Source organism: Spermophilus citellus, assembly GCF_964194105.1.
Source record: "Spermophilus citellus genome assembly, chromosome: 8".
In the NCBI taxonomy this organism is placed as follows: domain Eukaryota; kingdom Metazoa; phylum Chordata; class Mammalia; order Rodentia; family Sciuridae; genus Spermophilus; species Spermophilus citellus.
Window position 1 is genome coordinate 2,630,888 of NC_138189.1, and position 67,994 is coordinate 2,698,881.

General features: G+C 60.2%; 2 protein-coding genes across 7 annotated transcripts; one reads left to right on the forward strand and one right to left on the reverse strand.

Annotated features, from left to right (window-relative positions):
- The first annotated feature begins 1,447 nt into the window (after positions 1-1,447).
- Positions 1,448-39,619, forward strand: DOK7 (docking protein 7). Of its 6 annotated transcripts, none has more exons than XR_014023171.1 (11): positions 1,531-1,690; positions 11,815-12,045; positions 13,782-13,982; positions 21,380-21,499; positions 23,594-23,722; positions 24,874-25,601; positions 28,867-28,909; positions 31,545-31,697; positions 32,021-32,195; positions 37,483-37,797; positions 38,288-39,619. XR_014023171.1 is itself a non-coding variant. In XM_081303026.1 (10 exons), the coding sequence occupies exons 1-10, from the start codon at positions 1,520-1,522 to the stop codon at positions 32,155-32,157; spliced, it is 1,842 nt and encodes a 613-aa protein (XP_081159152.1). In that variant the 5' UTR covers positions 1,448-1,519; the 3' UTR covers positions 32,158-32,681. The 6 variants fall into 6 exon arrangements, 4 of the variants coding, with proteins under 4 accessions (XP_081159152.1, XP_081159150.1, XP_081159153.1 ...); XR_014023172.1 differs by having other exon boundaries at positions 38,318-39,619; XM_081303026.1 differs by lacking the exons at positions 37,483-37,797; positions 38,288-39,619 and having other exon boundaries at positions 1,448-1,573; positions 1,645-1,690; positions 32,021-32,681.
- Positions 39,620-39,769: 150 nt separating this feature from the next.
- Positions 39,770-56,222, reverse strand: LRPAP1 (LDL receptor related protein associated protein 1). The gene is made up of 8 exons (XM_081303028.1): positions 55,965-56,222; positions 49,977-50,121; positions 46,867-46,991; positions 45,444-45,564; positions 44,623-44,781; positions 42,784-42,866; positions 41,406-41,582; positions 39,770-40,157 (listed from the first exon to the last, which is right to left on the reverse strand). Exons 1-8 carry the CDS (start codon positions 56,178-56,180, stop codon positions 40,095-40,097), a joined length of 1,089 nt encoding a protein of 362 aa, XP_081159154.1. The 5' UTR covers positions 56,181-56,222; the 3' UTR covers positions 39,770-40,094.
- Positions 56,223-67,994: the final 11,772 nt, after the last annotated feature.

The following is a 67,994-nucleotide window of genomic DNA, read 5'->3' on the forward strand; positions in this document are numbered from 1 at the left end:
TAGGGCTGTCCTGGGCTAGCCCCTGGGCCTGCTGTGCAGAGAGCATGAATGGAACTCTGTGGTCAGCAACCGCTCCCTGGGGTGCTGGTGACCGGGGTGCACAGGTGATGGGGGTGCAGGGCGCTTCCTGGGTCTGAGACCCCCTCCCTGCATTAGGCCCCAGCAAGACCCCTGGGTGGCATCAGAACCAGCCCTATGCTCACCTGAGACCTGCTCTCTCGGATCCCCAGGGGTGACAAGGAGGGTCACCCGGGGCTGAGCCCAGCTCTGGGGGGGCAGAAGTGGGTCAGTCCTGGCCGTGAGCCCGTTTCCCAGCCTGCGGGGTCTGGACGGGCAACACCAAGACTCACATGCCCTTGGTAGGCCACTGTTACCCTCACCTCCTTCCTACCAGGACCACTGCCTCTCGAGGACAGGCCTCGGCCTGCATATGGACCCGGCCTCTCTGCTTCTCTAGGAGCCCCCCCCCGGGGCTGTTCCCTGACACCTGGTGTCCTGGAGTCCTTGGCCTTGGGGCTGGCTCACAGATGCGGAGTCCCCTGGCACTGACCCTCCAGGTCCCCAAAGCACATGGGCTCTAGCAGAACCTGGCCAGCCCTCTAGAGCTGCTGGCCTGGGGGACAGGAAACCCGGGAACAGAGAGGCCAGGTGGCCAGCCGGGGGGGGGGGGGGGAGTTGCAGGAAGGGTCTTTACGGAGCAGTGTGCTTCTCTATGTCTTTCTGTGCTGGGGGGTGGGTGAGGGGCAGCCTTTGGTGGGTCCAGTTCTTGGACAGGGACTAGGGGAGACCAGACACAGAGGCTGGGGGCAGTGAAGTGGCAGGGTGGGTCCTGGTCCCGCCCACCACCTGGCAGTCACCTGCACCAGGTACACACTGCCTGAAGCTTGAGTCACGTGGAACTAGAGTGGATGGAGGGACAGATAACCAGAGAGCCCCTGCACCCCCAACCACCACGCACCTAGCCCCTGGGCTTGCTGTGCAGAGAGCATGAATGGAACAGGGTTCTGTCTGGGCAGGGTTCTCTGGGCGCCGGGGAGGCCCAGGGGTGGGGGAGTGTCCTGGGCCGCAGGGCCAGTGGTTATTCTGTCCTCAGGAGTGTCTGGTGATGCCCTGGGCTGGGGAGGGGAGGCACAGTGGTGGCACCAGAGTGGCTGTAGACAGACTTGGGAGCCTGCTTCCCGAGTGCGATGCCCGCTCTGTGTTTGGAAGGGAAGTCCCACACACTGTCTTGCCTGGGGCTGCCTTAAGTGACTGCAGGTGGCCACACTGCCGGTGGGCAGGAACCCTGGGCAGAGGCCAGCGGGGAAGCCGCCCAGGCCACGCGCCACAGGCTCCTTCCACCTGGCAGCAGGAGCCAGCGACTCCGCCGCCCCAGGTCCCTGGCTGCCCCGCCCGCAGCGCCGAGGCCCGCCCTCCTGGCCCAGCCCAGGCCCTCCCGAGCTATTTTGAAAGTGACCCTGGGCTCCAGCGCCCAAGGCGCGGGGAGAGGGCGCGGCGGGCGGCGGAACCATGACAGAAGATGACCGAGGCGGCGCTGGTGGAGGGCCAGGTCAAGCTGCGGGACGGCAAGAAGGTCGGGGCGCTGCGGGGGGCGCGGGGCGGGGCGCGCATGGGCGGCCGCTCACGCTGTCCTTGTCCCCGCAGTGGAAGAGTAGGTGGCTCGTACTGCGCAAGCCGTCGCCGGTGGCAGGTGAGCGGGCGGCAGGCGGCGGGCGGCGGGCCCTGCGGCCTCATCCCCGCCGGCGCCGATGGCCAGACCGAAATAGCCGAGTCGCGGTCCCTGAAACCCAGCCTGGTGGTAACCAGAGAGTGGTGTGCGACGCTGGGCGACCGGGACCTGCAGCCTGGGCTCCCCGGGTGGCCCGGAAGGCCGCGTCCCCAGCCCCAGAGCAGCCAGGGGAAAAAAACCTGTAGCCTCCCTCAGCGGCAAGGACGCCCCGCAGGGCACCGTCCCTGCACCCGGAACTGCGCGGGACTGCACGGGTGGGAGCGCTCAGAGCAGAGCCCGGCTCATGTCCCCTTCCTTCCCAGGGGCCAGGCCAGGTGGGAAGAGCCCTGCTGTGTCCCAGGAAAGTGGCTTGACTGTGTTTGGGGGGCACGGACCGCTGGGGAGAGGGGATGGTCCTGCCCGCAGCCCGCACCCCTAGTGGGGGGAGCAGGCGGAGCCCCCGTGGCCGGCCACTCTGCACCCGCTCACACTCGAGGGCGCGGCTGCAGCTGTCCCCGGAGACAGGTGCCCTGGAGCCGCCCAGGCTGCGGGTCTGTGGGGGGCTGGCGGGGGCATGTGTCCGCCACACGTGTGGCCAGAGGGTCTTCCAGGACACCGCGGCATCTCTCCTCCCTGGAAGGGGATGCTTGCGGAGGGGGGTGGCTGGTTTTGTGGACGGTCACTTCCTGCCTGGGCCTCAGCCCCCTTTCCAAGGGGCTCCAGCTCCACGGCCTTCTTGTTTCTCCAGTCTTTCAAGCCCTGACCCTGCCCTGTCCTGACCCTGCCCTGTCCTGACCCTGCCCTGCCCTGACCCTGCCCTGCCCTGACCCTTCCCTGCCCTGACCCTGCTCTGTCCTGACCCTGCCCTGCCCTGACCCTGCCCTGCCCTGACCCTTCCCTGCCCTGACCCTGCCCTGTCCTGACCCTGCCCTGTCCTGACCCTGCTCTGTCCTGACCCTGAGCTGTCCTGACCCTGCCCTGTCCTGACCCTGCTCTGTCCTGACCCTGCTCTGTCCTGACCCTGCTCTGTCCTGACCCTGCTCTGTCCTGACCCTGCCCTGTCCTGACCCTGAGCTGTCCTGACCCTGCTCTGTCCTGACCCTGCTCTATCCTGACCCTGCTCTGTCCTGACCCTGCTCTATCCTGACCCTGCTCTGTCCTGACCCTGCTCTGTCCTGACCCTGCTCTGTCCTGACCCTGCTCTGTCCTGACCCTGCTCTGTCCTGACCCTGCTCTATCCTGACCCTGCTCTGTCCTGACCCTGCCCTGTCCTGACCCTGAGCTGTCCTGACCCTGCTCTGTCCTGACCCTGCTCTGTCCTGACCCTGCCCTGTCCTGACCCTGAGCTGTCCTGACCCTGCTCTGTCCTGACCCTGCTCTATCCTGACCCTGCTCTGTCCTGACCCTGCTCTGTCCTGACCCTGCTCTGTCCTGACCCTGCTCTGTCCTGACCCTGCTCTGTCCTGACCCTGCTCTGTCCTGACCCTGCTCTATCCTGACCCTGCTCTGTCCTGACCCTGCTCTGTCCTGACCCTGCTCTGTCCTGACCCTGCTCTGTCCTGACCCTGCCCTGTCCTGACCCTGAGCTGTCCTGACCCTGCTCTGTCCTGACCCTGCTCTGTCCTGACCCTGCCCTGTCCTGACCCTGAGCTGTCCTGACCCTGCTCTGTCCTGACCCTGCTCTATCCTGACCCTGCTCTGTCCTGACCCTGCTCTATCCTGACCCTGCTCTGTCCTGACCCTGCTCTGTCCTGACCCTGCTCTATCCTGACCCTGCTCTGTCCTGACCCTGCTCTGTCCTGACCCTGAGCTGTCCTGACCCTGCTCTGTCCTGACCCTGCTCTGTCCTGACCCTGCTCTGTCCTGACCCTGCTCTATCCTGACCCTGCTCTGTCCTGACCCTGCCCTGTCCTGACCCTGAGCTGTCCTGACCCTGCTCTGTCCTGACCCTGCTCTATCCTGACCCTGCTCTGTCCTGACCCTGCTGTGTCCTGACCCTGAGCTGTCCTGACCCTGAGCTGTCCTGACCCTGCTCTGTCCTGACCCTGCCCTGCCCTGACCCTGCTCTATCCTGACCCTGCTCTGTCCTGACCCTGCTGTGTCCTGACCCTGAGCTGTCCTGACCCTGCCCTGTCCTGACCCTGCTCTGTCCTGACCCTGCCCTGTCCTGACCCTGCTCTGTCCTGACCCTGCTCTGTCCTGACCCTGCCCTGTCCTGACCCTGAGCTGTCCTGACCCTGCCCTGTCCTGACCCTGCTCTGTCCTGACCCTGCCCTGTCCTGACCCTGAGCTGTCCTGACCCTGAGCTGTCCTGACCCTGCTCTGTCCTGACCCTGCCCTGCCTTGACCCTGCCCTGTCCTGACCCTGCTCTATCCTGACCCTGCCCTGTCCTGACCCTGCTCTGTCCTGACCCTGCCCTGTCCTGACCCTGCTCTGTCCTGACCCTGCCCTGTCCTGACCCTGCTCTGTCCTGACCCTGCTCTGTCCTGACCCTGCCCTGTCCTGACCCTGCTCTGTCCTGACCCTGCTCTGTCCTGACCCTGCCCTGTCCTGACCCTGCTCTGTCCTGACCCTGCTCTGTCCTGACCCTGAGCTGTCCTGACCCTGCTCTGTCCTGACCCTGCCCTGCCTTGACCCTGCCCTGTCCTGACCCTGCTCTATCCTGACCCTGCTCTGTCCTGACCCTGCTCTGTCCTGACCCTGCTCTATCCTGACCCTGAGCTGTCTGACCCTGCCCTGTCCTGACCCTGCTCTATCCTGACCCTGCTCTGTCCTGACCCTGCTCTATCCTGACCCTGCTCTGTCCTGACCCTGCTCTATCCTGACCCTGCTCTGTCCTGACCCTGCTCTATCCTGACCCTGCTCTGTCCTGACCCTGCTGTGTCCTGACCCTGAGCTGTCCTGACCCTGAGCTGTCCTGACCCTGCTCTGTCCTGACCCTGCCCTGCCTTGACCCTGCCCTGTCCTGACCCTGCTCTATCCTGACCCTGCTCTGTCCTGACCCTGCTCTATCCTGACCCTGCTCTGTCCTGACCCTGCTCTGTCCTGACCCTGCTCTATCCTGACCCTGAGCTGTCTGACCCTGCCCTGTCCTGACCCTGCTCTATCCTGACCCTGCTCTGTCCTGACCCTGCTCTATCCTGACCCTGCTCTGTCCTGACCCTGCTCTATCCTGACCCTGCTCTGTCCTGACCCTGCTCTGTCCTGACCCTGCTCTGTCCTGACCCTGCCCTGTCCTGACCCTGCTCTATCCTGACCCTGCTCTGTCCTGACCCTGCTCTGTCCTGACCCTGCTCTGTCCTGACCCTGCTCTGTCCTGACCCTGCTCTGTCCTGACCCTGCCCTGTCCTGACCCTGCTCTATCCTGACCCTGCTCTGTCCTGACCCTGCTCTGTCCTGACCCTGCTCTGTCCTGACCCTGCCCTGTCCTGACCCTGCTCTATCCTGACCCTGCTCTGTCCTGACCCTGCTCTGTCCTGACCCTGCTCTGTCCTGACCCTGCTCTATCCTGACCCTGCTCTGTCCTGACCCTGCTCTATCCTGACCCTGCTCTGTCCTGACCCTGCTCTGTCCTGACCCTGCTCTGTCCTGACCCTGCCCTGTCCTGACCCTGCTCTATCCTGACCCTGCTCTGTCCTGACCCTGCTCTGTCCTGACCCTGCTCTATCCTGACCCTGAGCTGTCTGACCCTGCCCTGTCCTGACCCTGCTCTATCCTGACCCTGCTCTGTCCTGACCCTGCTCTATCCTGACCCTGCTCTGTCCTGACCTTGCTCTATCCTGACCCTGCTCTGTCCTGACCCTGCTCTATCCTGACCCTGCTCTGTCCTGACCCTGCTCTATCCTGACCCTGCTCTGTCCTGACCCTGCTGTGTCCTGACCCTGAGCTGTCCTGACCCTGAGCTGTCCTGACCCTGCTCTGTCCTGACCCTGCCCTGCCTTGACCCTGCCCTGTCCTGACCCTGCTCTATCCTGACCCTGCTCTGTCCTGACCCTGCTGTGTCCTGACCCTGAGCTGTCCTGACCCTGCTCTGTCCTGACCCTGCCCTGCCCTGCCCTGACCCTGCTGTGTCCTGACCCTGAGCTGTCCTGACCCTGTGCTGCTCTGACCTTAACCCTGCCCTGACCCTGTGCTGTCCTGCTTTTGCCCTGCCCTGCCCTGACCCTGGTACAGGAGAGTGGGGATCTGGGGAGTAAAGGCCCCAGCCTGCAGACCGGGTATGGAGGGCTGTGGGGGCAAAGGCCACAGTGGGCAGGCATGAAGGCCTTGGCCAGCTGTGGCCAGAAGCTGGGGCCTGCTGTGGGACAGTGCTTCTCTGGACGGGGTGGGCCAGAGCCTGCGCTGGGTACCCCTAGAGGCCAGAAAGCCCTGTCCCAGGTGCCCACTGGGAGAGCACCCTGGGTTGCAGCGGTGCCTCTTCAGAGCACAGGAGCTTCCCAGGGGGCAGGGCCGGCTGGCCTGAAGGGCACCGGGGGTGGAGGTGCCTGGGTCAGGTCTCCCAGTGGGGACAGTGCGTCGGCACCTCTGGGTTCTCCATGTGCCCAGCAGTCAGGAGGCAGAATGCCCGAGGCAGGAAGGACAGGAAAAGGAACCAGGGCCGGATCAGTTGTCCCCAGGGGACTGTGCAGCCAGGCTGGGGACAGGGTGGGCAGTGGTGGTGCCTCTCTGGGTGGACGTCTGCCCTGCCACTGTCCTGTCGTCCTGGACCCTGGCTCTGGTTTCTACGGCTGCCCCTCCCCCAACCCCCCCAACTGGTGGCCTGCGGCTCCTCCATCTTGTCCAGTCCACAGTCCTCACTGGAGAAGGGCTCTCCCCACCCCACCCAGCCCCTCCCCAGGTTCCAGACCCCTGATCTGGGTGCTGGGGAGAGGACGGCCAGCATCCTCTGTCATAGGCGTCCAGGTCCTTGGGTTTAAAATGCTGACCTCCCATCTGAGGGCCACGAGCCGCGTCAGGCAGGAGGTGGGTGGTGGGCACAGGCCTCTCCACTGCAGCTTGGTGGGGGCCTCTCCTAATGAGGCCTAGTGGGCGGGTCTGAAAGAGCCAGGCCCCATGGCCGCCCAGGCTAGCAGGTGGGCAGTGCAGGACCCTTGCCTCAGCACCCTAGGGAGTCTTCGTGGGACTGTGCTCCTCAAGGCTGGGGTTGCCTCCTGGCGCAGGGCCGTCCACTCCCCTCTCTGGGCCTCTAGGAGAGGGCATCGGGGTCCAGTCCTGGCTGGGCCTCACTGAGACTGGGACCCGGAGGGGCACCACTCTAAGGCTGCCCGTGAGCTGCTCCTGGTACTCCCTCTTGCTTGGGAAGCCCCCACGAGGGACCTGAGTCCCGGAGCTGGCGCTGCCTTTGGGGGCATTATAGACCGGGAGGCTTGGGATGAGAAACCTGGAGGATCTGGCCCAGGACATGGGCCTGTGGGAGTGGCTGGGCAGCCAGGGAGTGGGCAGCAGGGAGTGGGTCGCCCCTGGTTGTTGGTTGCCTGTGATCTCTGCTCTCTGCTCCTGGAGGGCTGGGTCCCCGGCTTGGCCTCACTCACCAGCAGTCTGCAGGGGTTGGGGCTTGGGCAGAGAGGTTGGGGACCCCTGCTTACAGGAGGACCCCAGTTTACATGGTCTCGGTGATACAGGTCCTTGAACCCAGGTACAGGCATGGGTAGCTTCGGGATGTGTGCCCGGAGCCCTGGTGCCACCTGTGCTGCCTGATCCCTGCCTGGGACTGCTGGCCTGTGCAGCTGGCTACTCTGCTGACCAGTTCCTCCAGGTGTCAGGCCCTGTGGGCCCTGGGTCCCTTCGGAAGTTGGTGACTCTTGCTTTGGGTCATTTGTACTCCGCCCCCTTCCCTGTGGGGATGAGGTGACATCTCAGCCCCTGGCTAAGGAGGGGTGGGGTGGTGGCCAGTCTTCCTTTCCCATGGTACCATCACAAAACAGGGCCACACCCAGGGCCCAGCTTCCCGCAAGCCCCATCCCAGGAACAGGATCTCCTGGGCCCAGAATCTGGCGCAGCCCCCGTGGACCTGCCCAGGAGAGCCGCGCCCCTGGCCAGCATCTTTCTGAATCTGGCGCAGCCCCCGTGGACCTGCCCAGGAGAGCCGCGCCCCTGGCCAGCATCTTTCTGAATCTGGCGCAGCCCCCGTGGACCTGCCCAGGAGAGCTGCGCCCCTGGCCAGCATCTTTCTTGAGCAGCTCAGAGCAGCGCTCGGCCAGCCTACGCCCAGGGTCTGGGGAGGGTGGACGGAGAGTGGGGAGCCGGGGCTGTGGGCCTGCGTGCTGAGCCCCAGCCACTCCTAGTGACCTCCATGCTCTCTTGTGGTGCCAGCTGTGGTGTCGGGGTGACCACTGTGAACACAGGTGGGGTGCTGCTTTCCTGAGTGCTCTTGGCCTGCCCTGTGTGTCCTGGGAGGCCCCAGCAAGCCAACCAGGTCAGCGCCCCTCGGCCCCTGCCCGGCTTCTTGGGCGGCCCCAGGCTGCCGTGTGCTCAGCAGGGTCCCTCAGTCTCCTCCAGGGACACTGCCTCAAGGTCACTCTGACCTCCAGGGTGCGGGTCCAGCAGCCGCTGCTCTCTGCCTTCCTGTGGCCTCCTTGCTGGCCACTGGACCCTGCAGTTCCTCTCCATGGGGAGGCCACTGCCCTGCCTCTCCCTTCCTTCCTGGGCTCCCAGCCCTGGCTGCAAGGCTCTGTGAGCTCATGACTCCCGGTTATTTTTACATCTCCAGACGCCTGTCCAGCTGCTGCCCCATGTCCAGTGGGTTTCTCAGCCTCTCTCATCCAGGAGAGACCCCCATCCTGGCCCTCAGCAGCCTCCCAGGCATCCCTCCCCCCAGATCCACAGAGGCCCCTTAATCCTTCACCCTCATCTCCTCTCATCCTAGAGAGCCTGTGGTCTCCTGTCCAGAGGGCTGGGAGAGCCACGTGCCAGCGCCATGGTGTGTGCAGGCCTCTCGCCTGGGGGCAGGAGCTCTGGGGCGGCAGTCACGCCAGGCCACACAGAGGCTCAAAGACCAGCCAGCCCAGCCTCTGGGCCCAGAGCCTTGGAGCTCTTAAGAGCCAGGACCCTGACCAGCTGCCTGCACTGCAGACCACTCTGCCTCCCTGTTTCCAGTGCTGCCCGGCCCTTGGGCCCTGAATAGGCCATGCTGCCTGCCTCTGGGATGCACTGGCCATTCCCTCTAAGACAACGCTGTTTCCTGTGGAGCTGCTGGGCCGGGCCTTCAGCCACCAGCCCACACACAGGTGGTCCCTGTCCCTCCTTGTACAGCACTTTGCTGATGATTGTCCTGGGTGCTGGCTTGTCTGTGTCGCTCCTGGGACAGCTCTGTGGGAGCTGGGCTTCGCGGCTCAGGGCTGCAGGAAGGCCCAGGCCAGGACAAGGCAGGGCACAAGGGGGCTATGAACCGCGGGTGGGCCCTGGGGCCCGGGTGGGGGAATGACCCAGCCAAGCCCACTCAGTGTTCCTGTCTTTCTTCACTCCCAGCCCAGCTGGGTGTCCACCTTGCCCACCTGCCCAGGGCAGAAGTTGTGGGTGGAGGGCCCGGGGTCAGTCACTTGCCTTTCAACCCCAAGTCCTTTAGGCTTCTGTGCTGAGGGCCTGGCGGTGAGGCTGATGCTGGCCGCCCGGTGTGGAGACTCCCAGAGGCCTCAGTAGCCAGGCCCAGCTCCCAGCTAGTGCCTGGACCCTGTAGCTGGGCTTTCTCCAACTTTCAGGGGAAAAACAGAGGCTCAGAGGCTGAGGACGGGGTAGGCAGGTGGGGGCTGAAACCTGGTCACCTGCACCCGGGGGATTGAACTCAGAGGCACTCGACACAGAGCCATAGCCCAGCCCTATTTGATATTTTTTAAATTTAGAGACAGGGTCTCACTGAGTTGCTTAGTGCCTCCCTATTGCTGAGGCTGGCTTTGAACTCGGGATCCTTCTGCCTTAGCCTCCCTAGCCACTGGGATTACAGACACGTGCCATCCTGCTTCGTGAGTGAGCATTTTTGTGAGTGTGTAAGAGTGTGCAATTGTGTGTACGCCCAGGTGTGCATGGGAGTGTGTATACTCGAAGGCATGAGAGTGAGCACACGTGTGTGTGCGCCTTTGTCTGCCGATACTGTGACAGCCGCCCAGCCCCGGTGGCCAGTGAATGACAAGATCCCTCCTTACCACGGGCTCTTGCCCAGCAGGGGCTGCTCTGGTTCCCAGCTGGCACCTCCTTGCTGCCCCTCCCTCACCCGGGAAAGGGGTCCTCAGGTCCTCCCTCACAAGCCCCCCACTGAGGCTCTGCCCAAAGTCCCGCCTCCAGATACATCAGTGCCTGAGCGGGCACAGACATTCAGCCCACTGTGGATGTGCCCCTGTGGGCGTGGGTGGCCAGGGCTGGGCCCTGGGCCTCATCCTTGGGCTCTGCCCTCCAGGGTGACCCCAGCACCCTGCACCCAGCCTCAGCTGAAGTGCGTTGAGGGGCAGACTCAAATTGGCCCGCTAGACAGAGCCCAACCAGGACAGGCCGAGATCTGCAGGGGGCTCCGCGAGGGTGGGGTCCTGCGTAGGCTTAACGTCGGGGGCGGGGGTGGGGCAGACCTGCTCCGCAGCCTGGGCACAGGCAGGGTTCCCTGGGGGTGGGCAGGTGCCCTCTCAAGCCCAGCACCGCCTGTTTGTAAATAAAGCTTTATTGGAAGCAGCACAGGGGACGTAGCCTGGCTGCCTGTGGGTGGTGGTGAGGGGCTGCCGGGCTGCCTGTGCCTTTCTTGGTGCTCTGGTGATGGGACGGGGACATTCCCATGAGAACTCACTATTGCGTTGCCCGGGCATTGTGGTCTTGCCTGGGATCTGGCCTGCAGGTGTCCTGCTGGTCCTGCACGGGGACAGGTGGCCTCTGTGTGTTCTGATTCTCTTCACCTGGGGGCCTTCCTTCTCCATGTTGTCAACACTGAGGTGCCAGCGAAGGATTCTCCAGTAGGCGGCGGAAGCCCCGCTGCCCACAGGCCTGTGTGTGAAAGTGACCCTCCAGGTGGGCACAGGGGCCACTGGCCTGCACTCTTCTGTCACCAGGAGGACAGCTTTGAGTAGTTGACACAGAGACCATGTGGCTGCAAAGCACAGACTGTCACCCTCTGGCCCTCACAGAGAGAGCTTGCTGACCGTAGGCCTCTGGTGGTGTCCCTCGCTCCAGGCTGGGACTCTGGTCTTGGTCCGAGAAGCTGGGCCGGGAGGGAGGCAGGTGGAGCTCAGGGCTGTGTGGGGGATTCTGCCGCAGCGGTGTGTGCGTCCCCGTCATCTGGGGCCTGGGGTCTCAGGTGGGTTTGCTGGGCCGGTTAAAGAGGAGTGTCTGCTTCCAGGGTCTGAGCCGGCACTGCCCTGTCCTGGCTGGGCACGTCCGTCCCCCTCTCCTGCAGGTGGGCCAGGGGCTTGACTCCTTGAGTTTCATGTGGGATTTGGGGTCGTGTCAGTGCGTATGTGTTTGGTGTTTGCATTAGGTCCCTAGCCCGACACCCTCCTCCAAGACTGGGCACCCTGGGGTCCTGGAGCTGTGGGGGACCTGGGTGGGCAGGGGCCACACTGAGCAGTGGCAGTGTTGGCAATGACATGTCGATGGAGACCCGAGTGTCTTGGAGGGGCCAGGAGGTGAGACTCAGGCCTGTCCCTGCAGCCAGTGGACAGGTGGAGGCCTGCCGCGCTGCTCGGGTGGGACCCATGGTCCAGTGACACTCCTCTTCCTCCCCAGGGCTGGGCTCAGGCCACAGCCTGGGAGCCAAGAGAATGGGGGGGAAGCAGGCGTCGGTGCGTCAGGCCAGAGGGTGCCGCCCAGGCCTCAGAGCAGGGAGGAGGCCCACGCAGCTGGGCAGGCACTGTTCCTGCTTCCTGAGTCAGGGACCACAGCTCCTGCCACCCAAGGCCAGGGTGGGCTCACAGGCCTGGGCAGAGTGGTCATCCGGGTGGAGTCGAGGCCCAGCCACAGTGATAAGGGGGCTTGCTGGTCATTCAGGAGGGGCAGGGTGGATGAATGGCTTTCTTGGTCACATCTTAAGCCCCAATCTCTTTCCAGCTGTGCCATGTCCTCCCAGGGGGTGCTGAGGATGGGGGCAGTGGCATCTTGGTGGACGCTCCATGGCCTCTTGCCTCCTCTGCAGATTGCCTGCTCATGCTGGCCTACAAGGACAAGTCCGACCGTGCCAAGGGCCTCCGGGAGCGCAGCAGCCTGACCCTGGAGGACATCTGTGGCCTGGAGCCTGGCCTGCCCTATGAGGGTCTAGTCCACACGCTGGCCATCGTCTGCCTGTCCCAGGCTGTCATGCTGGGCTTTGACAGCCGCCAGGCCATGTGCGCCTGGGATGCCCGCATCCGCTATGCGCTTGGTGAGGGTGAGTGCCCAGATGGAGGCCCCGGGGAGGGCTTCCCACACAGTACTGGGGCCCTCTCCCACTTGGACTGCAGGGGCAGACAAGACCCGGAAATGCACACAAAAGAAGGGAAGCTAGTGGACACCTCAAACGTTGTCCTGCTGGGCCTTGAGCTCTGTGCTCTGGATGAGGGGTCCCGGAGAGCCAGACCCTGCCTGGGGGTGATCAGACCAAGGATTGGGGTGGGATTCTCTGGGGGCTGCAGGGTTTGTAAGCTCCCTGGCTCAGCTCCATTGGTCCAAGCTGCCACCCATCATCTCCCAAAGTCCGGCCCTCGCTTCCTCCTGGGCCATGTGAGCCTGGGCTGTGCAGAGCAGAGCCACCAGCCCCCCGGGAGCCAGTGTCAGGGTGGGAACAGTCTGGGCAGGGAGGAGGGCGGTGGCTGAGTGGCCAGTGGACAGGCAGTGAGCTCATGTGCCTGAGGCACAGCTGCCCACAGAGGTGGTTCACGGAGCTGGGCCACCCTGGGAAAGGGCACCTGGAGCTGGGGCCCTGGGGCTCTGCAGTGTGGAGGGGAGGCCTGAGCCAGGCCCCTTGCGAGGCGGGGGATGGCAGAGCCAGGACTCGGCCCAGCGAGGCACAGGCCTTGGGCACTGAAGGCCCGAGTGACAAGCACTACAGCCTCTCAGGCCTTGTTCTCTGAAACACCAAGATGGGGCCACCCGTCCAGGTGAGCCCCTCCAGGGTGAGCCAACTCCAGGCTGTCGGCCACGGCAGGTTCTGCCTGTCCGTCTGCACACCTGGTGTCCTTCCTGGGCTCTCTGCAGGACTTCAGTTCTCACATACCACAGTCACACTTCAAGGCCCACCGTGAGCTGCCCACCCTGCCCGACCTAAGGCCAGACCTGGGGCATGGCTAGAGGACCCTGCCTTCCCAGGAAGCTCACAGTGGGGTTCTGGTGTGGCTCTGCCATGACCCATTATCTGGGTGGGGCAGTGCCCACCCCACTGGGGAGGGGGGCTGCCCAGGCACCTGTGGAGACACCCTGAGAGGAATCCTGAAGAGGGTGGGGGGTGGGCTCCGGGGGATGGTCAAGGCCACAGCCTGGAGGAGCTGGGGACCCTGTGGCTGTGGGGAAGGAGATGGGGTGGGCTGGGGCCAGGGGTGGGCACCCGCAGGCAGGGGGCCGTCACTCAGGGTGCGGTCTACTTTCTGAGGTGGGGAGAGGGAGGCGGGAAGAGCTCACGGCTGTCCTCATCTCAGGAGCTTCCAGGGGAGGGGCCCAGCTGGGGTGGCGGGAGGCCAGGGGAGGAGAGGGGACCACCATCCAGAGAGCACCCACGGCCAGGCTGGCCTCCAGCGCAGGCTACAGTAGATGGTCCCCACCTTCCACACGCTGAGCCTCAGTCTCCCAGTCCATGGCTGCCAGGGCGGGGCGGTTCCAGGGAGGTGCGCTGCGCACAGGTCCTGACCCCCTGCTGATGGGCCCTGTCCTCCCCAGAGCCCCCTGAGGCCGTGACTGTGTGGCTGGGACGGGAGGGGGTGCCAGAGGCCAGGCCCCTCCCAGAGCTCACCCTAGGCAGCCCCTGAAAGATGGGAGGGAGGTCAGTGGGCCATGGCAGGCAGCCCACTGCCTCCTGCTGCCCAGCTGGGTGGTCCCCTGGCCAGGAGAGCATCTGCGGGGCCTCCCCTGCCCAGGCCTGGGTGCCACATGCCCACCCTCCCTGGGTGATGCGCTTCGCCCCTGCCGCCCCAGTGCACAGGTTCCATGTGACAGTGGCTCCCGGCACCAAGCTGGAGAGCGGTCCGGCCACCCTCCACCTCTGCAATGACGTCCTGGTCCTGGCCAGGGACATCCCTCCGGCCGTTGTGGGGCAGTGGAAGCTGCCTGACCTCCGGCGCTACGGGGCTGTGCCGAGTGGATTCATCTTCGAAGGCGGGACCAGGTGTGGCTACTGTAAGTACGGGGTTACGTGGGGCGCAGCACGGGGGTCCGCCTCGGGCCCCACTCAGGAGGCCTGGCCCTGGGGCTGCTCTCCTTCCTGTGGTGCCTGGGGGAGGGAGCAGAGGGCTTCTGGGTCTCAGAGCCAGGCCCAGGGTCTCAGCCATTCCTGGCCTGTGTGTGAGGTCACCGAGCGGCAGAGCCTCCTGTTCAGACTGAATGGGAAAAAAAGTTAATGGAAGCATTTTGCGAGGGCCAGTGAGCCACCCGTGGGTGCCACATGCAGAAAACACATCGAGGACCAAGGTTTCTCCTGGACCCATCAGCCACTGGCCCCCTGGGCCACCTGGAGCTGTCCTCTGTGCAGTGGGATGGCCAGGCCATGGGAAGGGGTGGGCCTGGGCCCCAGGTTTGTGACAGCTGGACACCCGGGCCCTGATCCATGCTGAGTGACCGGCCAGGAGGGAAGCAGGGCCAGCGTCTGGCCACCAGGTCTAGGGGCTGAGTGGGTGGTGGGTACTGAGGGGGGGTGCTTCACTCAGAGCCTGAGGTGCCCCCTGTGGCACGGTGGGGACAGACCTGCAGGCACCGCAGGAGGGAAGAGAACCCTAGTCCCCTCTCCAGAGAGGCTGCTGTCCGTGCTGGCTGTCATGCGGTGTGGCCTCCTGGGGCCTGGGTGACCACAGTCAGCGTGCTCTGTGGGAGGAGTGGGGCCTGGTGAGTGTGGGCCTGGCGCCAGCTGGGCTCCCGGGCCCTGATGGGCACCCTCTGGGTGGAGGAGCGTGGGAGTGCACAGCCACCCTGCTCCTGCTCTCGTAGCTTCTTGGCAAAGGGAGTCGATCCCGGCCGCGTCAGGAGTGCGGTTGGCATGGAGGTGGGTGGGAAGGGCGTGGCCCTCACCTGGTACTCGTAAGGCACCACACACCTGGCTCGGTGCGGCTGGGTCCCTGAGGGTTCACTGGCCACCGGCTGTAGCAACACCTCCATCTCTGGGCAAAGCGAATGCAGATGTGGACGCAGGTGGTGCTGGGTGCTGCCCACTTGGCCCCAAATGGCTCAGACTTGGGGCAGCCTCTTCTTCCTTGGGAGCCCCTTGACGGCGGGGGGGCGGGTGGTTCTAGGAGCTGCTCCAAGCATCTGAGCAGGGAGACCGTGTCCTTGTTTCTCCGTGGAGTTCCCAGGTATCGGCTGCCACAGTCAGTGGTGGTGCTGGTGAGGCGCCTCCCATGGGGCAGTGCGAGGCTGTTTCCTTGGAGACCTGCTGGTTGGTCCTGGACAGGACGGAGTAGGGCCCCCTGGGTGTTTTTCCTCTAGACCTCAGAATTTGGAATCCTCTCTCTTGGTGTGGGTAGGCCCCTTTCCCCCATAACCCACCCAGCATGGACCAGTGGCTCCCGGGGCAGAGGTCCGGCCTGTGGGCTTCCAGAAAACCAGGTGAACTCAGGGGAATGTCTGTGCTGCACACAGCCCTGGGTCAGCTCCTCGCTGCAAGAATCTGCCTGCAACTGCACGGCTGGGTGCCGGGCGGCCTGGCCCCGGCTCCGACACTCTTGGGATTCTGTCTCTCCCAGCTCCAGGCCTTGCTCAGACCCATGGGTCACTGAGAGCTGAGCCCTGGAGTGTGCAGGTCACCAGTGGTGGCTCTGAGGGCAGGCTGAGGGCCCTGCCACTCTGCTCGCTCCTTCCTTCCGGCGGGACAGGCTGCCGGCTGCTCTGGCTGGGGGACTGGGGTCTAGATGCCACAAACCCCCTCGGCCCAGCGGAGACATGGGTGCAGCGAGGGCTGCTGGTGGTGGCCGAGGGTCATCACCTGCCACACGTGGGCAGACCTGGCCATCCTGGAGAGGACCTGCAGGCTAGGAGGGCCCTGGGGCTTCTGTCCATGTCTTGGGGCTGCTGTAGCAGGTGACCACAAACTCAGTGACCTTCATAGTCTGGGGTCAGAAGTCCCAAATCCAAGGCCAGCAGGACCTGACTTCGGGCTCTGGGGAACTGGCCGCCTTCTCACAGCCTGCCGAGCTGTGGCCAGGTCACACGGCCTCTGCCCTGGTCTTCCCTGTCCCCCGTAAGGGACACTGTCACTGGGTTTACGGCCCACCTGGGTGGTGCAGGTGGTTTCATCTTGAGATCCCTACCCTAATGGCATCTGCAGGGCCCTTTCACATCTTCTACAGGCCCCCATTCAGACACGGTGTCTCTGATTTGAAACATAGCGTCTGTGTCCCTGAAAGACGAGAGCGGGAGAGGGAGGAGGGGTCCTCGGAAGCTTCTAGAAGACCCTGGGGTACAGAATTAACATCCTCTCCCTCTCCTGGCCCCAGCCGGGAACCATGCCTTCCGACCCCCACCCCAGACAGCAATCCAGAGGGCAGAGGGGACGCTGGCCCCGCGGCTCCTTTTCTCCCGTTTACCTGTTTACCCTGCTGGAGGGAGGCTCCTGGCCACACCCCCAGCCAGGCTCAGTGGCGGGCAGCGGAGAGGTGGGTCCTGGGGAGGGTGGGCCCTGGGAGACAGGGGACTGCGATCCAGGCACTGGGGTGGAGAGAAGGTTCTTCAGAGAGGGCCATTCAGGACCCCTGCAAGGGCTGCACGGGGTCTGGACACCACGTGAGCCCAGCCAGCCATGGCCAACATCACCCCGGGGTGCTAACAATCCAGCCACCTGGGCAGATCCCAGGCTGCTCCGAGCCTGTGGTCAGAGGCACCTTGGTGCCTGCCCCTCGGGGATCCCACCCGGACGCTCTGGCTACCTGACTCCTCCTTACAGGGTCCCCAGGATGAGTTCTCTGGGGTCGGACGGGTACACACTTAAGAGGACCCTGATCCACTTCCACTTCTAACTAGGGACCCTGTGCCGAGCACCATGTTGCTAGGGTCACAGTCACTTGGCGGTTGGTGGCATATTATAAGGTGGCCACAGGTGACTCTGACACATGAAGCACATTTTCATGGTCTCCATGGGGCCACGGGCTGGGGACTGCCAGAGGAGGGTGGCTGGGAGGGGCGGGAGCTGGCTGTGGCCGGGCCTTGCGTGGGGCTGTCTGGGTGTCAGGGAGGAGCCCCAGCAGGTGGGAGGCCCCAGGTGCAGAGGTCTGGAGGAAGAGGCTGGGGCCAGGAAGGCTCTGGTTGTGGTCCAGCGCGAGCAGGTGAGGCTGACCCCGGCGCAGCTGTTGGGGCTCTGGGCACGCTGAGCAGGCGGTGATGGGCAGGGAGAGGGCCGGCGGAGGGGGACGGGCTCTTGCTGAGGTGCTGGTCCAGGACAGGGGTGGGAGGGACAGTTTGTTCCTGTGGAACCCCCACCCCATTTGGTGCTCTGCCCTTGGACAGGTGTGGGTGCAAACATGCCGTACAAAGCCCTGTCCGGCCCCTTGCCCTTAGCCGTGGAATGACACTTGAGAAGGAGGCTATCTGTGTAGGGTGGTAGCCCTGCTGACTCAAGGTTCTGGGCTCTGGACCCCTGCTTTGTCCCCACGTTTGTCTTCTCTGCTGGGCTCTCAAGAGTCCACCAGGCCTAGAGCTGCCCGGCTGCCCTCCGTGGCAGCCCCGCTGAGGGCCCCAGTGTCCAGGGGGTCTTCAGAGACATCCCACTGGGCAGACAAGGACACTGCGGCCAGGGCAGCCTGGGTGTTCAGGGGGCGGTTTGACATGGGCAGGCCATGGCTGCCCCGAGTCTCTGTGACTGCCCAGAGGTGTCCCTGAGCCCCAGGACAGCACTGTGGCGGCTGCCCCTTCCCCAAAGTGGCTTCTGTCTATGGTGAGCCTGTGCCGGCAGGAGAGACCAGCCCCCCTCCCTGTCCCTCTCGAGGAACAAAAGGCCCTGCTGGGAGCACGACCAGCTGCTGGGAGTGCGGACACCTGCCGGCTATCGTGGCCCTGGGGCCGGTGGGCTGCAGTCTGACTGCTCTGGCAGAAAGCTGCCTGAGGGGCAGGCCGAGTGTCCCCCTGCCCTCAAGAAAGGCTGTGTAGCCTCCGGGGGCCGTGTGGGCCGTGCACTTAGCTCGCGTCTTCAAGTGTGGGTCAGGTGTGGACACAGAGCCCAGTCGCATCAGGTTCAGAGCTGCTGTGTGACTGGTCTGAGCATCCACTGGCCTCTCGGGCTCTCTGGGCTTTGCTGTTTCCCTAGCTTGGACGCTGGGGGAATGAGCTGTGCCCACAAAGTGCCAGCCTGCGTTCTGACCTTATGATTATGTGGCAGACCCTCAGGCCAGCCCCTGAGGGACTGACAAGACCCTCTGTCACCTCGGCCCCTGGGTGGCTCCACTCCAGGGTCACTTTTCAGCCTCCCAGGTGTCTGGAGTGGCCCCTGGTACCTGGATGGTGGTCTCTGGCTAAGGGGGCTCTGAGCTCCTGCATCACTCCTGCATGTGGCTGAGACAGACCCCCAGGCTCCTGTCCCACTGCAGGGGACAGCACCCACACCTGCCCAAGGCAGGCCACTTGTCCTCTTTGGAGGATGAACTGGGAGCAGGCCCTTGGGAGACACAGGGAACAGTAAAAGCCAGGCCCACCTTTGACTCCTGTGGCAGGCAGGCCACCCTGGTCAGCAGGGTCCATGGAGGCCCCCAGCCGGGCAGGGTCTTGGGCTGGCACTCCCGTGCTGTGCTCAGGAAGGAAGCCATCGTCATCATGAGTGCAAGCTTGTGCCTGGCATCTGGAGGGGACTGTGGCTTTCGTCAGCAGAAGGGGAACGTCCCTACCTGCTCTCAGGCCAGGGACGGAGCAGGGCCAGCAGGCTCCTGAGCCCCTGCAGCCCGACCCCCGGCAGGGAGCACTGCGGCCGCTCCTCGTGGCTGGAGCCGGGGCGGCTGGCGCTCTGCTCCGCATGTCCAGGCCCTTCCCACCCCGGCTTTGTCTCCCCACCTTCACAAGGCAGCAGCCACCCTGCGCCTGTGGGCCCCATGGCCTGCCTCAACTCTGGAGTCACTCGGTCACTCGGAACGCAGCATCGGGCGGGCGGTGGGCTGCAAGGGCCAGGGTGACTGCAGCAGGGTAGGCGGCCACTGGTGGGACGGCTGGTTCTCAGAGGGCACCGGGGGCCGCGGGCCACTCTGATGTGGTCCCTGTCCACCAGGTGTCGGCCTTGGGTTGGGACTATGGACAGACGAAGCGCCTTGTGGGGAAAAGTGCTGGGTCCCCCGAGCGTCCTGAGTGAACTGCTGGCTTCCCGAGAGGGGCCTGGGTTGGGGACGGGCATCGGACGCTCTGTGACCTGAGCCTCAGTCAACGGGGGTCCAGGAGGCCCAGGGGCCGAGTGATTCCGCCTCCTGGTGGGGGCGACAGGAGCCTGGGCGTGTTTGTGGGGTGGGTGGCGAGAGGGGGCTTCACAGTGGCTGGTGGCAATTGTCCTGGGAGGCCTGGCTCTGTGGGCGCGGGTAGACTGGCCCTCGGGGATGGATGTCCTCCAGGCCCCTGGAGTCAGCCCTGCCGCCAAGGTGGGGTAGCTAGTGGGACTGCCACATGGGCACTTGGGGCCCGGACTGGTGGCTGCTGTGCGCAGGGCCTGCCCAGTGACGTCTCCTGGGGGCGGGACTCTGCCGGCTGAGTGGACACAGGACTGGCTCACCCTTCCGTAATGTGGCTTTTTATAGTCAGGGCACTGAGTGTCCTGCTGCCGTGCCAGCTGTCGGGGAGCTTGGGATTAGAGGCCAGGCCCGCTGTGAGGGCGGGGCCAGGCTGGCCGAGCCTCATGCGGGTGGGGTGGCGAGGGAGCAGAGTGCCAGGGAGTGGGCCCGTGAGATGGCCTGTGTGTGACCTGCTGGCCTGCCCTCCTGGGGCACGTTCCTGTTCCCCTGCCCAGCTCGCAAGTCCTATTCCTCAGAGAGTTTCGGAGTCAGTGCATTGTCCCCGGGGAGGGTATTGAGGAGAGCACCATCTCAACCCGTGCCACTCTGCTTGTCAATAGCAGCCCCTGGCCCAGAGCAGGACTAGAGGCTTGTGGTGCCAGGTACTGCTCAGTGGGCCCACTGACCTGGGCTTGCGTCCACCTGGGTTGTGTGACCATGTATAAGTAGCTTGCTGTCTCTGGGCCTCAGTCTCCTCATATAAAGCAAGAATGGTACTGTTATGTCTCCTGATTTGGGGGTATCACGTGATGAAGCGTCCACAGTTGTGGGGGCTGCTCTCCCCTGCATACCCTTGCATGGTCACCCAGAGGCCCGGGAGCCCTGGGGGGTGGGCCGAGTCCCTGGACCTCACGGCCCACATTCCGTGAAGGCAGGGAGCCACCGGGAGGCAGAGCTCTGAACGCAGAGGGTCTGGACTGCCCCTGCCTGGTCTTGCGCTGCGTGAGAGCTGGCCTGCGCAGCTTTGGGGGCCTTTCTCTGGGCCCTGGGCAGAGGCTCCAGGGGAGGGCTTCTCTGGTGACAACTGTGCTGAGTGTCCACTCCACGTGCCGGGGCTCAGCAGGTGGGTGCTGCCAGCCCGGCCTCCCATTCACGCGGCCAGCGAGGGATTCCATTCAACCTTGGCCGGCTGGGTGCCCGAGCCGGGGCACGTGGCCTGGGGCCTCCCTGCTGACTCACTGCCCAGGCCTCTCCTGGGTGTGGAGGCCCCGAGCAGGTCCTCCGCCCAAGTGACCCCAGGCTGATGGCACGGGTCCTTCCTTCTACTGAGTGGGCAGCAGGGGAGGCAGCCCAGGCACAGCCATGACCTCAGGTGCATCTTTCTATGACAAGGCTGGGGAGAAGGGAGGCTGCTCACTGTGGGGAGGTCAGCCCTGGCCCCTTGAAGGCCGTCTGTGGGGCAGATGCCTTCTGTGTGGGTGAGGAGCTGAGGTGAGGGCCACTGGTGTGACTGGGGTCAGTGGTGGCCATTCTGGGATGTGAGCCCCGCTCCTGGACACCCAAGGGAGCCCTGACTGGACATGCCTCCTCCACTCAGAACCACTCTGGGAGGGGCCTCTGGTCTTCTGGTGCATTCGAGGAAACCGAGGCACAGAGGGCTGGAGCTGACCACTCAACTGCCTGTGGCCGAGGGCGGCTTGAAGCGGCCTTGGTGGAGGGACGCATCCTTGGACTGTGCGTCCAGGACAGGACACCTCGTTGGTGCAGGATTACTGTGCAGCATCTGCGCAGCGAGGCCTGGGGGAGGGTGCCCCCGAGCTGCCCTGCCGTGTCCCCAGACAGTGCCCAGATGCAGCCACAGCCCCGGGCCCCGGGGATGGCCCTGTGGGGAGCCCTTCAGGCCTGGTGCCTGCAGCCTGTGGCCGCTGTGACAGCATGTGTGTCTGAAGTGTGCGTGGGGTTTCTGGGTGCAGAGGGACAGGTCCAGGGCTCTGGGGACGTGGCTTCACAGGCCAGGGGAGCCTGGATGTGCAGCCCCACCCCGTCTGCAGACCCTGTGCCCACTCTGCCAGGGAGCCCCCAGCCCGTGCTGGGCCAGGCTGACCTCGCCTCGCTGTCCTCCTTCTGCAGGGGCAGGGGTCTTCTTCTTGTCCTCCGCCGAGGGAGAGCAGATCAGCTTCCTGTTCGACTGCATCGTCAGAGGCATTTCCCCAACCAAGGGCCCCTTCGGGCTGCGGCCAGCCCTCCCAGGTGTGTGCGGGAGTGTGGCCTGGTGAGGTCAGATGGGGAGGCCATGCTTGGGGTGGGGCCACTGGTGTCCAGTGGCCATCCTGACTCAACCCAGTTAGTTGGCTGTCCTTTCCTGGCCTGGGTTGTGCCACCATGCTGCTGGGCAGCCTGGGGTTCTGAGGGGTCAGCTAGTGTGTCTTGGGGTGTGGATCACACCTGCAGATACTTCCTCCATGGGCTCTGAGCCACTGGGACAGTAGTTGGGACAGTTTAGCCACAGCTGCCCCTGGCTGGACAGTCACAGGGCTGTGATCTGGAGGCCGCCCCCATGGTGCATCGAGGAATCTTCCTGAGGTCGCTGGCTCGTGGGCAGCTGATCTGACTCTGTGGCTCCGGGTTAGGAGGCGGGAGCAGCCCGGAAGTTGGCTGGGGCGTGGGTCTCAGGGTGGGCAGTCAGGGTGGGCAGTTGGGGTGGGCACCAGGGCTGCACTAAGCAGGCTTCTTGTCCCTCCGTGCTCCCTGCTTGCTGCTGGGTGTCCTGCTTCAGCAGGACTCTAATCAGGGATGTTGCTGGGTCAAGTGGCCACATGGTCCAGGTACTGAGGGGCCCAGAGCAGGGTTGGGCTCCTTCAGGGTCCAGCAGGTCCGGGCAGGATGAGCTCTGGCTCCCCTGGCCCCAGCAGGGACAGCCCTTGTCCATGATCTAGCTGTAGCCACATGGTGGGCAGAGAGCTCACGTCGGCTGCCCCGTCCTGTGGGCAGGAGAGCAGAGGTTCCCACGAGGACGGAGTGGCAACAATGAGCTGCCCACCCCAGAGCAACTGCAGCTGGGGAGCTGCTGAGGAGGGCGGGTGCCCAGGCCAGAGCCCTTCCTGCTTCCCTGGGGCTCGCCTGGACAGTGCAGCAGCGCCACCTGCTGGTGTCCTGCCCTGAGGTTGCAGGCCGACCTGAGTGGTGTGTGCTCAGGGCCTGGAAGTGGACAGTGCATCTCCCCCAGAGGCCCTGCTGTCCTGCTCACAGGCAGCAGGTCTGCCAGGTGCCCTCAAATCTGGACGTGGGACTCTGTGGCTGCCAGGGTCCTGGTTCAGGAGGGACTTGGGCTTCGGTGGACTGGCTGTGGGCAGCAGGTACGTGGGACCCGCGAGGGATGACACCCCGCCTGGGTGGGAAAAGGCTCCTGCCTCCCAGGTTCAGAAAACACACAGGTGATGGCCAGAGAGGTCGAATCCCCAGGCCTCTGCCATGAGCAGAGCTGCAGTGCCAAGGGTCAGCAGGTGGCGAGGAGCCTGGGGTGCCAAACAGGGCTCAGCCCAAGCGCCCCAGCACAGCGGGCAGCCACAGGGCTGGAGTGGCGTCTCACTGAGACAGAGGGGGAGCCCTGTTGGGAGTGGGTGCCGCAGACCAGGTGAGCAGATCTCTTGTGGAATGGGGTCAGCAGGACAGAGAGGGCCCGTTGTTTGGGAGAGAGCCTGATACCTTGGTGGGGTGGCGAGGGAGTGCAGCTGGCTCAGAGGGCTGTTCATGGACAGGGGACCCAAGCTGGAGATTGGGGCTGTCCATAGGCACAGGGGCCCAAGGTGGGCAGAGGGATGACTGTCCCAAGGGGCCCAGGCTGGGCCACAGGGACCTGAATGGGGCATTCTGTGGGTAGTGCCCGGAGCTGGGGCTGCAGTGCAGGAGGATCTGGGGCTGAAGCTGGCCACCTCTGCCGCAGTCTGGCTGGGCACAAATCACGAGCCACTCAAGCAGGAACAAACTTTATTTTCCGAACTCCCGCAAACGCCACCCACGCGGCCCTCTTAGGCACATCACACACCAACCGGAACTCCCCGGGAACTCTCCCAGACCCCCACCGGGCTGCGCGCGCACTCACTCTCACTCAAGGGAACTCCAAAGTAGTGGGCACCGGAGTCAGTCAGCAGGGGTCTATATACAATTGAGTCAATCCAGCATCATCTTAATGGCTCGTCGCTCAACCATCACTTCTGGCAAAATGCCAGGGGCCATTCCGACTCGGCTGTGGCCACTGGTGCTGCATTAGGGTGTGCCTGCAAAAGGCACTCAGGGACATCCTGGCAGCATGTGGCCTAGGACTGACCCTTCTCTCTGCCACAGACCCGGGCCCCGGGGGCTCCTCAACCTTGGAGGAGCGAGCGGCCCAAGAAGCCCTTGAGGCCCTGCAGCTGGAGAAGCTGGAGAAGCGGCTGAGCATGCTCTCGCACTCTGGCCGGCCGGGCAGCGGAGGTAAGGCCAGTAGCCTGGCCTGGGCCGTAGGGACTGGACTCCAAGCTTTCCATTCCAGTCAGGGGTCAGGCAGCCGTCTGTATGTATCCACTGTCACTTTTTCCTTCTCTGCCCCGAGCCTGCAGCCATCTGGCCAATCATTATCCCCCCATTTACATGGTTTCCCTCCTGCCCCTTCCTTCCTTCCTTCTCCCTTCACCCACCCATCCACCCACCCATTCATCCATCCACCCACCCATCCATCCATCCATCCATCCATCCATCCACCCACTCACACATCCTCCCATCCACCCATTCATCCACTCACCCATCCATCCACCCAACTATCCATCTATCCACCCATCCCTCCAATCCACCCACCCATCCATCCACCCACCCACCCACCCACCTACCTACCCATGCCTCTCCCGCCTGCTAACTCCTTCCCTCTCTCTCCTGTGCACCCACTCGCTCACTCACTACCCCACGGATATTTGTTAAGTGCTGGCAGCAGGTGCTGAGGGGACCCTGCCCACCATGTGCTGGCTGCAGACCTCCTGCACATTCCTTTGAAGGTCTGTGCTCAGACAAAGTCTCAAGGGCAGAGGAAGCTGCTGCAGGAGCAAGGCTCCTCCTCAGCCACGGTGGCAGGAGATGGACAGAGGGGTGGGCAGTCCAGTGAGGGTGGCCAGCTTGGCAGGTGGCCACACCAGTCTTCCCAGGCCAGAGCATGGGCGCTCTGGTGGCCTTACCAGTACCCTCTGCTGTCTGTCCTCTGGGATGAACAGAGGGAGAGTGGGCCTGTCCCCTCCTGTCCAGGCCTCCCCCTGAGCAGGAGCCCAGGGTTGTAATGAGCTTTCCTGCCCCCCCCCCGGGGGGGCACCCTGGGTTCTCACTCTGGAGCCCTGGACGTCAGCCTGGCTGAGCTGAGATGGGAGGAGGCAAAGATGGATTCAGCTGCCCAGGGGCACAGACTAGGGGAGGCAGGGGCCTGGCCATGCAGGAGGGCAGCAGGGGGGGGAGTACCAGGCATGTCCTTGTCCTCAGGGGACTTCTGGTCCAGGAGGGGCAGGCAGAGGCATGGGCTCTAGGGAAGGGGTGGGGAGGGAGGCTGGGTGCTGCTTTCTACTGTCCAGTGCCCTTCAGCACCTCAGAGCCCTGCTCTGTCTTAGGGGATGACCGCAGCCTGTCCAGCTCCTCCTCCGAGGCCAGCCACTCAGACACCAGCGCCAGCAGCAGGCTTACCCCGTGGCCGGAGCAGTCCTCATCCTTGGCAGGCTCGTCACAGGAGGGGCCGGGGCTGGCGGCTGCCCAGGCCCCTGGGGAGGCCATGCTGGGTGCCTCAAGGCTGCCCCCGAAACCGTTGCGGCCGCGGCAGCTGCAGGAGGTCGGCCGCCAGAGCTCCTCGGACAGCGGCATCGCCACGGGCAGCCACTCCTCCTACTCGGGCAGCTTCTCGTCCTACGCCGACAGCAGCCTGGACGTGTGGCAGGTGGGCGGCGAGGAGTGTGGCTCGCTGCTCAGCCTGCCGCCAGCCGCAGGGGCTCCTGAGCCCAGCCTGTGTGCCTGCCCGCCCGGGGTGGCGGAGTACCAGGTGCCCACCTCTCTGCGGCACCACTATGACACGCCCCGCAGTCTGCGCCAGGCCCCCCGGGACCCAAGCGCAGCCTCCCAGGGTGGCCCCGACCACGGCGCGACCACGGACTTGGGCAGTCAGGCGTTGGCCGGGTGTCCTTCCGGCTGGCTGGTCACAAGACGGCGGGGACAGGCGACAGAGGCCCCAGGCAGTGAGGCCACACTGCCCAGCCCAGCCCCCGGCGAGCCCTGGGAAGCAGGCGGGCCCCACCCCGGGCCACCTCCAGCTTTCTTTTCGGCATGTCCAGTCTGTGGAGGACTCAAGGTAAACCCCCCTCCCTGACCGCAGGGCGGCCCGCGGCTGTGAGGGGCTGGACTTTGCCCCTGGACAGGAGGAGGCGGAGTGGGCCTCTCTGCAGAGGCAGCGCTCCGACGTGTTTTGAGAAGCCCCTGGACCTGTGGAGAGGGTGGGGTGGGCAGCGTTCCCGCTGTCCTCCCCCAGGAGGTGCTTTGGCTGCCCGTGGAGGGTCCAACTTGGGCCGTGTGTCCTAGAAAGCGAGGCTCTGGCGGGGTGGGGCGGGGTCGGCAGAGCCCCCAGGCCCAGCTTCGAGTGAGGATCGGGCACTGGGGCTTTAGGTGGTGCTGGCGCCCAGTGGCCAGGGCTGCTGCTGAGGACTGGCCTCATCCGGCCCCCTGCTCACTCCTGGATGACCACTGCTCCCTCCCACTCCGGGTCATCTCTGCAGTGCACAGACCCTGCTTGTAAACCGCCCCCCAGCATTGGGGACACCAGTCCCGGGAGCCCGTCTCTGCAGGGGAACTTCTCTGGGCACCGTTGGTGTGTGGTCACTTCTCATATTTACCTGGCAGCACCCACAGGTGGGCACGACGTCCCGCCCCAGGGAGGAAACTGACGCTCAGGAGGCTCCTTGGCTTCTGGGGTGTGAGTCTGTGCCCCCCTTGCTCTCTCCTGAGCTCTGGCCGGGCTCTGGGCAAAGGCAGCAGGGCAGAGGCTAGTGGAGCCCTGAGTCCTCCAGGCGCAGGCTCTGGAGGACAGCCTTCTAGAGGGTCCTTTGAAAGTCCCCAGGGGAAGTGGGGTGTGGCTCAGTGGTAGAGCACCTGCCCGACCTGCAGGTCCCTGGGCACCGCAAAACAAGTAAGCAAACGAGTGAGTAATTCAACAAATAAACTTTAAAATAAATTCAGAACGTGGACAAAAGCCCCCTGTGCCCTCTTGCTGGGACCAGGAAGCTGGTAGTCAGGGCTGGGTGGAGGTGCCCCAGGCCATCTGGGCTCAGAGCTGTGGCTCCTCGTCCCGGCTCCGCTCTCCAGTGCCAGGCTGCCCGTGCCCACTGTCCTGGACACCCTGGAGGCTGTGTCCTGCACGTTCGCAGCGGGCTGGACCCTCGGGCAGCTTGCCTGGAAGCCTGGCTCTCACCTCCTCTTCGGCTGACCTGTTGTTGCTCTTCTGCTTTTCAAACCTGACACTGTTTGTATACGTTCTCTGACTGGAAATAAAACTTTCTTTTCTTACTGCCTCGTCTGTTCTGTGTGGCCAGCCTCCCCGCCTCCCCGCCTCCCCGCTAGGGAACCCAAGCCTCAGAGTGCAGCTGAGGCCCGAGGGATGTGCAGCGTGCGGGGAGGGGGGCTTCCGGCAGCCTGGGCCTGGGTGTGTGGAGGGTGTGCAAGGTGTGCGGCTGTGTGCCATGTGGCGCGTTCCTGCAGGTTCACTGGGAACCACAGTGGGGTCCTCGCAGCCCCTCGGGCTCTGGACGGGGCTCCCAGCACCCAGGTGAGGAAGGCTGCTGACCTCCCGGGCCTGTGAGTCTGGGTGGGGGTTCCTCGGGGCTCTGCCTCCCCTGCCCGATCTGACGAGCCTGCTCTGCCGTGGGGAGTGGGCTCACCCCAGCGGCCCCTGGGAAGGACAGGCATGGGGGTTGAGCTCGGACCACACATGCCATCTGCTGGCTGGTGGCCCCACGAGTCACGGCACCTCTCTGAGCCTCAGTTTCCTCTTCCTCTGATGGGGTGGCAGGGCCTGCCTCACTGGGCTGCACTGAGGGTCCACTGGAGGTCACAGGAGTTGCCCGGAGGCACCCAGGGTGGTCTTCCTGCAGAAAAAAATGGGTCTCCCAGGCTGGGGAGCTGGGGAGCTGGGGCCCGGGAACTGAGGCCCTGGTCCTGGCTACCGTGGCCCCTGAGCCCCCTCCCCACGGCCAGCCGTAGGGAGGGAGTGGAAGTTTGGAGTCTGGCCAGGGCCTCTCGTGTCCACCCTTAGTCTGAGGAGACCTGAGTTGTCTTGAGGTCCTGGGCAGGTGGGGGCTGAGCTGGAGGGCACTCAAAGGAGGGAGGGGCCACTGACCCTCGAGGCCCTTGGGGGCTGCTGGGGGCTGTGGTACCTTGTGAGATGAGTGGCCTAGGAGAACCCAGGTGCCCCTTCAACTGTCCCTCAGTCTTTCCAGGACCTGCAGGGCAGGGCTGGGGTCTCAGGACGAAGCAGGGACCTTGCCTTCATTCACTCCCTGTCCCTGGGTGACTGGCTGGCCGGTCTTCAGCTGCCCAAGGTTCTGCCCGCTGCTGAGCAGCAGCCAGCCACCAGCCTTGGCTCCTCACCCATGGGAGGGTGATGGGTGGGCTGGGGCTTCTCAGGGCTGGGGACATCCAATGGGCAGACGCACTTGCCCTGGCTGCAGGTGTGGGGAGCCGGTGACCTGCCTGTGCTTGTCCCCATTGTGCTCCTCTCGTCCTGAGGCCCCGGCCCACAGTAGCTGGTGCAGTTGGCCAGTCAGCTCGCTCAGGGGCATGGCTCCAGCCTGGGTCTGGGACCACCCACTTCATGGGCCTGGGCCAGCGCTGGGTGCCTTGGCCTGCTTTCCAGCTCCCACTCCTGCCAGGCTGCCCACTCAGAGGGTTAGGGATGTGGGATCTTTCTGGTCACCTAGGCTGGGGTCCTGGACCCAGAGGGCCCTTTCCCTGAGGGCTCAGGGTGTCTGCAGCTGGAAGTGGGGTCTGGTGTGGTGGCTCTCCTGCCTCACCTGTCCACCTGCCGCAGCTCCTCCCAGGTCTGCCTGCACCCTGGTCATGCACTGCCCATCCAGGGGCTGCTCACGTCACTGGGGGCTCCAGGTGGCTCTCTAGACCAGGAGCTCTTGAGAGCAGGGCTGCAGGCTGAGGCCAGAGTGCAGTGTGGCCGCTGTGGACCCCGCGTCTGTGCCGCAGCTGTTCAGCTCTGCTCGCCCCAGATGGCTGATGTGTCCCAGTTAAGTCATCAGCCACAGTGGGGACTGGATTTGCCCTGGGGGTCCTATACTGGCCAGTGGGCTCAGAGTGCCCCTGTCCCCAAGTGCCTGAGGCCTCCAGCTCCCCTGCTGGCTGTCACTCAGAGCCACCCAACAGGGCAGTCAGGGCTAGTGGGCAGTTGGATCCCAGGGCCTGGAAGATAAGGAGTTGCCCCCCAGGCTAGTTTACCCTGCAGGCAGCCCAGTCCCCCTGACCTGTCCGTCTTGGGGTTTCTGTCCTGGTTTTGGGGGCCCAGGGGTAGGATGAAGGGAGTCGGATGCACACACTGACCAGTGTTCTTTTTGGTCTAGGGAGCGGCTGCCTCACCCCCTGGACCCACGATGACCCATCCAGGTAGGCACCTGGCTTTGGAGTCCAGCTCCTCACAGCCCCTGTGAGAGGGAAACAGGCCTTAGACGGGTAGCTGACAGGCCAGCTGGAAAGTCAGGCCTGGTGGGCAGGGCAGTATGTGGCTGGCCGGCCCTGGACGGCGGGGTGCAAGTGGGTAGTGGGGGAGTCCTCACACAGGAGGGGGCAGTGGGGGAGCCCAGGTAGGTGGCCCCTGGGCATGGCGGGGGCATCTCTCAGCAGCAACTGCTGGGGCAGCTGGACCGTGGTCTGAGATTCGGGACTCACAGCCTTGGGGCAGTTGGCTCCTAAGCCCTAAGCAGACAGAGAACAGATGGGAAGCAGTGACCTGAGGGGTCACCAGCTGCCAGGGGAAAGGGAGACCTGCCGGGGAGGCCATGTATCCTGGGGACTTAGTGAGGGGCAGGGCAGCTCTGGGGCCCTCAAAGGCTCTGAGACCAGGCTCGGCCTCTAATAGAACTGCCCACAGGTCCCTTACCCTCCTGCTATGCACCCCTTCTTAGCCTGCACCCCTTAGCTCAGTCGTCCTCTCCAGACCACCTGCCCTTGTTCCAAGGAAGGCTGGGTCCAGCCCCTGGTGTGGGGATGGTTTGTGGCAGCTGTGGGACTGTGTGGCCCAGCCTGTCCTCGAAGCTGGGGGTGGGGGGGCAAGCAGGGCTTCGGCTAGGCAGGCAGCGAGCTGACCCTGGCTCTCCCTCCGTGGCTGCTGGTGTCCCAGGAGGAGACTTTTGTGCCCAAGATGGAGTCCCCCGCTCCACAAATGCAGAGGGTTTACAGAAACCCCTCACCTTGGGTCAGGTTTTCTGAGACTGGAAACACTCAGCCCGGCCTTGCTTGACAAGGACGAAGGACACTGAGCTGCCCCCGCCAAGCCAGCCAGCTTCCTGTCTCAGGTCCTGTGAGCCGCTTGATGTCACATGACCTGGACAGGGTGCGAGTGTCAGGGCACTTTCCCTGCACCCTGGGGAGCAGATCTCCAGCAGGGGACCAGTCTGCTCGGCCAGGACTCCCATGAGGTGGTCACCATGACGAGCAGAAGCCACCCTTTCTTGCTGAGGCCTGGCTCTGCTCAGGCCCTTGGTGCCCCTGCACACAGCGTGTCAGTCTGCCCCGGGCTCTGCCCTCCTGCTCTCTGCTCTGGAGCCTTGGTGGGCGTGAGTGGGGGTCTCTTCCTTGCTGTCTGGCCCAGGGCTGCATCAGGATGGTGGGGAGTCCAGTCCCCGCTGGAGGCCATATTCCCGCCCCCGCTCAGTGAAGGCTGCGTCTGAGATAGACAGGTTGGGGCTGCTCCTGGGAGCTCGCTCTCCAGCGTGGAGCAAGCGCCCTTCCCCGAGCTGCACCCCTCCAGGAGCTGCACCCCTTCAGGAATGCAGGTTTCCAGGTGTGGGCTGCCTCAGGAAGAGGAAGGGCCGGGGGGCGGGCAGAGCTTGCACGTCCTCCTAAAGGAATCTTGTCCTGAGAGGGTCCCGCTGCAGCAGAGGTCCCCAGGGATCCTGGGCCGAGCAGGGTGGGTGAGGACTCCTGGCTGCTCAGGTGGAAACAGGTGGTCAACCTGCCCCACCTGGGGCCGCCCCGTCCTGTCCTGGCCATTGGCTGTGTGGCTTGGGAATTTGGGGTTTCTGCCTCAGCCTCCCCCGGGAGCAAGCAGGCAGCACATCCAACCCAGTCTCACTGGGGGCAGTAACGGGAGGAGGGCAAGGCCCACGTGTGGACTTCCAGGTGGCACTTCGTGGACAGCAGGAGCCAGGGGACCTGTATCAGGGACATGGTCAGGCAGCCCAGCACCCTTGGCCAGAGACTGGCAGAGCCGGGCCCCTTTCCTGGGCAGAGGGTTCAGAAGCAGGCCCACTGCGGGTGTTTGCAGTCCCCAGCTGAATCCGGGGACTGGGGTGCTGTGCTCTGGGGCAGGGCCTGCCTTGGTCTGAGTCCTGGGCCTGGCCGTGCCTCTGGGTCACTGGCCCTCCAGGGATGGAGCGAGGGAACGGCTTTACCTGCCCACCCCCTTCAGTAGCGCTTTGTCCACCCCATCCCATGTGGCTGTCCTTGCCCCACAAGGACCCTGGGGACAGGTCTTCTGTGGCCAAGGGTCCTTCCTGTGGGACGCTGGCCTGTGGAGAAGGGGCCAGGGTGCATCCCAGCAGCCTGTTAACTTGGGACTCAACCACAAGCCCTCCCTGCCTGGCATGGAGAGTCCCTCTGTCCCAGCTGTACTCAGGAAAAGTCCCCACGGGGACTCACCTATCCAGAGGGGTCCTGAGAGCCTGTGGCAGGCAGGAGGTTCTAGAGGGACATCACAGAGGTCGGGTGAGGACAGGACGGGGGCATGATCCTGGCCTGCGCTGGGGGGTTTGGAGGCCTGGGAGGACAGAGTGAGGGTGGAGGGACCCACAGAGAGCTGGTGTCGGGGGATCCGTGAAGGCCAGGTGGTTTCAGGATGGGGGGGCCAGCCAGAGGTGGACGGTCCAGGAAATGGGGGAGTCAGGCTAGGTCCAAGACCCAGGAGAGGTGGGGGGTTGGAGGAGGGGCTGGGCCATGGTCGGAGGGGCAGTTGTTTGCTGCACAGTCCTGGGGTCGGCACAGCCCTGGGCACCTCGGAGGACTCACCGTCCCTCTTCTCTAGGACCCCCAGGGCCTGTGGCTGCTGAGAGCCCAGGGCTGGAGAGGCGGCGCAGCAGCACACCCACCTACGTGAACCTCCCCGTCAGCCCCTCCTCCAGACAGCGGCTGCACTACCTGGGCCTGGAGCTGCAGGAGGCTGGCCTGGGCGTCCGAGGTGGGTCCCCACGGGAGACCCACAGAGCTGGGCCAGTCTCAGGGCTTGACCCCAGCACATCAGCCCTGGCCTACTAGTGCCCAAGTGACATTTCCAAGGCAGCCCTGACCCTCAGCAATGTCCGACTGAGCCCCTCTGAGGCTGCGGGCACAGGCCCAGGTCCTGTCTGGCTGAGGGACTGGTGTGGGATGGAAGGAAGTGGCAACAGGGCACCGGTCCAGCCCCTGTCACCGAGGGAATGAGCACTTGCGGGCTGGGCTGGGCAGCTGGGCGGGTGCCAGCCCTGGCCTGCTCTCTGCTAACGGCTGGCGGGCTGCTCACAGGGGCCGGCCCCGCCCACTACGCCCAGATCGACATTGCGGCCACAGAGACGGCGCACCGGGTGGGGGCCCAGCACGCGCAGGCCCGGGAGGAACGGCTGTCTGAGCTGGAGCAGCGGAGGAAGGGGGCCCAGCAGTGATGCCCAGACCTAGACAGCTGGACGTCTGGCCCAGCCAGGTGGGCCGTGCGCTCTGTGGGAAGCCCTCGTTGTGAGGGGCCCTGGCCTCTGTGGGCTGGGTTGAGGCCGACTCCTGGCCTCCCAGCTGCAAGGGAGGGCACGACTGGTCTCGTGCCCAGACCCAGCTGGAAGACCTGGGCCCGCGCTGGTTCATTCCAATCCTCCCTCTGGCCAGGTATCCCTCCTCACTGGCGTCCAGGGCTGACCCTTCCCTTGGCCTGACACATCCCTCTGGACCACAGGCTGCTGAGGCTGCTCAGGCCCCTGACAGCACCTCTAGCACCTGGGGCTGGAGTTGCCAGGGGAGAGTTCGAGAGTAGCTTCCACAGCCTGGGATGACAGGTGACAGCCGCGTCCCAGGAAAAGGCATGTCCCTAGACAGGGCAGACAGCTCCTGAAGCTTGCTGCCCCAGGCTCCCTGTAGTGTGGTCTTTGAGCCACCCCAGGGGTCCCCCCTGCTGGGCCATACGTCCTGTGCCCTGGGATGGAGGCCACAGCAAGAACAGGAGGGCTGGTCCGTGCCAGTGGGCTCCTACCTGTGTGGGACGTTGACCTCAGGCTCCTCGGTGTCATACGAAGTCCAACACTCTCCTGTTGTTTCTTTATTTCTGGTACCAGGGATTGAACGCAGGGGCAGTCAACCACGGAACCACATCCCCAGCCCTACTTTGCATTTTATTTAGAGACAGGGTCTCTCTCGATCCACTTGCCTCAGCCTCCCGAGCTGCTGGGATTATGTGCGCCCTCCGCCGGGTCCTGTTCTATTTTTAACATGTGTAATTCCCTGAAGGTGGGTTCATGTGTGCCTTCTGCCTTTGGCCTGGGGGTTCTGGGGTAGGGGTGGAGGGAACTGTCTCCCCTTAGTGGAGCTGAGTTGGGGTCTCCCCGTGGGAACTTCTTCCAGATGCACCCATGGCCTTGGGGGAGTCTGGCAATTCCGTGATTCAGACACTGGCGGGAAGTTTCCAGGTGTGGACTTGTGTGAGCCCCCAGCCCACAGTGCTGGTGCTGTGGGTGAGGGCTCCCCTAGGACAGTCACAGCCAGTCTTGGTCCTATTTCTTCGTCTGACCCTCCCTTCCCCACCCAGGAGGCCCCAGTGGTCCTATGGGGATCAAAGGCAGCTGGTGCTGCTCCTCTTCTGGGGTTCCCGGTGTCGGCAGGTCCTCCCTCCCTGCTCTGCCAGCCCCACACGTCCCCTGAGCAGACAAGGGCTGAGCAGGTGGGACTGTGGAAACCAAGGTCGGGGAAGCAGCTCAACTGTGGTCAGCTGGAGGGGGACCCTGGAGGCTGCCCCACCAGAACATGGTGGGGACAGGCGCCCGGCCTAGAAGATCCCCTTTGCCCCTGCCCAGATCTTCTTACAAGATGAGTGTGGCCATCTTGTCCACTGGGGGCCCAGTGCGGACCCTCCGCCTGTCTGGGGCCTCCCACTATCGTGTGCAGGGCCGCCTCCTGGTCTACAGCACCGTCACCTCCATCCACAGCCACGCTGGCTTGGTGGGTCACTGGTTGTTAGGCACTTAAGTTGACTTGAGTTGCCCTTTGGCCTTTTAGACTAGGCACTTGCCCTGATATTCCTGGAGTTGCTGCTGGGAATCCCAAGCCAGCATGGAGGGCAGGCATGGGGACAGGCAAACACAGGGACAGGCAGGGTGCCCCTGCGAACTCTGAGCTGAGCTGGGGTCTGCACCATGGGAACTGTGTGTGCCTGGCCCCAGTGCTCCAGTCCTCCCATGGAGCAGCTCAAAAGGGACCAGGCCTGGGTCTGCAGCCTGCAAGGACCCAGGGCAGGAAGACCAGGATGAGGTGACATCGAGGGACACAGCACAGGGGGGGAATGTGAAGGCCAGCCGAGTGTGTGTCATTTCCAGATAGGCATCCAATAGAGCCCAGGGACCAGAAGCCCATCAAGGACCCCTTCCCAGGCTCAAGACAAAGGCCAGGGTCCTAGGATCTCAATGGTCACCTGAGAGCCCTGGCGCCACCTCCTGGCTGCAAGAGCTCTGCAGAGAGGACCCTGAGGTCAGGCTCCAGACCCCACCCAGCTCTAGAGGAAGGAAGGTCAGGCATTCGGCCATGTGGCTCTGGCCGCCAATGGTCATCCTGGCTGGCAGGGTCCCCAGCACTCCCTAAGGCTGCCTGAGCTAGAGGTCACCCTCCCTCACAGAGCTCGGCCTCACAGAAGCCCTCCTGCAGACCCATGTGTGCCTAGCCCCTCCCCGTGGCACCTTGGCCAGGCCAGGCCTAGCTGAACCTGCCCTCTGGCCCCCTGCTGGCCGCCCAGCTGCACATCACACTCCCAGGCAGAGGGGAGACAGCCACATCACAGACACCCAGGCCTGGGTAGAGCCACTCATACCCATGACCCCTTGGGCAGCACAGAAATTGGCATCCTGCCACTTTATAAGGAGGCATCTGAGGCTCTGGCCAGCCAAGGCCATAGGGCTGTGGACCCAGGTGGGCCTGAGCTGGCACGCATTGCCTACAGGAGAGGCCAGGAGGGCCTGCTGGAGCAGGGATGAAGGACCCTGGCAGGGGATGGGGCCACAGCTATTTGGGGAGCAGGCTGCTGGGGGTGGGGGGTGGGAAGGAGGTTCACCTGACAAACGTGAGCAATAGAGTCGGGTCTAAAGAACGTGCTCAGAGCCCCGCGAACTGGTGGGAGTGGGAGGGGCTGTGTCCTACCCCGTCAGTGGTGACCGCCAGCTACACCTAGGGCAGCTCATTCCCATGCCGCTCCGGGTAACCACTGTCTCACGTGGATTGAAGACCCAGGATGAGGGTGTCTAAGAGCAGGCCTGTGGCCTGTCCTCTATGTGGGCTCAGGTGCAACTGTGGCCTGGACACTCGGGTGCTCTGTTGCAGACAAGGCAGCTGAGTGGAACCTCCTCGCGGCTGCCCCATGTGGGCAGGCAGCTCACCCCGCAGGGCCAGGTGGGCGTGCGAGGGATCTGCCAGGCTGGGAAGATTGACATCTTTGACTTTCCTAGATTTTTGCCAGATTTTGTTCTCCTAGCTGACTGTAAAGGTGGACAGCACCAGAGCATGGGAGATTCCCAAAGACTAGGTCCATGTAAGCTCTGCCATCAGGGCCAAGGTGACCTCCACGTCCTCACGGCCAGCGCCAGAGAGGCAGGGCACGTTTGCAGAGGCTGGAGCTGAAGGAGCACTCCCTGGCCGGGACATCCCCTCCCTTGCCTCGTGCCCTCTTGCACAGGCTGTGGACCAAGGGACAACCTGAGCCGGCCCGTGGCCACGCTGTGATCCAGCAGCTCGAGAAGCAGAGACAGGAGGATCTCAAGTTTGAGGCCAACCTGGGCAGCTTTGAGACCCTGATTCAAAAAATAGGTGTAGTCCAGTGGTAGAGCACCCTGGGTTTCAATCCCCAGGCCCCAAACAAAATTAAAAGCCAACCAAACAAAACCCCACTGATGGTGATTTGTTACCGTGTGCACGCTTTGGCCCGGACTCACCCCGGTGCCTTACCACCGAGACACCTTCCCAGCCCTGTTCCTTTTCCGGGCCATAGGCATGGCCACCACGCCTGCTCGTGTCTTGTAATTGGGTATTTTTCTCATGAACTGAAGAGTCAGCAGTCCCCGCTCCCACGTCCAGCGGCTTCACGATTCCCTGGCATTTGCATCTGTCACTATAAAAACATGTCCAAGCTACGGCCAGCGGGAGCCCTGGCCTGGTGCTGTCGGCCTCCCTGTGGTGGCGCCCTGCTCTGTGTGCTCGCTGTGACTCAGGCAGGCGCTGTGCCCCTCTGCTGCTCGGCATGTTCCCCTGAGAGCGGTTCCCACGCACTCACGCTGACGCTCGCTGCCCTCTCATGGTGTGGCCCCCCCAAGGTGGTCTGCACAACCTGCCCTGCGACTCTTCTGTCCAGTCTCCTGGGCGCCATCTGCACTGCTGCTCCAGGCCCCGGAGGCCCATGACCCCTCTCCTGGGTGGGCTTCCTTTTAGTGGGTCCCCAAAACTTGTCTTTCAGGGAGCACTTCCCGAGCAGCGAACCAAGACATGGTACGTGGGTCAGTCTGAGATTGCTTGGAAATACAGTCTGACTCCTTCCACCCTTAACTGCCGGCCGGGGCACCCTTCTGGGATCACTGTGAGGACGAGTGCCGTCCTGACAGCTGGCCTGGAGCTCTCCCTCCTGTTATTTGGGAACGGTCTTCGCCTCCACGGCTCTCAAACCCTCAGCTGCGAGTTCATGCTACCCGGGACCTTGCATTCTGGAGACGTGTTTCCATGGTGACCTGTCAGTCCGACTTCCACCCTCTGGAATCCACTGTGCAGGCCCCGGGGTCCCCGGCTGCCCTCTGGAGCCTCACTCGCCTGTCCTTGGCTCTTCCGGTGTGACACCGTCCCCCTACTCTCTAACCTCGGAGCACCTTATTTTCTCTTCCAGGCATTTGAACATTCAGAGCTGACTCTGTGACACTTCTTGTGACCTCCTAGTTTCACGGGTGCACTGACCTGAGAACTCCTCAGTTGGGACTTACCACCTGCCAGTCCCTGTGCACCGTCCTGGCCAATACCCATGCAGGGGGGACCACTGCGTTGGCACCTACTGCTGGAGACGCGGTGCCTTCTTCCAGCTCAGCAAATGCTGACATCTGTCCAGGCTGTCGTGTTTGCAGGCCACCCACCTAGCTCTGGCCACCATGAGCAGGCTGCTGGGTGCCACAGTGGACTGCAGGTCACAGAGAGGGCGACATTTCATCTTCAAGTGGCCCACAGTCTCCAGACTCCTGCTACTACGCACATGGCACCAGAGAGCTGCGTCCAGGCACGTCCAGCCCAGGGCTGTGGTGACTGGAAGGACTGCCTCCCCCCAGCGCCTCTTCACGCGGTGCTGGCCACGTGGACATGGAAAAGGGCCTGCGTGCTTCCCTGTCCATCTGGAAGACTAAGCTGCAAAGGCCTTTATGTAGGCAGAGTCCCCTCAGATTCAGGCGGTGGACATGTCCATAGTCTCTAGTTCACCACTTTCTCAACATCTCGTGATAAGCAGAGATTTTAAATTCTGATGAGACCCAGTTTTAGTTTTCCCTGGGCTTGGGTTTCCTCCTGGGCTTCTCTGTGCGGCCTGTTGGAGACCCTGCCCAGGGCTCTCGCCCGTGCTCTCACAGAAGTTCTTGTGAATGCGCGTCTCACTAGATCAGGACCCTTCTTGTGTGGTTTCTGTGGACGGTCAAAGTTAAATTTCCCCCAAGACACGCCCAGCTGCATTCCCCGGGATGTTCGGCCTCAGTCCAGAGCTTCCTCTCTCTCTTCTGCAGTCTAGAGGTGCCACCGGGGCTGCAGACCCTCCAGGACGTCCCATCTATGATCGCCAGCAAGATCACGGGCCACCGTGGACACTGCAGGGGTCAGCGGCAGCTTGGCCTTTCCTGCCAGTCCTCACTGCAGGGCCGGCTGCTTTCTGTTATTTCCAACCAGGAGCCGCCCAGGATCCATGAAAAGCTACTCTGGGGATTGGCTGGGAAGCGGGACCCAGGTCACTCTTTGAGGGTTGTTCAGGGTCATTTTTGCAGGGTGGCAGAGCAGGGCGGCCAGGAGCACTCCGCTGGGCTTGTGTCAAGGCTCCTACACAAGTGAGTAGCGCTTATCCAGGGGCAGCTGGGGCGGGCCCTTGGTCAGATCCTGTTAAAACGCCCTTTTCCCTCCGACACCCGGGGTGGGGGAGGGGTCTGGTATTGACCCCCAGAAGATGCTGGCCTCCTATGGTCAGGCCTCCCCCTGGACTCTCGCCTGAGGCCGGTTGGGACCTGATGGCCTGCAAGACCAGAGTCCCTGTACGCTTGGACCCCAGTCCTGGCACAGGGAGCTCCCTGGGCTCCTGCTGCCCCTGCCTCCAACCGTCCCCACTGCCCCAGATCTGAATCGTCTGCTGTGGCAAATGGCTTCTCCAGTGGGAGTCAGACCCTGTGACCCGCCCAGCACCGACCCTTCCCGCACAGCCTCTGAGGCTGGTGGCCTCCCAGTGTCGACCCCGGGTCCTCCCTCCTCGGTGTGCACCACAGCCACTGGAGGAGATTCTCAATTTCAAAGGTGATCTTTTTTTGACCCATGTGGCCTTTTCAGTTTCTAAAGGTGTCCGTCATTTGGCTTCAGATTTCCTGGACTGCACAGTGGCCCAAGGGTGTGGCCGATGCGGTCACCTCTGCAGCAGCTGTGCTTTGAAGGTCACCGGCAGGGGCGTTGCCAGCGCTCAGAGCTCCATGTGCACAGGTGGATGCTGCTCTGCTGGGTGTGTCCCTGGGCATCGGCCTCCACATCCTGACCGAGGGGCCACGCTTCCATCGGAGACCCATAGGCAAGGAGAGCAGAGCCAGCCCCAGGCAAGGAAAAGGGGTCTCAATGTGTAACAGGGGCAGAAGTCCACGGGCCCCACCAACAGGCGACGGTCAGCACTTCACCACGGACACGGGGGCATTTTATGCCAACCACTTGGAGACCCAAGACGAAGCTCCTTGGCAAATCTTGTCAAAATGACAGAAAAAGAGAGCGAACACCTGGGCAGCCTCATGCTGAGGAGGCTCTACACACCCTTCGGGAGACTGCCCAGGTGTGCGTGCACACTGGTGTGCTTTACTTCTTTCAGAATCTAAAAAAGGACATAGCCACAGTGCTGACCCTCGTGGTGGGGCTGTAGGACAGCAGCTGTGGAGAAGCAGCTTCTGTTTCTCCTGCACACTTCAAAGGCACGTGAGCCCTCTGCTGCTGGCTCTGTAGAGGGCAGACAGACCCCGGTGTCCTCTGGCTCCTCCACGTCCCAGGCCCAGCCCTGTCAGGCCATGCACCCCGACACCCTGGACTGCGAACCCCACGAGGGCCAGTCTCTGCACGCGGGGCACTGGCTGGGTACCTGAGTATGTGGCTGGCTCTGAGTGTGACAGGCAGATGTGGAGGCCCTGCAGACAATCACCTCCTGGCCTCAGATGCTGCCAAGGTCTCTGGGCAGCCTGTTACCCAGCACTTCCTGAGGGGACACACCCAGCTGGCCTGGGCCTGTGGGTGAGCAGACTATGCACTGCCCAGAGCCCGGGGGCTGTGCTCGCTCTGCCCTGCTACCTGTGTGCTCTGGCCTGCAGGCTCGCCCTCTTCTGTTTCTTACAAATCGTGACTAAATGACCCTCCAGAGGGACAGATCTCAACTCTTGAGACCTAGCCACTGCCAGACTCAGCCAGCCTCTTCCAGGCTCAAATACGGGGACCACGCCCCCTGAAGCTGGGTGTGGGGACCTGTCAGGGTCTCCCAAGTCCCCAGGGCTGCAGAGGTGAGAGGAAGAAGGAGCCACCATGGCCACAGGCTCAGGCCCTCCTCCTGGATCCTGGGCTCCTCCTCTGCCGTCTGCCTTGGAACCTCCACTCTAAAGGCGAAACCATGCCAGGCATGGGGAGAGGGTGACTGCAGAGACCTGGGGAGCAGAGGCCACCTGGGCCAGAGGAGGAGACCAGGGCCCTGGGGAAGTGCTGAAGTAGTGGAGTAAAGCTGGCTCTGGCCAGTGCGTGGCCACAAACCTTGAGACCAGGCGACGATGGGACGACGGACACACCACACTCTGATTCTCAGGACTCTGTACATGTTTCCAGGGGAAGATTCACAGGGTCTTGATGTAGACCACACCGAGCAGCACTCGAGACCTTTGTCCAACTGGCCCCCGGACTCCAGTCCTCTCCAGGGTGATGATGGCCACCTCTGCTTGAGACACAGGAGGCTACCACCCAGAGACCAGGCCAGATGTGGGAGGGAGAATGCTGGTTCCACTGGGCCTGTGAAACATCCTCCCTGCCACGGCACCTGGGATCAGCCTGCCATCATCACGGCCAGTTTGTCCATGCAGGCGATGCCACCGCAGCCCCTGGCACCTTCAGGGGGCTTCTGCTCTCAGAGCTCGTTGTGCCGTGCCCTCGAGATCCTGCTGGACAGGTCCTGCAGATGCTTCTTTACCTGCAAACAGGGACATGATCAGCTGGACTAGAAGGGCAGGAGTGCCACACCCAGGGCGACTGCGCACCCCAGGAGCACACTGAATAGACGCACGCACCCTGCCCTCCTCGTCACACACTGTCCAGTTCGTGCCCCCAGGAAGCAGACCTTCCTGACAAGCAGAACAGGACTTCCCAGCGTCCACCTTGTTCTTAAAAGCTTGAGTGGGAGACGCTGTGGTGGGCTGCGTCTGCACGGACGGTGAGCTCACCCTGGACCCACTGCTACAAGGGCTCTCAGGACCGTCCCCCGCCTCCAGGCCCAGGGCTCTGCACTTCGCACAGAGCCCCGCCTGCTGGCTGTCCCCCGGCTCAGCATCAGTCCTGGCTGAAGGTCTCCTCTTGGCGTCCCTAGCACAACTGACGGCTGTGTGCTGGCATTGAACCCAGGGCCTTGCACACACCAGGCAAGTGCTTATTGCTGAGTTACATCCACAACCCACTTAGAGCCAGGGACTCCCTGAGTTGCCCAGGCTGGCCCTGAACTTGGGATCCTCCTGCCTCAGCCTCTGACACAGGTGTGCGCTGCCAGGCCTGGCTGGTGACAGGCTTTCCTAGCCAAGGCCGCACTGCCCTCCGTGGAAGGAAGGGAAGCCAGGACTGCACCTGGCAGGCGAGCCCTCCACCAACGCCTGCACTCAGATGGCAGCAATGGGCACCGGTGACTGGGCGCCTGGCTCCTCCCCACTTAGGCCCCTCCTCCTGGCACTTCTGCATGACTTAACTTCTCAGGCTTTGCCGATTTTGAGGAGGAAGCACAGCCCTGTGGTTCAGACCCTGCAGGCAGTAAAAGGTCCCCTCCCAGCCTGAGCCCCACTCCCTGTGCAAAGTCTCTCCTGGTTTCGTGGGGCCTGGTGCTGGATCCTCAGTGCCCATACCACCTTGCGTCCCTGCTCACTGAGCTCGCCCAGGTTGTCCCGTGGGAATGGCTCCTGGGGGAGGAAGGTGCCTGCTCTGTGGGTCCACCACCAATGGTCCTCCAGCACCATCCCAGTCTCGCCCCAGTGTGGCGAGATTTGGACAGGACACAGCAGTGGCGGATTTGGGTCGCACCAGCAAGGGCCTGCACTCTGTGGGCCAGGAGGCCAGGCTCCATGCCGTGGGTTCCTGAGGCCTCTCAGGGCAGCTGCCCTGCAGCACTGTGGGGGGTGGCCATGTGGGTAGGGGCGGCCCTGAGTGGGCTGACAGGCACAGGCCAGGCGGCACCCACCTTGTAGCCCAGCTCCTGGGTCTTGCCCTGCAGCAGCGCGTGCCTCTCCCTGCTGCGGCCGATGTGCTCGCTGTCGCCGAAGCTCTCCACGTGCTTCAGCTTCTGGTGTGAGACCTCCAGCTGCTTCTGGTAGTGGCTGTGCTTTTCGATTTTGGCCTCAAAGTGCTTGAGCTCCTCCTGGAAGGTTTTGACACTCACTTTTCTCCAATGTAACCCTGGGCACCTGAGGGCCTGTCTCTGGGCAAGGACGGTCTCACTGGGAGCCGGGTCAGTGCAGGAAGTGGCTCAGGCTGCTGTGGCCGGCAGTCATGAAGCAGCATGCTTGAGGGCAGTGTGGGCGGGAGCGGCCACGGTGCCACAGCTAAGGGTCTCCAAAGGAGAGGGATGCCCCACCAGAGCCTGATGGCCTCGAGGACCTCGGTGTCACCCTGGGCCTCTGGTCCCCGTCTGCACTTTCTTCACTGCACTGACCCCAGGTCCCATTTGCAGACCGACACCTGGTGCTTGGGCTCTTCCACGGTCACCTCTGCGTGTGCCTTTCCCTCCCTCCCTGCAGCCCCCGACCCCTCCTGCACCATCTTCCCAGATCCTGGTCACCCTACCCATCTTCAACTGGCCAAGGCCCTCTCCAGTTCTGCAGGGCCCACTCCCCACGGGTGACCGACCCGACCCTCCCGCCGAGGCTAAGGGCTCTTCCCAGGGCCGCGAGGGCGGGTGTGCATGACCGCTCTCCCTGCTGGCAGTCATCCCCCTCTGGGCCTAGCCACCCCACCCCAGGTGCACACACGGAACACGTCCTGAACACTCAGACGACACAGAGTCCCGTGGGCCCCCACAATCCCCCAAAGCCCCCTGGTTCAGCACCAGCAGCCCTCCCAATGGCCTGTCCCCCACCTCGGGTGACCCGCCAGCCTGCAGCAGCTCTGCCAGGATAGCCCGCAGTGAGGAGTTGCTTAGCTTCCCATGGCTCAAAGGAACCAGAGCCCCTTCCTTGGTGAGCAGCCTCTTACTGTCTCCTCTCTGGACACCTCGCCCCATCCACCTCCCACAGCCCCTGTCCCACTGGATACACCGGCCACCTCCCCTCTCAGTGCCCCAGTGGTCCTCTCCTCACAGCATGGCCAGCCAGGCAGACCACCCAGGCACAGACATGGCTCATCCTCGGCCATGGGGCTGCACTGGCTTGAGAGGCACGTTCATGTGCACACAGCCCCACCTGGCCACCAACCAGGACTCAGGGCTGCAGAAGTCAGCAGGGGACGAGGGCCAGAGGGAGCAGGTGGGGACAGACACACAAGTATGCAGGCCCCGCCCTACACCAGAGCTGGACAGGAACTCAGGCGGGCACACAGCGGGGCAGACAGCAGGGCCTCCTTACCCGGAATGACTCCAGCTCTTTTTCCGTGAAGTTGGCAGACTGGGCCAGGTCCCACAGATCGATCACCCGGGGCTCCTCAAACTCTGCAAAAGAGCAGGAGCCACCTGTCTTAGGGGCAGTGTGGCTGGGCCCACAGAGCCTGCTCAGCCCCAGGATAGGGTGTGCACACGTGTATGTGACTGCCTGGTGTCAGCGCACAGCTGAGGCTTGGACACAACCACACGTAAGCCTGGGTACGCTCAGAGCATTCCTGAGGCACACTGGGTACCTGGTCTGTCACTCAAAGGACTGGCTGTGATGTGGTCCCTGGTGAAGGGTGCTTCTCCTGGGCTTAGAACCTGGGCTGCCCTGTCCATGACTGGAACCACCAGCTGCTCCTGGATGCCTCTCAGAGGCAGTGTGGGTTGGGGGCTGTGCAGAAGTTACTTGGCATTGGTCAGGGCTGTCCATCAGAGACAGGTCCAGAGTGGGGGTTGGGCTGTTCACCTTTTTGCTCCTAAGCAGACCAGGTGGCTCCTTGACCTTGATGGGCCCATGTGGGAATACAGTGAAGCTGCCCAGCATGGGTCACCAGCCTCTGCTCACCTGGCCTGCCTGTGAGCCACATGGTGCCTGCTACTCCTCCTCCCGGCTGACCTTCCTGCCCAGGACCCGAGGGAGCCCTGGCTTGTGGGGAGAGGGCTGGAGGACAAAGTGCAAGGGCAGGAGAAACCAAGGAGCTGCCCGGACGCAGCTGCACGAGGAGACATTTTGACGGGGGCGTGGGGCAGGGGTCAGCATCACCACCCACCATGCCCACTGTGGCCAAGCTCTCTGGCTCCTAATAACCCAGGAATGGCAAATCTGCCAGGTGGTATTATCACTTCCACAGGAGGGAGAGATGGTGACACTCTTGCCCAAGGGCACGCAGGTGGCAGAAGTAAAACAAAACCAAGGGGAGCTGGGCCTGGCCCTGCAGGACACATGCGCCCCTGTGCTGGGTGCCGCCTCTCGTCTTGAGAGGCCTTGCAGGTGGTGTCCCAGTGAAGCCAAGCCCCTGTCCCAGGGTGGCAGACGGGGTGGGCATGGAGGGAGCACGGGCTGTGCCTCGTGGAGCCTGCCACACTGGCATGGGCCTGAGGCTCAGTGAGCCAGGGTCAAGGTGAACCAGGGTGGCTGATCCACTGCCCCCTGGCCCCAGGCCCAATATGAACCAAGAGCATGCAGGTGGGGGCAGACCCTGACTCAGGAAAGCTCAGACTGATGGTCAACCAATAGCACCGATCCTTTCCAAGACCTGGTCAGCAGAACTTGGACCAACAGCACTGACCCAATGCTCCGTAGAGCCCGAGATGAGCACACCCAAGGGCCAGCCCACTTGTCCCTCGCCCTGTGGGAGAGCTGCCTCTTTTCTTCCCACTCCAATAAATCCCACATCTTTGCATTAGCATTCACTCTTCCTTGTCTGTGGGTTCCATTCTTTGGGTTCGTGAGACAAGAACCCAGAACAAAGAGACTGGTGGAGAGCCGCCAGCCTGCTGCCACCTGGAGGACACAGCCCCACTAAGAGCTGCAACAAGCCAGCCACCAGGCCTGTTGGGAGGGGCTGTGCCTGGGGCCACTGCTCCACCACCTGAGTCACCTTCAGGGACGGGGCTGGCAGGGCAGAGGCACCCATGCTTATGAACAGCTTGGGAAAGCGGACCCTGGGCCGGCCCCTAACAGTCAAGGAGCGCCTGTGACAAGGACCCCAGGTCCCTGGGCCAGTCCCCCAAGCACTGAGAACACAACCTGCCAGATGTACCCTCCACTGCTACAGCCAGCAGCCGTGGACAGGTGCCAGTCGCGTGCGGAGCTTACCGGCTGTGGGGCCGTAGCCCTGGTGGCTGACCTTCCTCAGGCGATCCAGGCCCTGGTTGATGCTGCGCAGCTTGTCCTTCAGCTCACCGTGCTTGCTGTGTAGGACATCGTCCTTGACCTGGCTCCGATCGGAAGGACTGATGACGTTGTCATAAACCTCTGTGGAATCAGAACACAATGCCTGGTCAGGGCCTCCCGAGGGCCTGGCACTGGGACCACTGTGTTGCTGAAAACCACACCCCTGGGAGAGTTCAAAGGTTGTCTCTTGGAAGCATCTGCTCCTCAGCTGTCTCTGGGGACAGTGATGTCAGTCGATGGGCCCTTTCAAACAGCAACACCTGGGTCCATGGTGACTGCAGGTGGACGTCAGTGCACCCAGAGCCCTGGAGGCCACCCAAGACGGCACAGCCCCACCAGCCCTCCAATGTGCTCTCTCTCAGGGTCCCTACTTGGGGGAGTTCTGAGGGCGAAAGGCTTGGCCAGTCAGGAGGCAGCTGCTGCCTGCTTGCTGGGAGAGGAGGCCAGGGTGGCCACAGAGCTGCTGCCAAAGCTTCATCTGAGCGGAGCGTTAGTGCTGGGCTGTGGCTCAGGGATGGAGCGCTTGCCTGGCACATGTGAGGCCCTGGGTTCAATCCTCAGCACCACATATAAATAAAAATAAGGTCCATCAACAACTAATAAAATATTAAACAACAACAACAACAAACCTGTTTCCATTCACAAAACTGGGTGGAAACCTAAGACAAGGGTACTGGGTGGCCCCCAGCAGGTCACTGCATGGAGCTGTGTGGCAGCGCAGGCGGGGCAGGCGGGCGAGGTACCTTCAGTCCTGCTCAGCGTCTCCAGCAGGACGTTGTACTCAGCCACCTTCTCTTTGTGGTGCAGAAACTCCTTCCACAGCTTGTCCAGCTCTTCACTGGAGAATTTCCCTGAGGTCTTTGCCTAGATGGAAGGGGACCAGCAGGAAGACCCCTGGTGGGGCGTGCCATCCCTCTGTCCTCCATAAGCCCCCAGACTCTTTGCAAGTGTGTACACCAGGAAAATAAAACCCAAACCAGGGAGAACAGCTGTTGCTGGGCAAGGTCCCTTCTCCTTGGTGTGCCCAGACTTGGTGGGGCATGGTGACCATGCTGGCCAGGTGAGGAGAGGAGGACCCTGAGGAGGGTCCCCCACACCTACTCCCTCTCCTGGCTGTGGCTGGTGAACACAGCAAGGTCATCTCCCTGGGGGGCCCAGGGCTGTTCACCTTGCCATTCCATCTGCCTCTTGCCCCCTTCCCTACAACCCAGGACAAAAGGCTGGTGCAGAGTTCCAATCCCTGAACCAAATCAGCATGATCCAGACAAGCTGTTCTGAACCAGGGTGGAAGGGGAGCCAAAGCAAGGGAGCACCCTGATATAGGTCAGCCAGACCATCACACCCCAACACCTGGCCCCACCCAGCACCCCACTCTGAGGTCTGCAGCCCAAACAGCATGCCAGGCCAAGCCCAGCAGACCCGCCTTCCTAGACAGCACAGAGAGCCCACTCCCGTGTGGGCACGGACACACACCAGGCTGAGGTGCATTCCCACAGCAGCAGCTCTGCAGGCCAATTAAGGCAGAGGTCGTGGGGCTGGGGATGTGGCTCAAGCGGTAGCGCGCTCGCCTGGCATGCGTGCGGCCCGGGTTCGATCCTCAGCACCACATACAAAGATGTTGTGTCCGCTGAGAACTAAAAAAATAAACATTAAAATTCTCTCTCTCTCTCTCTCTCAAAAGAAAGAAAGAAAGAAATTTAGCTTTAAAAAAAAAAAAAAAAAGGCAGAGGTCGCAGCCATGGGGTGGTGGTAGCTTGGTGGTAGAGCACTTGACTAGCGTGAGAAGCTCTGGGTTCGAGTCCCAGCACCACCATGAATAGATAAATGAAAAGAATGCAGTCACGCTGTGTGTTTAACCCGTGCAATTTAATAACGCTGCTAAGCACGTTCTTAACATTTCAGCCTAAGAGCTATAAGCCAAAAGAATCGCTTTGTAGAGAGCACAGGCATGTTCCTAAGAGGAAGCAGAGGCTGAGCTAGGGAGGAGAGAAACATCACAAAGAGCAGCACTGTCCCAAGAAAGCTGCGTTCTCCTGAGAGGCCCCACACAGTGAGTGCTGTGCAAGGGACGGGGGCCTTGCAGGGCGACAACTTGAGACCCACCCCTCATGCCCTAACCCTAACATCAGGGCAGGTCTGAGCGGTCATGGAAAAACGGATGGGTACCTTGTGCCACAGCTTTTCCAGCCTGGGGTCCCCCAGCCCGTCGTCCTGGGCGCTGTCACTGAGTGAGTTGCTGTGCACCATCTGGGCCTCCTTCCTCCCGTCCAGACCATACCTGGCCAAGATAACTAGAGAGAAGCGGTTTTATTCCACACGGTTCTTTGACCAACAGTCCACCCGTGTCAGAAACTCCCAGGGTGGTGCTGGCCTGCTTTCTCTTCACCCTGGCTGCTGGGTGGCCATGCAAGACGCAGTAGATCAGCACGCATACCAGCCCCCAGTGCTTACAAACACCAGGACAGGCCTGGTTCCTCCCGTGGACACACCCTGCTAACGTCCTCCTGAACGTAAAGGTGGCTTGTGGGAAAACCAGGTGTGGCCTGGATGGGCCACTGGCCACAGGGTCTCAAGGACAGGTGGTACTGTCCCAGATTCTGACCAACCCCAGTGAGGACAGACAGTCCACTGAGGGGTCAGGCAATGGCCAGGGAGCCTGACAACCCTGATAATGTGCTCACCTACAGGGGAAAGGCAGAGCCAGAACTCCTGGCAGATTCTGGGGCAGCTGGGAGGGGAGGCCAGCCAGCATGTCTGCTGCTACCCAGCCCAAGGGAGTACTGGCCTTGTACATCAGTCTTTCTGCCCCATGAGGACACATACCTCTGGTCACTAGCACACTGTAGGGAAGGCCAGACAGCTGACCCTACTGTGGACAGGCTTGGTGCTCTGGACATGAGCAAATAGGGCCTGGGGCCTGGTCTCTTGTCCCAGGAAGCAGCTCTCTAGAGCCAGGGCTCTGACCTCTTAGCCTACATGCCAGCACTCAGCCACTATAGCTCTGTGGGCAAGCCCCCACCAGCCAGGCCCCCCTGGAATCCACAGCCTATCCGGTTGGCCCAGCCCATATATGGTCTTTGGAAACTCCCTTCCCCTCTTCTGGGCCCAGAAGAGGGGAAGGGAGTTTTCAAAGACCAGACAGGAGACCATAGGTCTCGATGTATCTGGAAGCTTGGCCGCTGGGGGTCTCCAGCATGCACAGCAGGAGCACTCTGGTGTTACAGTCCAGGATCCCTGGTCCTCTCAGTGTCAGGCAGCCTACAGATGTCTCATTCCACTGCAGACAGTGGTCAGGAGCTGCCTGGGCGTGGGTGAGGGGGGTCCCACTGGGGCACACACTCAGCAAAACTTGTCAAACCCTGTGGTAAGATTTGGATTCCATCACATGCAACTTTTATCTCTAAGAACGACTTTAAAAATTACTTAAGCCAGGCCCAAACTACTTGGCAGGCTGAGGTGGGAGGAACACCTGAGCCTGGAGTTCAGGGCAGCCTGAGCAACACAGGTAGGAGACCCTGCCTTTAAAAATAAAACAAACAAATATCTTGATTAAGTAAAGGTTGCTCAGCCACCCCAGCCTCAGAAAGCCAGTGCCTACCCTGTCTCCAAGGTCCGGCTGACTGGCCCAGGCCACCACTGCTCCCAGCTCCAGGAAGAGCCCAGCCGCCCCAGGCCTCACACTCCCGACTCCCCTAGACAGCTCTGGCAGCCCAAGCCAGAGAAGAGGGTGGGGTGTGGCTCAGGGCTGAGGGCACAGGAACCACCAGACTCCTGACCACAGGTAAATGGCCAGGGCTATGCTCAGCAACCAGGACTGAGGAGGGTTCTGGATGCTGGGCTCTGCCTCAGGTGGAATCCCAGAATGCTGAGGCTGGAGGAGGCCTCACAGAGCACGGAGCCCAGCCTTTCCTGAGGTGGCCGTGGGCTGTCTGTGGGGTGAACAATAGGTGCAGACAGGGCTGTGCAGGCAGGACCCATCCCTCTTAGGACAGAGCCCATGTGGGCTTTGCCAAAAGAGCCACTGTCAGTCTAGATGAGGCAGTTCAGTGAGGTACGTCCTTAGGGTGCCCAGGGCAGAGCTGGTGGAGATGGGGTTCCCCAGTGCTCCTACCAGTTGTGCCCATTTCTCATCCCAGTCTCCTGTCTGGACACTGCATGACACAGTCCCCCTGGGTGTGCTGTATGACCATGGCACAGGGAATGGGGAGCAGGTCCACAGACCACACCTGGAAGACGGTGGGCCTGTGTGGCCATGAGAGTGGCCAGCATCAACAAGCACTCACCTCCTGGACAAGACCTCTCAGGAGTGCTCAGGAGGGTCAGCTTCCAGAGTTCCACTAAGGCTGTTGCCAGGCACCAGAGACCAGTGTCATCCAAGCAGAAAACTCTGCCCTAAATGGGTCATGGGCCTGGACTTTACTAGGCTGGAAGAAGCCACTCCCAATGAGGACACCAGCCAGCAGGGAGGGAGACGGTCACTAACCCACCTCCCTGGAGCCCTGGGCTCCTCTATCTCTTGGGCCTGGACTCCTGTGCACCAGGGCAGGGATGGCTCCTCTGGAAGGGAAGGGCTCTGGCAGCTCCAGGGCCCTCCATCCTACACATGCCCAGTTCCTTCTGATGGGGTGGAATTGGGGCAGGGAACTCCATAGCAGGCTCCTGCCCTGCCCAAGAGGATGGCCTCCCCAACATGCTGCACGAAGTGCAGCTGTCCCGACTCATCTCAGGTGTGTCTCCTCTAGCCTGACGGCCCTCTGCCGCTGCATGTGGATTTTGTGTTCCTGATACACAGTCTGAACTTGGCCTGTAAAATGGGAGAAATGAGGCTGGGCTATGGTGCACCCAGACGTCGTACTGTGGTGAAACTCTGAAGGCCTGAGCAGGGACAGGGACAGCTGGGGACAGCACTGGCTCTGGAGGCAGAAAACCCCACACAGGATATCCGTCCCTGAGTCTGTTAAGGGGGGACCGGAGTCAGCACCTCAGTGAGGCCTGAGGAGGAACAGTCTCCTGTTGGACTGAGGAGGGGACCTGCATCCCCCTCGGGCTGCCTGGGTGAACCATGTCCCCAACCTGTTTCCAGGCCATGCAGCTCAGGGCTCTCAGCCGCTGGGGCATCTGTGTGTCTGGAACTCTGATCCTGGTCCTCCTCCAGTGTGCCAACAGCACTCAGGGGACAGACAGGCCTGAGACTATGGCCAAGGTGCCCCTGGGGGCGAGCCTGCACGCTGAGGCTGGGCAGCTGCCTCCCTGATTGTAAGAAGAAAAACAAGCACCATTAAGATTGCGAATCAGCTTTGCTTCTTTTTCCCCGTCCTCGTCCAGGCCCTCGATCTTCAGTTTCTTCCAGTTGAGCTCATCTCTCTCTTGAATCTTCAGATCGGCATGGAGCTCCGCCAGCTTCACAGGAGAGAGATGCAGCTGCCCAACAAGAACAGAGCAATGTGTGACCACGACAGACACAGCCCGAGGCTGACTTGGGAGAAGGGTGGCAACTAGGACCCCAGACAAGAGGGGACAGAGTTGGGGCCATGGGCAAGAGGTTCTAAAGACAGCTGGCCTTCCACCCAGGCCCAAGCTCTAGAAACCCCAGTCCATGGAGAGGTCGCCCCTGATGGCGGCTGCCTAGAGGCTAGGGCTGCTGTGACAGGCACCCTCCCTCCCTCCCCGCTGGTACACGGTGAGTTTCACCAGGGAAACAGGGTCCCAATGAGGGGCTGGGCCTGGTAAAGAAACGCATTACCTTTTGCTCATGCTGCACAATTATGAAAAAACAACTGAAAGTGCCACAGAGAAGACTGAATTTACAGAAAATAAAATCTTTATAATTTATAGAAAATAAAATCCAAATAACATATATTTTTTGAGGGTAGTACTGGGGATTGAACCCAGGGCCTCCACAGGCTAGGTGAGTGCTCTACCACTGAGCCACGCCCCCAGTCCTCCAAACAAAATCTAAAAAAACAGAATCAAGCAGAACTACAACTGTCCCAGGACACTGGCCACGTCTGAGACAGAGCCAGGCCACGTGGAATACAGATCCCAAGCACCTGCAGTGGGTATGAACTGGACTCCCTACAGATGCTTAGCCTGTCCTGGGCAACGGGAGGGGGACGGTCAGCAGAGACCCCTGCAAGTCCTCCAAAACAACTGCAACCTCTGATTCTCCCACTTCATTTCCCGAGGCCCTTAATCCCCATCTCTTACATGTATCAGGCTTTCCTGTGAGCCCAGGACACTTCTGAAAGGGAACCCAGATATCTGGAGTGGAAATATTATTAATAATAACCCTCTCATTCACCTGCTGGCAAGCCAACCGTGCAGGTATAACCCACCTGTCCTGCCTGGCAGGTTGCAGCAGGGAAGGGGGCAGGGTCTGGGGGATCTTCCGCCCCTCCACAGCTGGTGCTTCCCTCCTCTCATCCAAGACCCTCTCCAAGGAATGACTTCTCTGCTGACCCTGAACCCCTTTCTCTGGTGTCTCCAACACCCTCTGAGCTGGCCCTGCCTGTCCAATAATTTCTCCTCTGAACTCTATCGGGTGCCCCTGCAGAAGGCTGGATGCCCATCTGCAGTGTGCCCTTGAGACCCTGGAATGACTTGGCTGCATCTCATCTGTGGGCTCCCAGAGAAGCAGCGACACAGGCCATGGAGGCAGGATGGAGTGGGGACAGACAGGAGAGGAAGCCAGACTCGCCTGTTCTGACAGGCCCAGCCACCATACAGCACAGCCCCCTCGCCTTGTTTCTGATCCGAAGCCCACATTTACTTATTTTTTATTTGTGACACAAAACTCTGGAGCAATAATAGACAGGTCCGTTTCCATCTCTAATTCCCCACACACTGCATCGTCTCCCCTGCTGGGCACATGGCAGCAGGGCAGCGCTGCGGGGAGGAGACGCTGCGGGGAGGAGACGGCTGAGGCTCTGTTTTTTTTTTTTTAAATAAATATTTTTTTTAGTTATAGTTGGGCATAATACCTTTATTTTATTTGTTTACTTTTAGGATCGAACCCAGCCCCTCGCACATGCTAGGTGAGCCCTCTACTGCTGAGCCACAACCCAGCCCAAGGCTCTGGTTTTGCTCTGCAGGGAGGGCTGGTAGTGCCCTCACACCAGATCTGCCCTCTCTGGGGCTGTTGGGGAGGGTCCAGGTATTCACCAATGCTGCCTAGTGCCTCACTGGAGGGCAGAGCTGAGGACCTGGGCCACAGCCTTCCTCCAAGGCTCAAGCACGAGCACTCTCACCTGCAAACTGTGGTGGGCTTCGCACCCCCTGCCCACATTCCCAGGGCTCTGGGAGAGTCAGTGGGCGAACGTGGGAGGGTACACTGTGAGATGCAAAAGCGGAACTGCACAGGGCGGGGCACCATCTGCCCCAGAGTCACCCATTCTCTTCTCAGGCCCAAACCTCGGTGTCTAAACCTACCACCCAAATCTCTCAAAAGTCATGACATGCCCACTGTCCTCTGACATATAGCTGCCTACAAGCTCAGGGCTGAAGGTACAGTGCCCAGAGCCACAAAATCAGCAGCTGTCAGCTCTACTTGGGAGGGAGACAAGCAGGTCACGCGCAAACACCTGGCTCTCACTTCAGGATTCCTTTCTCTCTTTAAAGTTAGACGTTAACACATCAAGTTTGAAGTACTAGTTAAAGAGAAGTAAATGCAAAAAACAATCCATCAGGGCTGGGGCAGAACACGTGCCTACCATGCATGAGGTCCTGGGTTCAATGCCTAGCACTGTAAAAATAAACAAACACAACAAAAGCAGACTCTGTCAAATATTAAGTCCTGGAGTAAATAACTGACGACCAGGAGACAGACAGACAGGGGGTGGCCCAGAGCATGGAAAGACAGAACTTGCCCTTCAGACACCACCTCCAATGGCCCCGAGGGTGGGCACAAACCCTAGGGAGCTGCCCAGCTGCCTGTCACTCTCCCTGGAAGCCCCAGCGCCACCCAGGAATCCTCTAGGAGCCAGTGGAGCTCTGGAACTTTCCAGACCCTTCTGCTTTCTCAATCCCCTGTCCCCAGAAACCCAGGCCCAGAATGTGTAGTCTCTGGAGTCCATTTAAACCTTGGCCCCTGGGGCCAGGGCTGTGTGTTCTGCCAAGCAGAGGTGTGCAGAGCACAGCTCAGGCAGGGCAGGTGGTGTGCCCAGCACCCATGCTGCCAAGATGACCACTCAACTCCCAAAGAGCAGCAGGTGCTGCCCACATGCTGGCTTGACCACGAGGCAACCTTGCTGCTGCTGGCTAGGCAGTCACTGGCCAAGCAGCAAGCCGCTGCAGACAGCTGGCATGCAGCACCCTCTCATGATGCTCAGTCCCTCGACAAAGGGCTTGCTGGCAGGTGGAGGCAGGAAGGCCATGGCCAGTCCTGTGACCACCCTTTCCTCAGAGTCCCTGGAGAAGTATGACACAGGGCCCTTCCAAGGGCACGAAGAAGGAGGAAATGGAAACATCTGGCAACAGGGATGGGCTTCTTGGGTCCTTTGCTCTGCACACCTGACCTTTAAGGACAACACCTACTTTGGTTGTGTCAGAGGTGAAAGATGTTCATCTGTGTCAGAAATAGGAACTCTGAGCTTAAAGACCCATTTCCCAGGCTGAGGGTGACAGTGCACCTTTACTGCAGGGGTGCTACTCAGACCTAGGAAGCCTGCTCCTCAGAAAGAGAAGCCCCAGGTGTCTGTGGGCACATGGCAGCTGCCACAGAAGCACCCCTCCCCCACAGCTAAGGACAGCCCTAGGCTGGGAGTTTGGCATCTTGCAACACACTGGGTGTGTCACAACACCACAGGACTCAGCTTGCTTAGGGACATTGGGAAGTGGGGACGGGGTGATTTCAGTCAGGGTACGAAGCTAGGATGGACTGTCTCCCAGGATGGAAACACTCTCTGTATCTTCTCACCTCCGCCCCCACAGGAGTCTCAGGGTGGGTCTGACCTCCTCAAGAAGAGGGTCAGAATGAGGGTGAGGCACATGGCTTTGTCACACTTATTACCTGACCCTCAGATACCATGACATGCTATATAGTGTTGTCTGCTATGATACAATCATATATTTAGAAAGCCAAAAAATGCATAATGCTTTTGTCAAGCAAATAAGAAAGGACAAAATCTTTCTGGCCAGTGAAGGAAGGTCATGAGGCTGAGAACGCTGGTCCCCCATGCTCCATCTGATTCTGCCACAGAATACAAAGAGACCCCAACTCAAAAAGGGCCTTGCAGCACCCCTCACTCCCACCTAAAGCAGCGGGTAGGTGGTGGGTGAGAAGTGATGTGAGCTATGCTCACATTAACACCTTCTTCAAGCTGACCACAGACTCACCTGCCTTGTCCACCCCAGGATCCAGCACTCTTAGTAGTAGGAGTAGAAGCATTAAGCCCACCTTGGACCCAAGGCTGCAGGGGCCTGAGCAGAACACTCCTTCTGGCTGCCCTGAAGCGACTCAGTACCTGGCCACAGCTCCTACCACCACCCTTCCATGTCTAGAAGGAAAACCAGCAAGAGTCAGTGTGTCCTCAACTACTAGGCTCTATGGAAGTGGGAAGACACACAAGATGCCCTAACACAGAAGTCCACCCTGGAAGAACTTCCCATTCGGTTCAGTGGAAAAGGTTTGCACACATGACTGCAGAATTTCAGGGCTAGAGGGACCAGAAAGGTCATGTGGTCCAAGGCCTGCACAGGGCCAAGGGGAGCTGGCACCCAGCAGTGACCACAGAAGACAGTGGAGAATAGACTGGCCTGATACCGAAGCAAATCAGGTGTGGGAGGAGCACAGGAGAACCCAGAGATGATGACCTGCCAGAGGTCTAAGAAAGGCACCCAGGCTGACAGATGCAGAGGCTGGCCTGGGACATGTTTAGATGGGCAAGTGGAAGGCCTAGGCCAGCTCCCAAAGCAAGGGGAGCCTTTGGGTTCATGGGCACCCAAGTACATTTTCCCAACACTGTCTCCAACTCAGACTAGTGTCTTCTTGGTTCTCTAACCTCACCCTGCGGAGGAAACTCCACCCAGCCAATAGTGGCTGGCTCAGCACACCCATCACAGTGGGCAGCGGGGGCCAGTGAAAACACATCCTGAGCTCTAGACTTTCCTGGTCCCTGCTGCTCAGATGATCCTGCCACATCCAACCCCACTGTGTCCTTGGCCCATGCCTCCAGGAAACCACTATGCTTCTCTAGCCTACAGTGCTGTCTCCATCTCTATCTCTGTAGGCCAAACACTATACACCGAGGTCCTCTCCAGCAGAACCTCAGGACACTGGCTGGAAATGAAGCTGGGACAGGAGCATCTTGTGAAGGGCTTACAGGGCTATACACACTGGACACAACTCCCCTTCCTGCAGAGTCCCCTGCAGCCAGCCTCCCAATCCTCCCTCATTACTCTTCCTCCACAGCCAGAGAGTCTGCTCTCTTCCAGAATTTATTCTTATCTTGCAAATTATTTACTCAAGAATGCTAAAACTGGACTACTTAAAGGAAGAGCTAATCTGACCTCCTTCTACTTAAAGATGAAGAGACTGAGACCCAGAGGAGTGGGTCTTAGTTTGTAAATAACTATTTTCATACACTTGAGCCCATGCCTAAAAAATGAAATAGCTTTTATGTTAATGTAGAGTGTGGCTGGCCCAGGGTCATTCCAGTTAGGAAGCTGGCTGACCTTGGGATGCCTTTTCTCCTCTAGGCTTTGGTACCTTTATCTCCAAAATGAAGAGATCAGATCAGATACCTGTTAACTTCCAGTTTAGCATTCCCTGGGCTTTTTGTTTCAAGAATTCTAAGCTGACCTACCCTCCACCTCTCTGTATCCCTCACCCAAATTAACCAGCACCAGCCTGCTCCTGGGACTTCTGCTGTTCTTGGAAACGTCCGTGTCCAACCTCACCTGTTTTAATTCTTTCTCCATGAAGGGAGAGGTAGGGTGGGACAAATGGCAAAGGCCTGCAAAAGGCCAAAGGCTAGCTCTGCCTCACTCGGGATAACTAGCTCGCTGGGCAGAGGAGGCTGGCGCGCGTGGACCAAGCTGGTGGGTTCCCTTGGGGGCGGGCCTCCAGCTGCTCTAAAGGCGGCGCAGCTCCACCCAAGGTCTCCCAGGACTTCTGCAAGTCCCGCTGCCTCAGGGTCCCCTTCCTACGGCAGGTGAGGTGGAGGTGCCCACCTGACCTCGGGGAGGCAGAGCTTCCGGGCCGCAGGAACCCGGCCAGGGCTGACTGGCACGGCCGCCCCAGCCCACCGTCCCCGGCCCCCGCTCACCCTCCGGGCCTTCTCCCACAGCTGCTTCAGCTTCTCCATGCGGAACTCCTCCCCGGGTTCGCTCTTCGCGGGCGACTCGGGCTCATTCTTCTCCCGCGAGTACTTGCCGCCGTGGGTCGCCGCAGGCCAGGGCCCGAGCAGCAGCAGCGCCAGCAGCAGCGGCAGGGACAGCGGGAGCCCGCACGGCCCAGAGACCCTCTCCCTCCGCGGCGCCATCTTCCTCTGCGGCGCTGTCCCCACCTCGCGGCCGCCCGTCAGGACTCCCAGGCCCCGCCCACCTCCCGCGCGGCCTCTTGGGATGAGCTGATTGGGCGACGCGCGGGCGTTTCCTAGCAACCTGCCGCGGGCGGGGGCGGAGCCTGGAGGGCTGGGGGTCCTCTGCCGCTGCCCGCCGGAGCACCCGAGAGTCCGCGGCCCCTGCGGTGCGGCAGGTTCTGCCCGCGTGCTGGTCCCCGCCGGGCCTGGGCGTAGCTCTCTCGCCCTGGGACCCCAGGGGTCGCTCCTCGCCGAGCGGAAGGGCGCGTGGCAGCCAGGCCCCCGGGGGGGGGGGCACCTGCCGCAGCGCTGCCTCCCTCAGCCTAGTCCCCCTGCCAGGTGTGCGTGACCTGGCCGCTGTCCCCACCTGCCACATTTCAGTAGATCCACCGACTGAACGTCGGGGCTTGGCGGTGCCCTGGGGCAGAGTGGGAGCCAGAGGGAAGGAGGGAGCCACAGATGCGGAGGCCAGGGGGCTGAGGGTCCAGTAGAGCCTGGGGGCCGAGAGAGCCCGCGGTGAGGACGTCCTGACGGTCTCAGGGCCAAGGGGCGCTGAGGACAAACCGAGGGTGGGCGTCTGCAGGGGAAAGCTGCGTCCTATACTTTTCCAGGAAGGGCTGCCCTGTCTTGAGAGCCATCGTGTCATTTTGTCCAGCTGTTTGTTTGTCCCAGGAAGGAGGAGGCTCGGCCTTCCTCTCCGGGAGCCAGCAGCTAGCCCGCTGTTCCGCTGTTAATACCCACTTTAGGGTTAGGTCAGACTGACCACGGTATCAGCGTAGACCCTGTGAGAACGGATGTTCACTTTGACCCTGGTTCAGGTCTGAAGGACAGGCGCTCCTCACCAGCTGCAGCTGGGCTCTGGTGGGTGCTTCTGGGAGCCAGGCACCCCCCAACCCCCCCACCCCCGTCTTCAACACGGCGTCCAGGGCTCTGTCTTCGACACAGTGTCCAGGATCCCAACTTGGACACAGCATCCCAGGCTCCTGCTGGCCACTGAGGAACCCCAGGGGAGGTGGAAAATAGGCCAGCTCTGTCTGCTCAGAGGGCCGCACCTGATGCAGCAGGGTCTGGCAGTGTTGTCTAGCTGTTCTCCCAAGTGGGAGCCATATGGGTGTGTGGACACTGGCTGGTTTTGTTTGTTTGTTTGTTTAGACTGCCTGTCTGAAGATGTAGGTACCATACAGGTAGCTTCCCATCAGCTTTTTAAACCCCTCACTCTGTTGTCTTGAGCAGTCAGCTAAGGGTTCTTAAACTCTTAAGGGAAGTTCCTCATGTGAAAGAGAAAGAGAAATGGAAACAGACAACAGCAAAAAAGCAACTGGGCGAGAACAAACCAAGTAGGTAGGGCCTGGGGGTGTAGCTTGGTGGTAAAGGGTTTGCCTTACAGGTCCTGAGATGGACCCCCAGCACTACAAACAACAAAACCAAGACCAAACAAAGGGAAAAACACACACAGGAAAAAGAAATTGGGAAAAATGACCATCACTATTATCCTCACAGAGACCCACGGAACACACACACACACACAGAAAATATATGTATAAAATGTATAATGTTATGTATAATATATAAGAATAATATATGTAGGTCAGAGAACAGTGAGTTTTGGAAACCAAAAGCCAAATAGAATGATAGGAAGATTTTGAAGAAAATGCTGATTAAGTGGATTGAAATCAGGAAGAGATGATTAATAAGAAAGAATAAATAAGGAAAAAATTAGATTTCCAATTCAGGAGAAGTATTATTTGATTAACAAAGTTTCACAAAGAAAGTACAGATAAAATAGGGAGAAATAAACTATCAAAGAAATGATTTAAGACAAGTTTCCAGACCTACAGGGGATGAACTGTTGGGAGGTTGAAGGGACCCACCAAATGGTTCACAATGAGTGAAAATAGACCTCTAACACCCAAACACATTTTTGTGAACATTGTAGGCAAAACGATTTTTATAAGCTCTAAAGGAGAAAAATAACTACATGGAAAAGGCAGAAATGTCTTTAGGCTTCTCAACAGCAACACTTGAAGTAAGAAAGCAGCAGAGCAGTAACTTGAAAATTTGGAAGGAAAATGACTTCCAGTCTAGAATTCTACACCCAGCCAAGCAAACTATCAAGAAAATATGAGAGTACTTAATGAGAGTCTTTCAATAAAAGACATTTTACACACACAAGTGCTCCAGCAAAGTGAGAAAACAAGAAAGAGGAAGACGTGGATACAAGTACAAGATCCTGTATGAGAGAGGGAAGAAAAGAATCCCCCAAGGATAGTCATGGAGGGTGACCTGTGGCAGAGATTACTCAAGGGATAGACAGGTCAAATGCTGTCTTTACCATTATTTCATATTTTTAAACCTAAAGACAGAATGCTCACGTGGGCCTGGCTCAAATTCTCACGTGAACGTGTTCCCCAGTTCCTGATGCTTGGAACCGCAGAGGCCACCCATTTCTCCTGACATAATGTTTTTCTTGACCATAGTCCTGAGAGCTACAGAAGAAGAGGCTCCAGATTGGCCCCTTCTTGTGCATATTCCTATTGACCATTGGTACCTGGACCACACCAGAGCCTTCAAATGTCTTGGCTCTGACAAGTCCCCTTTGTCCTTTGCTCCTGATATCCTCAGAAAGGCCCCTGAGAACCCACAGAGAAATGGAGGGCAGACTGGAATGAAAGCCTCATTCTTCTGGCTTTCGCCTGGTCTTCTGGTGGTGTAGGGTCCTGGGACTCCTTTTCTTGTACAGCCACCTTTGGGTGCCCTGCTCAGCTTTCCAGAACTAAGCACCATTGTGTAGGAGAAGCAGACCCAGTTGATGAGACTGTGAATAAGGCAGGTGATGATTCAAGTTGGAATAGTGGTTCCCTGGCCTAGGGGAGGAAGGAGGATAGCAGGAGGTGGATGTGCAGAGAGGCTTCTAAAGTACTGTCCATGTATAATTTCTTGACCTGGGTGGTGGGTACGCGTGTGCATTCTGTCATTCTTCAAATTGGGTGTTCACATTGAAAGATTAATTTGTATACATTATATATTTTTAAAAAATCTTACAAAATCACCTTAGTTAATGCAAGAGTACAGAGGCCTGACACACAGCAGGGGTCCAGGTGAGGGCCGACTCTCTTCCTGGGCTCATCCTACAGGGCTGAACATTTTTTTCACTTTCTCAATTCAGCTCAACTGTCTCGAGGCCCTAGCCTCCACCATGCCCAGCCCCTGCTGGTGCTGAGGATTCTGCGTAGAACCTGGCTCCGTAAGTGGTAGGGGAAGATGTGGAAAGTGGACAAGCATGGCCCTGAGAAAGCCCCAGCAGGAGAGCCCCCGTGAGGACAGGGAGTGAGGCTGTCCAGTTGTGAAGGGGCCACAGGCCAGCTGATTTCTTGCTCAAGGAGAGGAGCAGGGCTGCCGGCCTGTCTCCAAGCAGAACTCTCCCAGCAGAACGCACCTCGCTGTTCAGGACTGTCTGATCTTCAGAAGCAGGTGTCCGGGGCTGGCTTACTCCAGCTGTCGAAGGGTACTTGGTCCAGTGGGCACTTGCATCTGCAGCTCTTAGGAGCCCCCAGTATTGTTGCTGAATGGTCAGGTGGGTGAGAACTGGTTCTGGATTTCATTCTACTACAGCCAAAGAGCAATTTGTTTTGTCTTTGAGTTTGGAATGTAAATGCCGTTCTCACCAGGCAATGGCCGGGAGGCACCGTGGACAGGTGAGCGCCAGGTGGCTGCGAGGCAGGTCCTGTGGTGGGAACACAGTGCCAGGAGGCAGGGCAGTGCTCAGGCACAGGCTGGCCTGGAGGAATTGAGGGTGTTGCTGGAGAGAAGACTTTGTCCAGAGGAAATGGGGAGCCCTGGAAGTGTCCTGAGCAAGGGGTGGCCAGGTCAGATTCATGTAGAAGGCACAGAGGCCAGGTGGCAGGTGATGGTGACTGGATGAGAAAGATGCCCCAAGGTGGTGAAGGTGGAGCAGCCATATGAGGGTAGAAGGGACTGAATTCAGTGACTAAAGTCTGGACTGATGCCAGGCAGCAGGTGGGACGTTCCCAGGACAAGGGAACAGTGGGGAAGAGCGTGTTTGGAGGAAGAGAGAGGCCATTTTTACATTTTAAGCAGGGAGGGTCCCTTGGATGTGTGTGGAGCTCTCCAGGGCATTTAGCCAAGTAGATCCAGCTCTCAGAAGAGGGGTCAGGAGAGAGGAGAGGGAGCTGACACGGAGCAGTAGACGCCCTGAAATGGGGTGGGCAGCTCTCAAAGGGAGGGCAGGGAGGTGGAGCTCCCAGGGCAGCTCACAGCAGCCAGGTGGAGGGACACCAGGAGGAGTCCTGCTGCAGACCAGGTGAGGGAGGCCAGGGAGAGAGCACAGCACCACAGCAGGGGCTGGCCCCGAGGGAGAGCAAAGCCCAGGTCATGTGTGGCCTCTGCCTATGCAGCAGGTGGGCTCTGTGTAGGAAGCAGGGTCTGAGAAGGGGTTGGTGGGGTGATTTTTGGAGGGTGGGGTGGACCGGGTGAAGGGATCTTGTTTGCTTCAATGGTGTGGGGGTTCTTCAGCTTCATCCAAGGGGCGCCCCAGAGATAGGAATCACATCTCCCAGTCACTCTGTTTGGGGCCAGGGCCACTGTGTGTCCCCTTCCTGTCAGTAGGCCACTGGGTCATGATGGAGATTGACCTCCTGGGTCAGGCAGTTTCCCTCTGGCTGAGGCAATTCCCCACAGGGACAGCTGTGAGCAGCGGGCAGCTGGGGTGGATGATCCAGCTGCTGCAGGGCATCTGGGTGGGCACTGAGATCACCAGCATCCTCTGCTAGCCACCATTGCCTGGAGACATGTAGGGCCCAGCTTCCAGGCCTCCGCCAGCACCCCAAGTAGGTCCTTGAAGTAAGACTACCCTCAGCTGCACCCCCCCAGGCAAAACCCAAGAGCCTCACTGCTTCCCACCACTCCTTGCCACTCCAGACCCTAGGGTAATCTCATTATGCTTCTTTCTCTGAATGTCCAGCTCAGACCCCCCAGGTGACCCCTGCAGCTCCGTGTATCCCCTCTCTGATCCCTTCCCCACCTCTCCTGTGTTAGCTTGTCATTGCTATGATCAAAATGCCTGACCAGGACCACTTAGAGTATAAAAAGGTTATTTTGGCTTATGGTTTCAGAGGTGTCAGTCTATGGTCACTGCCTTGCTTTGGCCTGAGAGGTGAGGCAGAACATGGTGGAAGAAGGTCATGGCTGAGAAACATGGGGTTGGGGGAAGATGGGACACAGATAAGGGAGGGAAGGGACCAGGACTAATATAGTTCAAGGCCACCCCCCCCCCCCCCCCCCGCACTTACTTCCTCCACCTGCCCACAATTACCACCCAGAAGTCCATTCAGCTATGGCTGGGTGAATCCCACTGTGCTAAAACCTTCCCCGGTGCCCTCCTGAGCTCGTGACCATCAGTGGCCTCCTCCCCATATCCCAGACCTTTGGCTGTACCTTGGCCTTCTTCAGCACCATGCTCTAGCACTCCTTGCTCTCTCTTTTTTAAGCACCAAATAACCCATTTAATAAATGGACAAAACAGACACCTCTCAAAAGATAAAGTACAAATAGGCAAGAAATATGTGAAAAAATGTCCGACATTATTAGCAATTAAGTAAATGAGAAAAAAATCTTGTAAACATTCACATTTTAAAAATACTGACAGTTCAAATCTTCATTTTTGTAATTTTTCTCTTTCTGGACAACTTTTTTAAAATTTACTTGTTCTACTTAGTTGTGTGTGACAGCAGCATGCATTCCAATTCATGGTGCGCAGGTGACAGCTTGCACTCCTCTCTTATCACCTTTGGTGGTCTCAGGTCTCAGGGGAGTGAGTCTCTAAAACCCAGGGTACTCTGCTTTCATGACCTCCACCTCAGAGCTACTCAGCCACCCACTCCCGTGACCACGCCCTAGACTTTGTGGCCTAGAGCTATAAAGTCTGCCAGGAACACAGCTCCATGCACCCCCCCAGCAGTTACCACTTCCTCTCTCCAGCTGATGTCCTGAGTGCCTCCTGAGTGCCACACCTCACAATCCTGCAGCTGGGACTGAGCCTTGCTGCTCTACTCTACCAGATCCCCGCTGTGACGATTCCTTAGGCCTTCCTTCCCCTCCCAGCTGTTATGGTAGACACCAAACATTCTCAGTGGCAACTGCAAATTCCCACAAGTCTTTTCTCCATCAGACAAACATCCCTGGCCCTCAGTTGTCCCCACAGGAGGGGAACACATACTGGCCTTGGCATCTTCCTCTGGTGCTTCTGTCCACGGCTCCTTCCTGCTGGCCTAAGTGTTCTCTGAGCATAAGGACTGTTTCCTGCACCTTGGTCTCCTTTGCCTAGCCCAGGGTAGACTCAGGGTTGGTCTCGATGAATGTGGAATGGGTGAATGGGTGGATGGTTGGGTAGACGGATGGGCGGATGGATGGACAGATGGATGGGGGGGTGGGTGGATAGGTAGAGGGATGCATGATGAATTCCTCCCTCGTTTCCCAGTCCTGTCATAGTGTATGCCAAATCTGCCACAAAGCCCCTGGTGACAATGTGGTGGAGGAATAGGTGGTGAGTATCTCTTACCTGCCTCAGATCCAGAACAGCACCAGGAGACACCCAGGTGGCATCTGCTGCTGCTAAAGAGGATGGGAGTTGAGGTCGGGAGAGAGCGGGTGGCTCTAGACTGCCTGTCCCAGGCTCCAGGCCTCTCAGGTCAAAGGATGTTCTCCCTCATGTTTCTGCAGATCTGGGCATGGAGGTCCTAAGGCCCAGGGTGGGCCTGAAGCCTCCCTGCAAGGTGTGCAGCTGTGGAGGGTTGTGGTACCCCCAACCCCTGCCTCCTGCCCCTGCTCCCCACCCCCGCGGCGGCTCTCCACCCTGCCCAGAATCCCTGGGCTGGCAGACCCCAGGAAGCCCCTCCCCTGGCACAGGGACTATGGCTCTGTACCTCGCCCCTACACAGGTGATTAACTTGTCTGTTCAGAACTCCTACTTAGTAATTCCGACATGAAACTCCCACCAGGCTGAAACTTGACACGGAACAGCAATTACTGAAAACATATTTTTAAAAAAGTTGCTGTCTTTGTAAGAGTTCATCCTCCTCCACTCCCTGGCCTCCCCCACAGAGACAGGTGTGTGGGTCCTTCCTCTGTGAATATGACTTTGGGAGCTGCAGTTAATGAGCGCTGGCCCAGGGTGAGGCGGGGGCTCAGGCTGCTGCATCAGGAACTGTCCTGGGAGCAGCTGGTGCTGCCCACAGCCCCCAAGCATTGCTAAGGGGCCCAGTGCCCAAGTCAACAAGGGAAAGACCTTTCCTCACTTCCAACAGGAGTGGCCCCTTTTCAGATGAGGGGAGTGGCACTGTGTGGCCTCAGGAAGGTCACAGGGCTTCCCTGGGCTCAGCAGCCCTACTGAGAGGCAGTTGCAGCAGGCCTTCTGTTCTCAGGGTGGGAGTAGCAACAGGTGCCCCAGGTACCCCCAGCTTTGGTAGGGCGACCACTCTGCAGGGAGCATCTGGTGAGGGCAGGGCTGCACCCTTCACAGGGGAGGCTGAGGTTTAGAGGGTGAAGTGAGGTCACTCCTCCAGGTCAGAAGGCTGTAAACTCCGGCTGGGGCTGGGTTGGTGGCTCCTCCTTCCTGTCATCTGCCCCTCCTGTTTAGATCCCTGTTTCTAAGCCTGTTTCCAAGCTCAGGGATTTGACCTTAGGTCACATTACTGGCCAGTTGCTGTGTGTCAGGCAGAACACCCAGGAAGGCCCTGCCCCAGGGCTCACACACCAAGGCCCATGTAGAAATTGCAGATGAAAGACGCCACCAAGGGGGGTGGCTTGCTTCCCCTGTGCACGGGTCTGCTCCAGGTTGGAAGTGTCCCATCTCACCTCTCCTTTCTCAAGGAGAGGCCTCCCTCCCAGGAGCGCCCAAGGTCACCTATAGAGCATCTGTGCTCAGCAGGCAGGAGCCATCTGTGGACAGGTGGAGCTCTCCTTTCTAATGCAGAGGCCTGAGGGTAGATGATAAGACAGAAGATAACATTAGTAGAATAGGTTCCAAAGGTTGGTTCACAGCTTGGGGCAAGAATTTAAAGAACTTCACATGCTTATGTAAATCTATGAGCTACATGCGAGGTCCAGGAAATGATCACAATACTGCAGTGACTGTAAAGTTGGAGTTGCTCTTGGGCTAAAATATCCTTTAATATTAAAAATAAAAAATAAGTATAAGTGCTGAGGTTCCCTTCACCTGTGTGGCCTGGCCCCCCGAGCCTCTTATGTCTAGCAAGAGTCCCCAGACAGAAAGGAGGTGGGACATCTGGCTGGGGTCCTGAGCAGGGGTCCCGAGCAGCTGCCTTTCCAGGCGTCAGAGCCTTGAGAGTCTGAAGTAGCTGCTGGGATCCCCGATCCGAGGGAACCTGTCAGCGTCTGCAGCCCTCATGGGGTGCTGTGGGCAGGACCCGAGGAGCTCATCCTACCCTCAGAGCTCTCTCCACCTCTGGGCATCAGTCAGCGTAGTGAGGACTGGGAGAGTCTGGCAGGGCCTTCTGTCAGGTCAGAGGTGGCCAGGTGGAGGGCTGGTTTCTCACCTGGAGCCCTGGCATGGGGCTTGGGCCCAGGGAAGACCAGCAGGCCCCAGAGGATCTTCCTAGGGCCTGCTCCAGGCTCACCCCTCAATTTAACTTGAAAAAAATCTTGAGTCATTTACTCCCTCAACAAGAAGCAAGGGGTGGTGGTGGACCCTCTGGGTTCCAGCCAGTCCTGTCCAGTCCATGGTGACCAAGTGAGAACCACAGAGATGCTCAGCTGTGGCCCCACAAAAAGTGCTATTATAGCACAGAACATATCCACACGGTGGAGAATACCATATTGAAACAGGTCACTGGGGTTGCAGGTGTGCTTTGTTCCTGAGTTTTGGCATTGTCTCAGATGCTGCTAAGAACAGGTGTACATGAGCTTAAATTTCTTTGGGGGTATTTATTTACCTAGAAATGGAATTGCTGGATCATATGGTTTGCATTTCCTCAGCTTTGACAGATAGTTGAGCATTATTTCCCAAAACTATTGCCGTAGGCAGTGTAGCGCTGTCCCCCCGCCCAGCCTGCTGCCCACTGTAGGTGAATTTGCAGTTGCTAGTTTCCAAGTCAATGACCAGTGCACTGGAGTCCTGTATCATTTGTGTCACTGGCTCAAATTTGCCCCCCGGTGAAGTCCCAGTCCAGTTCCTTGGGGGGTTCTCTGTTGGGGCTCCTCCTCTCCCACTGGCTTCCTGAAGTTCTCCACACACCTGGACACCAGGGCTTGGGGGTTTCAGTCACGACCGTCTTCTCCCAAGGTGCCACTCTTACCACCGTCCCCTCTGAAGAACAGACATGGTAACATGCTTGTGGTCCTCAGGATTTTCCTCTTTGTGCTTCTGTGTCTTTCTTAAGAAATCCCCAGGCTCCAGGGCAGACATGCATTCCCAGGTCATCTTGGGACTGTGCTCTCCGGGCCTTTCCCATGTAGCCTCCATCGCACTTGACACTGATCCTGGAGGACAGTTCTATGTAGGATTTCGTCTCACTCTCCCTCCTGGCCACAGCCTGTCGGCCCACAGCCACTGTGGCAAAGTCCCTCTCCTCCCTCGTCTTCCGTGTGCGGACCCCACGCTGTCCTATATCTGACAGGACGTGTCCCTACCTCTTCTCTCTTCAAGACTGCCTTGCTGGGGCTGGGGTTGTGGCTCAGTGGTAGAGCACTTGCCTAGCATGTGCAAGGTCCTGGGTTCGATCCTCAGCACCACATAAAAACAAATAAATAAGGGCTGGGGATGTGGCTCAAGCGGTAGCGCGCTCGCCTGGCATGCGTGCGGCCCGGGTTCGATCCTCAGCACCACATACAAAAAAGATGTTGTGTCCGCCGAGAACTAAAAAATAATAAATATTAAAAAATTCTCTCTCTCTCTCTCTCTCTCTCTCTCTCTCTCTCTCTCTCTCTCCTCTTTCACTCTCTCTTTAAAAAAAACAAATAAATAAAATAAAGATATTAAAGAAAAAAAATAAAATAAAAGACTGCCTTGCTGATCTTGTGTTTTGAAAATGCCCACTTCAGTGGTGCCGACTCCGGCCTCCCTGCTCATTCTGCCACCCAGCCCGCCCTGCCAGCATCTTGAGTCCGTCTCCCACACTGCAGAATTGCTTATTTATCTCTTATTGTTCACTGTGTGTCTGGCTTGTGAGCATGTGGCTCCGCCAGGCAGAGGACTGTTGCAGTGTTCTCTCAGGCACCCAGTGTCGGACAGTCCCGGGACACGGTACCTGGTGTGCAATCGACGTTCACTTGATTGGATTCACACTTCCATACTAATTTTAAACTCCACACACACAAAAAAAAACATGGGGTTTAGGTAGAAATTTCTTTGGTTCTATAAATCAACTTGGCTAGAACTAGTTTGGGAAATATCTATGTTGAGTCTTCTAATCCATGAACATGGTATCTCCATTCATTTAAAGCATCTATTTAATAACATCTTTTTTTATTTTTTAAATTTTTTTAAAGAGAGAGAGAGAGAGAGAGAGAGAGAGAGAGAGAGAGAGAGAGAGAGAGAGAGAATTTTTTAAAATATTTATTTATTTTTTAGTTCTCGGCGGACACAACATCTTTGTTGGTATGTGGTGCTGAGGATCGAACCCGGGCTGCACGCATGCCAGGCGAGCGCGCTACTGCTTGAGCCACATCCCCAGCCCCTATTTAATAACATCTTATAACTTTCCTTAGAGTGATTTTGTGGATGTTATGGTTTGGGTCTTACATATCCCCTAAAGGCCATGTATTGAAGGCTTGCCTGTGGAGCCACTGGGTTGGGATGGGAGGTGGGGCAGAGTGGGAGTACTGGGGTCCCTGAGGGTGCACCCTCAAAGGGACACTGGACCTCCGCCCCTTCCCCTCTCTCCCTGCTTCCTGAGGTGAACACTCCTCTGCCATGCACTCCAGCCACCATGAATGTCACCACAGGCCCAAAGCAACAGGGCCAAGCGACCATGGATCACAACCTCTGAAACCATGAGCCTAAATACACATTTCCTCCTTATAAGTTGATTATTTCAGGTACTTTGTCACAGCAAAGGAAAGCTAACATGCATTATTCCTAGATTTTTGATATTTTTATGCTACTAAAAGGGATTTTTTGTAAAATCTTATTTTTCCAACATCATTGAGAATGCATGAAAATAAACTAAATTGTACATATGGACTTTGAATCCAGTAACTTTACTAAACTCCTTGTAAATTCTCCCAGTTTCTCTATGGATTCTTTGACACTTTGGCACTCGCAGTCATGTCACCTGTTCAGACAGGGTGTTTTGTTTCTGACTTTGACTCCACTAATGCACTCACCGTGCTTCTGCTGTGCCCAGGCTGACCTTGGACAGCAGTGGTGCTGGTGAGCATCTGTCTCCTCGCCAACATGGCAGGGCGAGCTTTCAGCGTCTCCTCATTAACTGGGATGACAGCTCTGGGGCTTTATCAGATGAGCATTGTGCCCTTCTCTTCTCGGGTGGCTGAGACTTTCTTAAGAAGAGAAATGGGGTTTCATCAGATGCTCACCTGTGTCTGGGATGTCCACTGGACCTGAGTGCAGGAGAGTGTTCCTGGCTTTGGCTGAGGATTGATTTACTCAGGGAAGGAGGAGAAGAAATCCAAGTTCGCCCTCCTGTCCTCCAGCCTCTCTGGCTCTTCCTCCTCCCTGTTTTCTTACAGTTGGGGTTTCTCTGCTTTGTATCCACTAAGCACAAAGCCAAACTAGTGGCC

Excerpts from the sequence above, each read along its gene's own strand:
- DOK7 (XM_081303026.1), top strand. The coding sequence starts at position 1,520 with ATGACCGAGGCGGCGCTGGTGGAGGGCCAGGTCAAGCTGCGGGACGGC. Across the intron at positions 21,500-23,593 it reads GCTGCGGCCAGCCCTCCCAG|ACCCGGGCCCCGGGGGCTCC; the intron begins GTGTGTGCGGGA and ends TCTCTGCCACAG. Across the intron at positions 25,602-28,866 it reads CAGTCTGTGGAGGACTCAAG|GGAGCGGCTGCCTCACCCCC; the intron begins GTAAACCCCCCT and ends TTTTTGGTCTAG.
- LRPAP1 (XM_081303028.1), bottom strand. The coding sequence starts at position 56,180 with ATGGCGCCGCGGAGGGAGAGGGTCTCTGGGCCGTGCGGGCTCCCGCTG. Across the intron at positions 46,992-49,976 it reads GCTGATTCGCAATCTTAATG|TTATCTTGGCCAGGTATGGT; the intron begins GTGCTTGTTTTT and ends GCTTCTCTCTAG. Across the intron at positions 45,565-46,866 it reads TGGAAAAGCTGTGGCACAAG|GCAAAGACCTCAGGGAAATT; the intron begins GTACCCATCCGT and ends CCTTCCATCTAG.